The sequence below is a fragment of the Telopea speciosissima genome, chromosome 1 (assembly GCF_018873765.1).
Source record: "Telopea speciosissima isolate NSW1024214 ecotype Mountain lineage chromosome 1, Tspe_v1, whole genome shotgun sequence".
NCBI classification, from domain to species: domain Eukaryota; kingdom Viridiplantae; phylum Streptophyta; class Magnoliopsida; order Proteales; family Proteaceae; genus Telopea; species Telopea speciosissima.
Genome location: NC_057916.1, coordinates 161,243 through 233,331, shown reverse-complemented (window position 1 = coordinate 233,331; position 72,089 = coordinate 161,243). Strand labels below are relative to the sequence as shown.

The following is a 72,089-nucleotide window of genomic DNA, read 5'->3' as shown; positions in this document are numbered from 1 at the left end:
ATTACGAAACATTTACACAAATTATGTTCAGCAGAGGAGTGACATATATTCGAGGTTGATGCTTAACAAAAACAAATAGAATTTTGCAACTCAAGGTGCAGTGGGGGGAATGCCTTTGTGGCTCCGCTCTACCTTATGGGCCATCATAACTGGCCCAAACTTGTGCCTGCACAATTGATGTGTTAGGAACGTACAGTGGCACACAGAAAAGACTCTGCAGATGAGATGAGGGGTTCAATTCTTTGTTTCTTTTGTCTAAGATATTTGGGGCTACATACTTAACATACCTTGAACCAAACGGCTTCAGGGCCACAATTCGCACCAAATTTGTTGAAAGCTTCTGGGATAATGAAGCCAGCAGCACCAAGCATCGCCCACCGGGCATGGATGAGTTCGTATGCCTGATATCTGCAGCAATACAACACTCAATTGTTCATGAGAGAGACAGAGTATTTCTGCAACTCAGAACTTTTGTAGGAATTCATATCAAACTATCCTCAACAGTCAACATATTGGCACAGGAGTAAAAAAGCTGATTGGCTAGTCAAGGACCCGAAACACAAACCCTTGTTGGTTGCTGCTCTCACCAACATGGTCAGGTATCTACCGATCTACGTTTACAGTGGATTATCAACAATGGCAATGCCCATGCGTCCATGCTTTCCTGTTTAATGATGGCATTTGCATCGGGTGCAAACCAAAACAAGCGCTAACCTCTGTAAACACTTTTTGCAAGCAATGTTGGGGTGGCACAACACAGATAGATGATCTTCAAATAAATGCAGAGTTCCTTCGGTCTCTTATAACCCCGAACCCCGTCAATGAACAATATTGAAGACTCAAAGACCGGAGAGAAGACAAAGAGAATGAGAAGTTGACTTACTTGCTGAAGTCTTCAGGTTTCTTGCTGAGACCAAATGGATCATAACCATAACTGCAAATGACAAAACCCAGAAACAAAAAAAAAAAAAACCCCCACAGGAATCAGTATATAAGAACTCCCATACCATCCCTACCTGAACAACAGAGCACATTACAGTTTAAGACCTCCTAGATACATGTATACATAATTTTTTATTTTTTGGCAACTAGTATTATATGGATGGGGCCTTACTCTCCGGGAACTTCTCCGGTGAGGTATTCAGGAACCTCAGATCTGTCCAAGAGTCCATCCGGCAAGAAAATCCTTCTGTCAGGGCCTGAAATAAAATTACCAAACTACCTTTAGGTCGAACCCAATATAGAAGGTAAGAGGTTTAGAATTCTGAAAAGAAATAAACAAAGAAGCGTACGGGACGCCAGTTCTTTTGGGTGATTTGAGAATGAATGGTTGGGGGAAAAGAATGACTTACCATACCACTTGGCGAGCTCTTCGTTCACCGGAGAGACGGCAGCTGGTTTGGGCTTTGGCGGTGGCGCCGCCTTCTTCTTAGAGAAGAGCGCTACAGTCTTGAAGGTGGCCGGGCTGGATGCAGTCGGGGCCGAACGGACTGCGCCTGTAAAGTTGAGAGGGTTCCCCAGCATCTCTGTGACACCCAGAGAGGCTGACGCCGTGGACGCTGCAAGCGACGCCATCGGAACTTCCCTCTCCTTTTTCTTTTCCCAGGCGGGAAGATCAGAAGATGAGTGACAAGTGGACGTGTGTGAAGACCAAGACACTTAAATGCTTGATCTGGTGGATGTGGGTGTGCCACGTCGGATTTTGGCGATTGAGGTGTGATTGGTTGGTTTTGGAAAATGCGTAATCTAATGGTGAAACCTGATAGGGTGGATTTTTATGACGTGGCAGATGATGATGATGACGTGGAACATTTCTCCGCCTCCTGATTTCGTGGGTTGTGGATAATGTGTCCCCACTTAATCGTTCAGGGTTTCCCCACTCACCCCCACCCAAATCCTCATTCCTCTCAGTACAATCCGTTGTAGCTTTCAACCGCGACCACCTGTTACAATCTACGATTGACCAATACTGTTTTGTTTCGTGGAGCCAAAGAGCCGTAAACGGGTTGGATCGGATCAGATAGAATCAGATCAGAGGCTAGAGCCACCTTTTAGAATAGGAGGCAACTGGTCCTGGCTGGACCGGCTTTTGAAACCCATCCCCCGCCTTGGTTCCCAAGGCTCAGTCCAGGCCCAGCCCTGTTGGGTTTAGGATAGGCTGGGTTTGGTCTTATTTTAGCAATTTATATTATTTTAAGAAGGGATTTTTTTATTGACACCCATTAACATGGCAAATAATTTGTACAGTTGCTTTTTTCACCTATTAGTAACACAGATTTTTCCCAATAAGAATAAGTACTATCATTTCACAAAAGAGAGACTTTTCCTTCACCACATCATCCTAGGGTTCACAAATCTTTATAGGGTTTTAGTATCATAGTATGTTCCCTCAAATGCCCTTTCAATACCCTCTCATGCTCCATGGGTGAATGGAGGCTTAATGAAAACTGTGTCCTTTTACAAATGTATTCAAGGATTGTGCAAAGCTGTGACAGCTTTTGATAATGACAAACCTCTTGAGGGGTTTCTGACTTTCTGCACCCAAAAGAAAGAAAAAATATACCTTAAAAAAATTTAAAAAATAAGACAAAGGACAATTTAAAAAAAATGTTATATTCTATAAATACAAGTATAGAGGTGTCATTTACTTTATCCAAAAAAAAACAAAGATGTCAGTTATACAATCCCAAGAAGAAATAACATCTTTTAACTTAAATATATATAGGGAAGCATGCATCATCCTTGTGCAAATTCCATTATAGCCTTCTCACATAATAATCAATGTAGCTCGCACAATTTCCTAGATATCTAACAGTAAAAAGGTCTATTGTGTGAGAAAGTATACAAGGATTTGAAGCTAGAAATTGGTAGGTGACTAATCCATGTAATACTTTACATATCCAACCACCAATTTCCATTGTCAGAATTGACTCATCAGTCTTTCATGCCTTCCACGCGGTACAACTAGGTATGCCCACTCATGCAAGAGTATGGTCATGCCCATCCCAGGTATGCCCACTAGGGATGCACTTTGTAATGTATTGGTTGCTGCCAACCAGTAGGATGGGTGTAAATCCATGAGGTGGAGCAATCATGATGTAGAGAAGGTTTTCGAAGAATACCTTAATCGGTTGGATCGGCATAAGCCCACCCAATTGGATTGAAGATATTAATTTTTCAGTGCAATTTTCGATGGCCATAACTTTTCACTAGGATCAAAGTACGAGAAGCACAATACCTTTTCAGAAAGGGCAACCAGTGTTGTACAACCTGTTTAATCAATACATTCATTGAACTAGCTTTTTGGAGCCAAATTCATGCGTTTAAGGGTCGTACGGAACCTCCAAAGTTTTCTGTGTGATTTCAAGATATTAGTTTCCTTTTTTATTTTACTATAATATTTTGGTTCCTATTTTTAGGTTCATTTTCCCTTTGTAATCCGACATCCTTATATAAGATTTATTTTGGATGAAATAAAATATCTTTGAAGTTTATGAACGAAATTGCTTTGTTTGCTCTTCTTTCCAGTTGGAAGTAGAGTTTTCCTTATCTTGACAATTCAAGGGTCGTGAGATTAGAATGAGATCTAGCCTCCATACTTTCTATTGCGTCATATTAACTCTCCACCTCTTCATCTTTGCCCCCCCCCCCCCCCCATGGTGCCAATCCCCCTCTAAGCCACATAGTAGTGGGCTCACCTGGGCATTAAAATAAAAAACTATTTACCTTTGAAAAGTCAAACAAATGCTTATGAGCTTATCAAGTATCTACAAAGATGGGCTCGGTTTCCATACAGCATGCCTTTCAATCCCCCAAAAAGTTAAAACGCCAAGGTCTCACATTCTATGGAACAGATTAAGGGTGTCAATTTTGGATTAGAACCGGGAAATGGATCGAACCGGTCCACTAGGAATTGAAACCGATCCACCCAATACCTTATTGGAAAGAAGAGAACCATTCTTGCAATGGCCCATAAGGAGCCATTAGGGGGTCTAGTGGACTAACTGAATTCTAAAAGGAGGTGAAAGGGAGTTTGCTGAATCCTATATTGGATATTTTGACATTTAATGTGTGTCTATCAAACCCAATTTAATTTGATTAAATAAATTAATTACATTTTTATTATGTGTTTGGTATAATTGTTATATTTTGTGCAACAACCCAATAATATTGTTATTTGTTCTCAACTATGGACAGACATGGGCATTCTGTTTTAGGGTTGTCGTATTGTATATTTTCCTAATGAGGATTGGTTAGAAATATAACTACACCCACTTTAATATGTTTAATATTGATCCATTTAAAACTCTTGATGATTCATTACCAGTTGTGTTTGGTTACAGGAATTTCTAGTAGTCTCTTTTTCTCATACCTGAGAGACACTTATCATTATATTTATTTTTTGTGTATTTTTTGTGGCCCAATGACAGAACTGACTACAAATCGATCGCTCGATGTACAAGATATGAATGATGATGAGAGTGATACTCAATAAGGTTTCCACTATCCTTTTAAAAGGAACATCCAAGTAAGTGAGTTGTCGGATTGTGACTGGTCGAAGTACTGTCAAGGTAATTGTTTTCTAAATAGTTTTCACATGTGTTTTTATTATTATTAAATTATATTTGAAAAGTGTTTTCAAATTGTTTTGGATTTAATCACTGGTCATGAGACTCCTATATTACTTGTAATTGATTTATCTTCCATAGTTGCAAGTACATTGTGGGTATTGATAGTGTAAGGGAAGAAAGTTTAATGAAAATATCTACTCCTAAGGGTTTTCAGGTTACGCCTTTTGTAGTATCGTCAATTTGTGCAATTAATGACAATTTAAAGGTTACCCTTTAGAATCACACTACTTGGCGCGATCTAAACTGTTGGATTATATATAATCTCCTAATTAAGTTTTTCTATTCCAAAGAAGCTTTGTTGAAACCCTGTACGCACAACATAATATTCTTTTAGAGAAAAGAGAGTCTTCTTCCTTTTCAAGCAAGGGCTTCAGCCATTAGAGGTGGTGTAGTCGACATATATTGTAATCTTGTGTTGCATTCCTTTGAAAGATCATGCCACTTGTGTGTTCTATATGACCTGCAAACCCAGTTTTGTTTCGTTATCACATGTGTTCATTGAGATCCTTACTCCATTAATTTTTGTAATTGGATATTTGTATTGATTTGCTTCCGCCGCCATCATCATCCTAGATGTCCCTCTTGGTTGATTCCATAGAACCAAAGATACATTCATTCCCATTCTCTACTCTCTTCTTTCTTCTTTTTATATTTACACATAACTTGATACTAACTAACCAAATTCAATCCAGACATTTACGATCAAACTTTGATTGATTCCATAACCATTCCCAATAGCCAACAACCTTACTAACTCAAAAACCTTACCTTAGTTCATTGCAATTCTTCATTCAAAAAATTCCATTACACGTTATAATAGTTGTAATTGATGTGTGCTATCATCTTTTATATATATTTGGTAATGATGCTACCATCTTATATAACGTGGCAAAAGAATTGAACTTTTTAGAAATCAATAATATGAGCTAGTACCCAGTAGACACTCAATAGATATACTTACTGAGCAAGTAGATTTCTAGAGTACGTTATGAAATAGCTCTCCCACATCAGTGTAGTTTCGGTACTCATCATGCACAATTCCTCCCTCTGTACCATAACCAAATCCTACACCAACACCATATCCAGCACCAACCCCAAACCAAACTGAAGGCCAGGAATTCCAAGACGAAGCCTACACCTAAAAGGACAACAAAAGCCAATTTCAACATCCGAACAAGTTCAAAGACCCCCACTTTGTGCCAATACTTACAAATAAATGACTCCTAAGCATTCAAATGCGGAGGAGTTAAACAATATATAAGTGAAACACACACACACACACACACTCCAGTGTAGGATGTGGTGTTGGTGTAGGATAGAAGTCTAAGGTTTGAAATGCACAAGTTATTATTGCATCCGCTTAAGCAAAGCAAAGAAAGAGAATTAGAGAAATTACACCACTGAGGAGTCCAAGACCGAGACCGAAATCACAACCAGGGCCGAGGCCGAAATGCAGGATGTGAAGTGCCACGAACCCAACCCCACCAATGACACGATATTGTATATTTTGACAGGTGGTCTTCACGGCTTTAAAACGTGTCGTGCCAAGTAAAGAAGGCCATAACATATATGTATATTCTATAATACATCATCAGATAGACTCCCTCCCACCAAAGTCTCCAGACTTCCACATCCCAACTCCCAAGCCACCAAAGCCCCCACTCGGCCAGTCTCTTATTTTTTTTGTTTGGTAAAAGAACATCTATTTATTGAAGTATGAAGGGCTCATGGCCGAGGAATACAAGGTTGAAGGTTCCATCAGCCATGGAGTGGATATTGGCCACATTGTCATACATACAATAGATGGGGCCTTCCTAGTTAGAGAATCTGCAATAGTGTTTGATTTCCCAGGAATAAAAGAGAACTTACAGTCCTTAATAAAAGTGGATAAGTAGAGGATATCTGCTACAGTCGGCTGAATTGATAGTAGAGCATCTGTAATTGGTTTTTGCAGGTACCCAATAAGATCTTTACAGTCCGACTCCGCCATTATACTCTCTAACCCAAATGAAATGCAATCCAACATACCTAAGCTTTGGAATTTTGATTTAGCTTGAAGGATGTTACCCTCACAATCCTGAATAATTGTCCCTATTCCACTCTTACTACGATCAATGCTCAAGAAGGCATCACAGTTCACTTTGAAGTAAGGATGTATAGGTTTGATCCACCTACTAATATACTCTTCTTTACACACTAGGACCATAGTAGTAGGTGGACTTGGGCGTTTAGGAACTCAAGATGAGTTGAAAGGGCCGCTTGAATAACCATACCGGGAGACTTGTTCCCTTTTCCAAACACAAAATCATTCCGGCCAATGTCTTATTGGTTCTTGACTCCCTAGTTCCTCCCAAGTTCCAACTCCCATGTCCCAATCGCCGGTCATGACATATGACTTATGAGTTATGTCTCAGGTAAAGTTCCAAGTAACCTGATCGATTCCAATTTCGATTATGCTGGAATCGTCAGAATCGGCCCAAAACCTAGGTAATTCAATATGCATTGATTAAAAAATCAGGATTCAATTCACCAATTCTGATTCCGTTTCGAATCGACAGATGCGACCAATCGGCATTGGCGTTTTAAAAGCCTTGGCCTCCCCCAAAAAAACCAAAAACCTTAGCCCCAAGAGGTTGGCTGCTTCACTTGACCACTGTTTAGCCACGTCTGTAGATGGATGACTCATGACTCCACCGAATCTTGATCTTTGTTGAAGCGCGGCGTGTCTGAAGCGATCGGGTGGCGTTCTTTCAAGTTTCATCTTGATTGTAGAATTTAATGGTTGGTTTGATTTTCAAACTCCATATGTCTTGTTTGATATTCCACGTGTCATTCTTTCACGGATTCAGTTAAGAGTGTATGCAACTATTTTATTTTATTCTGACAAAAAAACAACTATTTTATTTTATTTTTGGTAAAATACGCACTAGTTTTTTGGAAAACGGTAATCTATGAATTTATCCAAAACAAAAAAGTAATCTATGAACTAATTTTCCATCGGTATGTGTGCGATGGATGGATTTTGGCCCTTTGGGGCAATTATGCAATGTCGGTAAAAGCTACATACGATAAGATAGGGGCATATGATATGATATAGCTAATGGCTCAATGAATGGCGTACACAAGATAGGAGATATATTTGCAAATACGCTTAGTACAAGGGGTATGAATGAAAAAAAAATAAGGCTTTTTACAATTATCACCTCAAAAACTTTCATATCTATTATTATCCTCTCAAAAACTTTCAAACAACAGCTATCGTCCCCTATTGCATACTAATCACTAAATGACCCCCCACAGTTACAGACCCGTAATGGAGGGGGTTAGTAGTGATATTGTGCCGTTGTCACAAAATTTCTAAGACCAAAATGCCCTTCGTCCAAAGTGAAATATAATCCGGTATATTTCACCACAAATAGAATTACAATGATACCATTTTGCATCATCTTCAACCTAAATCACCCATTTCTATCTTTCCTCCACCACCACCACCACCACCACTACCACCGCTACCACCGCCTTTGTTCTCAACTCGATTAAAACACTGTAAAATCCAATGGCCTGAAAACTCCTCAAACATATAACTAAAATTCCCTCACCACGGCTGCCCTGCTCACCCTGCTTCGAAGCCTCAACGACATCGCCTCTCTTCTTTCTACCTTCACTGTTTGGGTTTATTATTGGATTTGAGTCATTCTTTGTTACAGGCATTAATGCTTCACAGCAAACCTACACCAACCCACCACCTGCAACCCAACAATCTGATAGGATTACTCTTCTCCCAGGCAGCCCTCAAACCCACCCATCTCACACTTCTCAGGCTACATCACCATCCATCCAGGTAGGGCTCTGTTCTACTGGGTTTTTTAAGCTCAATCTCAACCATCCAAGAGGCCTCTCCTTCTCGGGCTTAATAGAGGTAGGGCTTAGCAATCAATCAATCAATCACCTACCTCCATTTCCTCTTATTTTTCTTCTTCTCCTTCTCCTTTAATTCATTAATTCAACCATTCCTGTTTCCTTCTACTATTTAATACCCTTTTCTTTCCTCTGTATTTCCACTTTTATGTATTAGGTCCTGGTTGTTCATCAATAGGATATGGTACTGCTATTGAATTGGGCCCTATTCGTGTTAAAAGAATCGGAGTTGGACTTGAGTTCATTTTGTCCTTGCAGAAGTACAGATTCCCGCATTAGGGTTTTTTCTTCCAAATTTTGTATTTCTTTTATAATGGGGATTTATCAGACTAAAATCTTCAGATTCTTTTTTATTTTTGATGCTGTAGAAGCAAATTTGTTATTCGTTGAATCTCCAGTGGGAGTTGGGTTCTCACTTGCAAAACAACCTAAAAGATTACTGAACTGCAATTTCCTCAAAGTTGCAAAGGCAAGCGGTAAAACCACTATGGATACGGGGTTTTGTTAACCATTCACAATTCTAGCGTTGGGTTTGGCAGCGAAGTCAGCGATGTTATCGACAATGAGGCGGGATTGCAGAGAAGAAGAAGAAGAAGAAGAAGAAGAAAGAAGAATCATTTTAATCAAAAGGGTAAAAGGGTCTATTTACATGGACCCAGGGTTATATTTCACTTTGGACGAAGGACATTTTGGTCTTAGAAATTCTGTGACAATGGCACAGTATCACTACTAACCCCCTCTGTTATGGGTCTATAACGGTGAGGATCACTTAGTGATTAGTATGCAACAGGGAGGGTAACAGTTGTTGGAAAATTTTTGGGGGGATAATAATAGATATGAAAGTTTTTGGGATGGTAATTGTAAAAAATCGAAAAAAAATATATATATATAATGACAAAACAGAAGAACGAAATTTGGAAACTCATCAGATATCTCACAAAAAACGGAGCAAACAAAAAGCCCTAATTCCTCTTCCGGCCTTTGCATCAAACCCTGTAGAGCTCTGCAACTTGACGAGAGTGGCTCTGGCTGGGAGCAGGGGAGGGATCTGAAGGTCACAGGAAGCTTTTTTAGGATTGCAACTTCGCGTAGAAGCACTAGCAGGTATACCTTTCCGTTTCTCTCCCTGCTTGGTGATCCAGCGGTCCGATTTTATTTTTTTAAGCCCTAGGCATCAGAATTATGTTATATGGATATGAGGATATTTCGATGGTCATCCTGTTGAAGATCTGCTTCCCCCCTTTTGTGCTACCTTAAATTGAATAAAGGTTTTAGTTTCACCATCGTTCTACTGCTATTTATTTGTGACGGATCGACTTGATATATTTATTTACATAGATTTTTTTATTTTTTTTTAAGTTTTAATTTTTAATTTTTAATGCATGTTCTTTGTTGCAGGTACTAGTTTCACCATCGTTCTAGTTTTGAACATCCAAGACGGTTTTCTGTCAAAGTGCGATAGCATAATAAGACTAAACAAAAATAAAATTTTGTAGATCTGCAAATTTGACTGAGATTTAGAAGAATCTAGCGATGTAAAGAGTTAGATTTTCCAGGAGAAGCCAATATGTGGAATTGCTTTGGAAATCCATATTCAGTTTATATTTCTATGATTTTTTTTTGGGGTCACTTTTTTATATTCGAAAGAAATCAAATAAACAGGGATTGAAATACCCCAAATCACTGGAAAGGTCTGGAAAAGAGAAAATAACAAATTTAATGATTTGGAATTCTGATACGCTAGTAATATAAAAAGGTGGAATGAGCTGATATTACTTGATTTTTTTATATCTTTTAAATCCACTACTGGCCTTTAGTTTTCTGTCAATTTTCCAATGATGAGTCAAGATGGCTACATTTTGGGTGGTCATCTATTCAAATCCTTAAAGGAATGTCTTGTGTATGGTTTCTGTTTGCATTCTTAAGATGTTTCCTTTTTTACTTGGTAACTCATGCTATGTACGATCAATTTCTCTCCACCTCTATGTAGAGTGAGTTTGTGGGATGCACGATCAATTTCTCTTTGCCTCTATGTAGAGTGAGAGTTTGTGAGTGTAAAGTTAGTTCGATTCTTGATGGTGTGTAAAGAATTAGATCAGGATGGATGAAGTGGAGAAGTGATTCTGGAGTATTGTGTCTTTTGCCGGTGTGTAATTGGTGTAGTTCTTGATGTTGTACAAACAATTAGATCAGGGTGGATGAAGTGGAGAGGTGATTCTGGAACTTTGTTAATGGGATATTCTAATCACCTAACGATTACGGTTAGAACCTCATCTAACTCCAGAATTGTGGGGAGTATATAAACCAAAACCAGCAACTAAGATTTAATCAAATATAGAAAAAAAAAAAGATCTAATGTGGCCAAAATTATGGTCGAGTGAGCTAACAGGGAAGGAGAATAAACCCTTAAAGTTTGAACTAGAACCAACAGTTGGATTGAACATATTAGGAGAGTACTAAAATAGTAACTGTTGGAAAATTCGAATCAAATTTGAAATCATCAGTGTAACAGTAACTGCAAGGTAGAATAGCAAGAGAAACCAAAGTAGAAAGTACATGGATTCAGTAACTGGAGAACCAACATGGAAAGTGAATATAGAAATTGACAACTTCCAAAATAGAATTAGAAACTAGAGAACAACAGTAAATAACTCACAGATTAGCAACTTAACCAAAATAGAAACTAGAGAAAAAATAGTAACTATAAGCAATACTAGAAACACGGCAAAGAATGGTGTGCTTACATAAGGTTCAAAAGTATGGCAGAATACTGTTATCAATGATAGGAATCGATGGTTAAAAGAGAAGAAGAAGAAAAAGATATAAGAAAGATGATAGAAGATAGTAGGAGGAGGAGGAGAAGGATATGAACTAGGCTTCCCACCTAGAACATAACTAGCATCTCACCAGTCCAACTTGGCATTCCACCTAGGGCTTCACTGCATCTCATAGCAAAGGAGTTATGAATATCACAAAAATTAGCGAACATAAATTTAACAAATTATTCAAATCGTTGGTAGTGGGTATGATCTCCTATGCTTTATTTATAACTTCATGGAAATATGCAAAATAGGAAAACCCTTATGTATGGTAGGGAGATTCCCTTATAACCCAAGGCTTCTTCAAAATAGAACTAAGGGCTGGAATGTATGACAACTGCCCAGCCTTTTATAAACACTACAAAAATAAAAAATACAACATACTAATAGAAACTAACACTAATCTCGTATAGGATTTAGATCCCCAATATTTGGACGTATAGAATTGGCCTAATTACATTAGTAAGCCCAAAAATATTAATCCCATAGCCCGCAACCCATTGGACACTCAAAACTTAACATATATGTCCATTCTTGGTCCAATTTGATGGCATGGTTTGCTGCTGGCCTTATTTTATTTTACTAATAGATGATGCGTTCAGTTAAAATATGAAGCTGCTGGTCTTCTTCTTCTTTTGAACTGCATCAGTTGTAGTTGTGTGATCAATGTATTCCATTAAGAATCTGAGGAAAATTTCAAGAAATTAGATATAGATTCTATAATCAATGTTGCTGGATTGGATTTGAACAAGGACATCATAGAAATCCTTGCAATATTGATAATTTTAATGGATTAATGTTCCCGATGTGATTGTTTGGTGCGAAGCTATTTAAACATTTTCTGCTGTATCCATCTTAAGGTTTATATTTTTTACATGAACCATTATCATATATGATTGCTTCAAAATCTAAACAAAAGAGAAAAGCATGTTGAAAGAGACATTGAAATTTGAAAGTTTCATGTCAATTGGTATTGCCAGCACAAATGGCTTCCTTAAATTTTTTTCTTGTTGTTTAAATGTTGGAATTTTTCTTCTTCTCTGCCCTGGTAAACCCAGCAGCGTGGTTTTAAAAGTTTTGTTGATTGATTGGAATGGTAAAAACACATTGAACCATCTTTAAGCATAACCAACTGCTTAAAGTTGAAATGATTCTACGATGCTTTGCCGGTTGCTTGATTTAACTTTCTGGATTTTCATCTTCTATAAGATCTAGAATTTATTCATTGGATGAAAAACTTTCTTAGGTGCATTGATTTTAATTGTTACATTTAAATTCATTATGTAGGTTGATTATTTGCTGTGTTTGCAGGCTGCTATATTCATTTCATTGCTCTCATATCGACTGAAATGGCTGATGGACATGAAACTGACAAGAACATCGAGATATGGAAGGTCAAGAAATTGATAAAGGCACTTGAATCTGCAAGAGGCAATGGAACCAGCATGATTTCTCTGATCATGCCTCCTCGTGATCAGATTTCTCGGGTCACAAAGATGTTAGGTGATGAATTTGGAACTGCTTCAAACATCAAAAGTAGGGTTAACCGTCAGTCGGTGTTGGGTGCTATAACATCTGCCCAGCAGAGGCTGAAGCTTTACAATAAGGTTCCTCCTAATGGACTGGTGCTTTATACTGGAACTATTGTGACAGAAGATGGGAAGGAAAAGAAGGTGACTATTGATTTTGAACCTTTCAAGCCTATCAATGCATCACTGTACCTCTGCGATAACAAGTTCCATACAGAGGCTTTAAATGAACTCCTAGAATCTGATGATAAGTTCGGCTTTATTGTCATGGATGGTAATGGGACCCTTTTTGGGACATTAAGTGGAAACACACGGGAGGTGCTTCACAAATTCACAGTTGATCTTCCAAAGAAACATGGAAGAGGAGGGCAATCTGCTCTTCGATTTGCCCGTCTTCGAATGGAGAAACGTCACAATTATGTGAGAAAGACAGCTGAGCTTGCCACACAATTCTTTATCAATCCTGCCACAAGTCAACCTAATGTTTCTGGTTTAATACTTGCTGGGTCTGCTGACTTTAAGACAGAACTGAGCCAGTCTGATATGTTTGATCCCCGTCTCCAGGCCAAGATCCTGAATGTTGTTGATGTTTCTTATGGAGGGGAGAATGGTTTTAATCAGGCTATTGAACTTTCTGCAGAGATTCTGTCAAATGTTAAATTCATACAAGAGAAGAAATTGATTGGGAAGTATTTTGAGGAGATAAGCCAGGACACTGGGAAGTATGTATTTGGTGTGGATGATACTCTGAAGGCTCTGGAGATGGGTGCTGTTGAGACACTTATCGTTTGGGAAAATCTTGATATTAACAGGTACACACTGAAAAATAGCACTACGGGTGAAATTGTCATAAAGCACTTGAACAAGGATCAGGAAGCTGATCAGAGCAACTTCCGGGATTCAGACACTGCGGCAGAATTGGAGGTCCAGGAGAAGTTGTCTCTGCTTGAGTGGTTTGCTAATGAATACAGAAACTTTGGCTGCACCCTTGAGTTTGTCACTAATAAATCCCAAGAAGGCTCACAGTTCTGCAGAGGTTTTGGTGGTATTGGTGGCATACTCCGTTACCAGCTTGATATCAGGTCCTTTGATGAGGTTTCTGACGATGGAGAAGCATATGAAGATTCTGACTAGCAATCAATCAAACCCAATTCAAAGACTGGTGCAGAAGGGTTGTGTAAAAGAACCTGCACCAGGTCGGCGCGTCAGGCGCTTGCTGCTGCTGCTGCTCTGATCATTGTGAGAGGCTTTGTGGAGTATTTAGTAAGGTTTGCTGCTTCATCCTAATCATCTGTGTGCGGTTCTTACTCATACATGCCTCTATTCTCATAGTGCTTAAGAATTCTATGGCTTTTCAAGTAATGGATTCTCTTCCTATGAACCTTCCTTTTGAACTTGGAGCTTTACTTTTCATTTTACGTCTGGGAATCTTCCGGTGATTTTGTAGGGGATTTGGTGGAGCAGCTGGATGGAATTACTGGACGGACGGAAGCTTCTCTCTTGGCAGTAGGGGAGGATGGTCCAAAGCATGCTTTTGATTTTTCTGGCGACTTGGTTGTTGATGGGGTCATGAACTCATGATTACTCGACAGATGCATGCATTGACATTTCAAAATCTTATTTTTGAATTGTCTAGTTAGATGATGGTATATTTCTACTACTACTTGCAGTATGGCACTGCTGCAGAAGAGTCTCTAGCTCTCTTATTTTATTTTGCTTATATGATGGTATGTCTACTACTAGTTGCAGTATGGCTCTGCTGCAGAAGAGTCTCTAGCTCTCTTATTTTATTTTGCTTCAAGTTAAAAGTCCTGGTGGTGTTCTTGATCTTGGGAAAGCCCTGTTAACTTTCATACATTTGAAGTCAGGTGGTATACTTTAGCTATTATAGTTCCTTGAGTGGGAACATGCTTGATGGGCATTGTGTGGATGAACCGTTGCCTAATACTATATAGCCTACACTTTTGAATGATTTTGATTGTTTAAATGGATGTAATTTTTGAACTATTAATAAACAATGAGTGCGTGTGTGGAAGCATTTTGGATGGTTCGCCATTTAGTATATGACTCTGGGTAGGACAGAAAAGGTATTGTCTTCCCCCCTCAAATCCTATGATGATTTTTTACTTTCCCCGGGGAGGTTGAGGCATTAGAGCTGTTTTGTCGGCCTACCTCGGTGGGCTCATCATGTCAAGTTACACAAGTTGATGACATTGGCAATTTGATTAGCCAATTCTAGATAAGCTCCACCCAAGAGTTTTGTCTTGTCGAGCCACACGGGAATATGATATGATTGATTCAACCAGCACCCTTTGGCTTTGAGTATTTTTGTTTGTTTGTTTGGGCAATCTTGGATTGAGCTCTTCTCGAGGGACCCCAGCGCCAAGTCGTTGCACATATGCCAATGGTTGATTAGGCACACGGTGGGATGTGTGGTAAAATCCAGCCCTTAGATGACCCGTGGGGTTCTTCTTGGGCGTTGGGCTCCCTGGTGAGGAGCCGGATCCGGCAATCTGGCCAACAAGCCTGATGGGATTCTATTTGTATTTTTTGGTAAAGATTTAACTGGTTATTTACAACCTGGTTGCATGGCATGCCGGGGGAGTTATGTGCCTAGATATAGGAGTGCAAAAGTACAGTGCTGTTCCCGCTGGATGTGTGTGTGCGTTCTCATTGTCCAGCGGGCATGTGCAAGCTCCACTGGCCCGGGCAGGATCTCTTTCCCCTTATTTAAGTTTCGTAACCAAGTCAATCATAGCGGCCCACCTATGAAAGGCTTCCTTGGAATGATAATTTTGAGTGTTGGATTAACAGGTTGTGGTTTGGATTTATCAGTGCCATACTCTTTTCTTTTGGTGCATGGTTCATGCTCCTTGCATGGTCCCAATCTTTTTATGTTGACATGCTTCCGTTGGACTCCATTTGGGCTGATTTAACTGGTGAACACCTCACAAAATTAATGCTTCATATGAGTTTTCATAAGGCTGTGTACATTATGACTCTCCCCAGACCACGTAGTTCTGGGAGTCTTATGCATTGGGTACATTTTTTTTTTATAAGGCGTATATTCGGGCAAATGCAAGAATCTTTCGTAGGAGGGCTGTGCAGAAAACTATGGATCATGCATCACCTAGTTGTCTGATTTTCATCGTGAATAACATTTCTGTTTTTGGTTGAAAAGAAAAATACTATTACGACAAGAAAGATAATACATCATTGTTCATATGCTTGTGAATATTGTTAAATCTAACATTAATTGTCAGATGGTGGGCAACTGAGATAAACTGTCTACATTGTTTAAAAACTGATAACTAGATCAAATTGTTCATAAAGATCTTGAATATCCAACAAAAAGTACAATTCTAAATCTCTAATGGTCAATTCATGTTGTCTCCCTTGGTTAAGCAGTTCTATCAGCACTTCACATTCAATCCAGATGATAATACCACAAAGGGGTTGCTCAGTTGGCAAGGACCAATGAGGAGGTCATGAGTTCAACTCTCCTTGAGGTCTATCTATCCAAAAAAAAAAATCCAGATGATAATGGTGGTGAATCCTAATTGTTTGGTTTTTTGCAGTCTTTGGAGCAGTCCTCTTGCTTTGGTCTCCTATGCGCTTCCAGATGGGAAAGAGGGCTGGAATCACCATCACCATTATTATCCTTAGTCGTCATAAACATCTTCTTGATTGAGGAGTGATGAGAATCTTCTTCAGTGACCATTTTGCATGTTAGAATTCTCTCCCTCGAAGAAGGATTGACCAAGGTCAAGCACGTACGGGCCATCAGATCCAAAGAAAATTTCCGAAAGAACTCTATTGTTGGATCCGAGGGAAGGGATTCCCTTCTTCTTGATTTTGGACTCAAAGAGGCCAATTCAATGTCCTTATCATGAATAGTGGAATTGAAGGAGTCAGAAGCTGACATAGAACAAACGGGGGCCTCTCTTCCTAATCCAGGGAATTAGGAATTCACAAGGGGTTGATCATTCAGAATCCCAAATTTGGGCCGGGGGGGGGGGGGGGGGGGGGCTATATAAATATATATATATACGGTTACTAATACCAATGTTGACATCGTATACAAAAACCATGCTTCCAAGATGGATCCAGATTCTCTACTGCCGCCTGTTCGTTCTGCACCGTGCTGTGCAGACACAAGAAGGCATACAATTATTGCCTTACCCTTGCCCGAGCGTGTTGCCCAAATGGGGGTAAGACAGTAATTGTGTGTCTTGTTGTGTCTGTGCAGCACGACGCAGAGACGGGCAGCGACAGTAGAGGATCCAAATTGTTCTGAGACCCCCAAAATTAAAAGAAAAGTACTAAATGACCCACCCGGCCACCCGGGGGCCAGGGAAGGTTACTGCAAATCTGCCAATTAACTGTATTTTTATCTTTCACAACATAAAAATATCAATAAATGGCCTCTTTCCCCTATATGCTCCAAATCAATTGTAAGTGGTCCATGTGATTACCAAACAGAAGCAGCAATAAGATAATAAAGCTGCGTTAGTTGGATGCTTCCTTCCATCCATGGTTGGATTTTAAAAAAAATACAAATTATGTAAATTACAGCCAAGGTATTCAATGCTCAATAAAACTATATTTGGGGCATCTCATTTAAAATATTACTTTCGAGATTTTTTTATTAGCCAGTTATGTTTAAGATTGGATCTACCAAAAAAAAAAAAAGTTTTAAAATAAGAAACATTTCAACTTTTCCATGGCCATCTCCCACCCCCCACCCTCATCTCTGCACTTTGACCCACCTCTATTTGTTTTCCCTTTCTTCCGCCTTCCCGGAGAAACACATCAAACACCTTTGACTCATTAGTGCTTCGATCTCTGATTCTGAGAACCCCTTTAGAATGGGGTTACTATATTGCTGATCCCAATTAGCGCCTCTTAGCAAAGGCAACTCCCACATTTTATATATTGATGCAATGACACGATCGGGTCATTCATCAGTCTCAGCTTCGATGTCATCCTCTGGACCGCACTGAAGAAGGGTTGGTTTAGTATCAGCCCACTGACGAAGGGGGTCGGGTGGCAATGGAGGGAAATGATGCCGGGGTGGGGGGTAGGGGAGGATCTGGTGGTGCAAGTGTTGATGGTTGAGAGAGGGAGCTTTGCTGACGGGTAAATGACGGGTGCAGGATTTGGGGGTAGGCAAAGGGAAAATCATGGTATGGCTCAAGTGGAGCAGGGGTAGAGTCGGGGGAATTGCGAGAAAGGGAGATGCAGTGGATATGGAGGGGGAGATGTTGAGGGAATTGCGGGCAAGGAAGGGAGATCTTGAAGGTAGGAGAGGGAGATACGGGGCGGAAATGGGGATAGAGAGCAAGGATCCAGATCCTCTATTGTTGAGTTGTCCTGTTGTGCAGACACAACAAAGCGGAAAATGATCACCTTATCCCTACTCAAGACAAGGCGTTTGGATAGGGATAAGGTGGTCATTTTACGTCTTGCTGTGTCTACGCAGGACGACCAGCTCAATAGTAGAAGATCCAAATTGTAGAGAGGAGAGGTGGGACGAGGATGATAGTGGAGATGAAAGATCTAGCAATGGCTAAAGTTGGAAATATATTTAGTCTTAAATAGAATTGGATAATAGAAAACCCCAAACAGGATATTTCAAACATGAGATATCCTAATGTAATTTTCTTAAATATTAGATGCCTCAACTATAATCTACCCCCCATCCCAAAAAAAAGAAACGAAAGAGAGAAAGGTTCACATTTCTTTATTTGTTTTCAAACCATGCTAATAGAACACAAAATCGAATGGTACTCATTTTGAGAATGGTTTCAAGCTCTATACCTTTTGTGGAGTTTGACAGTTGGTAGAGACTAGAGACCCAAGAAATGATCATTAGGTGAGTACAGCTGGACCAGAAAGAATAAAAATGAAAAGGAAAACCTACACCCCCTCCCGTGATCAATTATGGTCAAATTCTATCCTCTCTTCCGTATTTTCAAAAATTTTACACGAACCGCCCCTATGATTTAAAATGCGTTGCAAATAGTCCCAGTCCGTTAATATGTCTCCGTTAAGTGGCTATATCAATAAGGACTAATTCATTTAATGCATAAAATACCTTTTGGTTTTTTGTCTTTCTTCTTCTTCTTCTTCTTCTTGCAATCCCACCTGCCCCCGACCCTCTACAATTCTGCTCCTCTATCTTCATGAAATTAGGCTGCACTGCCGGAATCGATGGTTCCCCAATTATCGCTGAATTTTTACCCCTTCTTATTAAAGTAACTTAAGGTACTGGACTGGACAAAAAATCGAAGGAGATAATTTCCCGTAGTGGTGCACTGGACACCACACTTCCAGACAACCCCACATTGCACATTTGTTGACACGTGTACATTGCACTTAAACAAAAGAAACGTGGTGTGGAATTCAACGCGCAAACGGAACTTTTTGGTGCAGAAAGCCCGCTCCGCTCCACTTACGATAAAAGATGATAGATATGAATGAATGACACATATGATATACTAATGGTATCTCAATCTCTCTCTCTCTCTCTGTCTCTCTCTTTCTGAATATTGGAAACCAGCTGATCTCCAATCAATGTACCTATCTATCTATCTACTATTTCACAGACTACCCACTCCCATTTGACTTGCGTCCTCCACATAAATCAACTTTATTTTGTAAAAGCGATCGATCACTACTCCCACTCACGAGAATGAGAATGAGCATGATGAGCATGAGCATGAGATTATAAGATTTGTTTAAACTAATCATACATAATGAATTAATGGGCTTTGCTTTCTGGCTGGATATATGACATTGGCCGACACATGGAATGTCATCCATATTAATTATTTAGCCCCCTTTCAATAAATATATTTCGATTTCTAAACTCTACGGAAGGCTTTAAGCAAAACATAGTCATAGTCAGTCTAATTATAACCTCCTAAGTTGCAATTAATTGATCAATAATCCATATGTCCAAAAGATAGCTGAACCGCGCGCTTAGGATCAATCCCACTAATATTCTATATCACTAGAATGTATCCACGTACAATATTCGAAGTGGATCCATCCTTCTCTCTAAGTTGCTTTTTTTTTTATCCATATATATATATATATATATATATCAAATTTAATGCAATAGTTACTAACCTCATTTAATTAGTAATTCAACTGAGTACGCGGTTCCAAATTTGTAGCAACACTCTGGGTCTCTGCAAATTTACTGAATCTTTTAGACTCTGTTTGTTTCGGCGTAAAATTTTTCCTGAAAAATTTTCTACGGCAAATTTTACTTTTAAATATAAAATTTTATATATTGAAAAGCTTTCTAATGTTTGTTTCTATTAAAAAAAAAAAACACAAACATTGCAACACTTTTCAACATTTAAAAGTTTACATTTAAACTTCTTTTTAAGTGAAGATTTTTAAGTTCTAGGTAAAATTTTATGCCGAAACAAACGGAGCATTAGTAAAATAATATGCTATTGATGGGTTTTTCATAGTTTGAAATTAATATATATATAAAAATAACCTTCACACCTACAAGTTAAGTCTGAAACTTCTGATTCACAGAGACCATTTAACAATCATGCATATATAATTATGATTAAGATTATGAAGATGGATGTGCAATTCGATCTACATGTAGACCTATTTAATTGTTAGTTATATAATGGCGCGGCATGTGTACTACCTAATCGCGAAGATGCACTTTATCAAGATTAATTGATCCCGAGGAGACCATATTAATTGTTTCTTTGTCAATTATCTTATCTCTACAACCTTTTAATTTGAGTGAAATGAAATTTCTTCTAGACACATTGCAAATTGCAATCATTCTGCACCTATATAAATATATGTTAGGTTGCCTTCACTCTTAACTCTTCACAATTAATGAATGTGGTCGATCTCTCCATTCTTATATGCTGCCAGCTGCCTGCCTGGATTGTCTACCCGTACCCGGCCTTCTTTATTCATTCATTCTGTCTCCCTCACCTCAGTTTCTGTTTCTTCTTTCACTTTTCATAATACATATCTAGCGCGCTAGGGAATTGAATAGTTAACCATTGCTGTACTACTACTCTTGGTTCAGTATCAGTACTAGTAGTAGTGTTTTTTTTGGTAAAAAAAATTTCTATAAACTTAATTGGCAAAGATGATGGTTCTCTCTCATCATTTGGTTGCTGTGTTTGTAGTGATTAATGCAATAGTAAGATTCAGTGATTATAGATTTGGTACTGGTGTTGATGGTTTACGTATGGATTACTATATAATGAGTTGCCCATTTGCCGAAACTATGGTGAGGAACACAGTTAACAGAGCTTTGCAATCAGATCCCACTCTAGCAGCAGGGCTTCTCCGAATGCATTTCCATGATTGCTGGATCGAGGTACGTACTGAATCAATCAATATCATAAATACGTATATGTTTACTCTAATCACTTTAATTAAGTTGCTGGATTTATTTGGGATCGATGTAGGGATGTGATGCCTCAATTCTAATCGACTCTACAAAGGATAACAAAGCAGAAAAGGAGTCCCCTGCGAATTTAAGCTTGCGTGGCTACGAGATCATTGATGATGCAAAGCAGCGGATCGAGAATCAATGCCCTGGAGTTGTTTCCTGTGCTGACATTCTTGCAATGGCTGCTAGGGATGCAGTGTTTTGGGTACGTAAAATTACTTATTAATAATTATATTTGAGGAATGAATTTAAAAATTTACTGAAATGGTAACCATATGAATTATGGGATGGATGCAGAGTGGGGGTCCCTTTTATGACATTCCCAAGGGAAGAAAGGATGGAAGAAGGTCCAGAATTGAAGACACAATTAGACTGCCTCCACCCATTTTAAATAGCTCAGAGCTCATCAGGACATTTGGACAGCGTGGTTTTAGTGTTCAAGAAATGGTTTCATTATCTGGTAATTAAATGTTAATTTATTTCATCCATCAATAAGCTAGCGCTTAATTAATTTTCAAGCTACCTGATCACTCGATACTCCGGCTGATCTCGCTGCTGTCGAATTAATGTCGTCTCTGCTCTGTGTATGTGACGTCTATATGTGTGTGTGTGCGTGTGTGTGTAGGAGGACATACATTAGGCGTGGCAAGGTGTTCCTCTTTCAAAAACAGACTAAGCAACTTTGATGCAACACATGAAGTGGATCCAAGTCTAGATTCCAACGTGGCAAAGACATTATCTAAAATATGCAGCTCTAGCGCAGGAGACAACGCAGAAGCACCCTTTGATTCAACAAGAAACATGTTCGATAATTCATATTTCAATGCACTACAGATGAAAGCCGGTGTGCTTACCTCAGACCAAACCTTATTCACAAGCCCCAACACCAGAGGCATTGTAAATGGCTATGCCATGAACCAAGCCATGTTTTTCTTCAATTTCCAGCAAGCAATACTCAAAATGGGCATGCTTGATGTTAAAGAAGGTGCTGCAGGAGAAGTACGCGGAGATTGTCATAGAATCAACTAGTCATATATGCCACCTACGACTACTACTACTACTACTACTACTACTACTGGCCTGTATCTCTCGATCATCTTCTGTCTCTGTATACTACACCAGTACTACTACTTAGTAGTACGTACAAAGCCACAATAATTAATACTTATTAGTCTTAAATTAATTATTAAGATTACTTACCTGAAAAGGTAGGTAAGGTATGATGCAATTTTTCTGATAAAAGCAAATCTATGATGGCGTGCAATATTTCTATTATTAACATGTCATTTTCCATTGAAATTATTTTAGGGAGAAAAATAAAACAAAAACAATGTCGATCAGCAGCTAATTAATTACTTGTAATTGTTTTAAAATCTGTCCTCAATAAGGATGACAGGGACTGTCCAACAACGTACTGTGGGCGTATCTTAGCACGCAAATGATCGATCGATCGGTCGAATCATGATTTTACTTACAAAAACACAACTGAATTTATGAACCTATGTATAGCTAGCATGCAGCTCCAACGTACCCATCCAGCAACTTAAGTCTTAACTCAATAGAGAGGAGCTGATCTCGCCCAAATTGCCTCTCCTAAAATTGATAACTAGTCTTGTGCATATTTGATGGCCGGGGTTATGTATGTATGTATGTATGTATGTATGTATGTATGTATGACAGAGCTGGGTTTAGCCTGCCAAGAGTATTACTTTAATTAGGATCTAGGACATGTTAGAGGTTAAAATAGGCCGGTGTGTCAATTTGTAACCAATTAAGAAAGGTTACAAACAGATATATTTTGAAACCAAACATTTTATACACTTATAAAATGATGCATCAGGAATTTAGAAGGGTTAAGAATGTAACCTATCCCAAGATACGTCTCTTTGTCTATCCTCGATGTCATCCTTCCCCTCCTCCTCTTGCTGCAATTCATTTAATGCTTCCATTTATTTATGAGTACGTACTGCTTGACCCTTGCCCCCCGATCCATTTATTTATGAGTATTCCTTGCTCCAGCAGAAACGTAAAACATGTAATCCTTAGAAGCCATATGTATAATGCAAACCTGATTGATGCAAATGCCACCTTCACAGAGTCTAGGTTTAACTATAAATTCGTAAATAGATTTATTGTAGAGTTGGTGACAAGGTCTCCCCTCTATTAGATTTGCAAGGCCTCACCAAATAATGACATCAAAATAATCTTCTCTGTTCTCATGCTCAGCTCTGGCTCTGATATTTGTTTTGTTCTCAATCACGATGAATCACCCATGGGAGGTCTTCAATGCTTTCTATAGTGTTTCAGCCCTGAGTAGAAAAAAGAGATCAATCGCCCATGGAAGGTCCTTCTGTGTGTTAAGCATGAGTTCATGTACTTATATAATAGTATCATATGGAAGAATGTTCTCTGCAGGGGAGTGTACCCCCTGCGCCTAGACACATGAGGGGGCGAAATGATCGCCCCGCCCCCATGAAGGCGGTAATGACTAACTTGTTGATGTTGCCGCATAGGCTCCCCCAAAGAGAACCCTTGCCATATATATATATATATATATATATATGAATTCAGCAATTGAAATTAAAATTATGGTTTCCTTTTAGTTGATCTGGTTGGGAATCCAAATTACAAACGATGCAAAGAACTTGCAAGGGCTGTTGTGATTCATTCTAGCAGCTACAATTGGTTACAGATAACAAGAGATATGAATTGTAAAAGTGTTTGCAGATGAAGTGTTGATTTTGTTTATTCTTCAGTATTACATTTGTTTTTATTTTATTTTATTATATTAATATAGATCTGATTTCGATGCAAATGGGCTGCTATATTCCTACCTTCCTCAAAGAATAGACAACAACATCAAGAATTACTAGATATCCATTGGAAGAAGAAGCTCAAGAAGCTCTAGACAAGAGAGAAGGCTTCAAATTGACATCCATGGCTTGGCAAGTTCTATGTGAGTCATTGTCCTTGAAGAATCCAAATAATGTGTCCAACTTGAAGCCTACGACTATTACATGGGGACCATCCTAGACATCAATATATGCCTCAACCACTTAGAAGATATCAATATTGCTCCAATGATGGATAAAGAATTCACCAAAATCTAATAAGACAACTTGTGCTTGTGGATGATACAGTCAATTTCTCACTAGAGACCCACTTCCAAGAATAGAGGAAGCCAATTCTTGGAAGTGAAGCCCCTATTGCTTTGCTTGAGAAATGGTTGTTTGCTGAAGTTGCTACTCAAGGGCATGTGAAAACCTGATTGAGGCTTCACTAGGGGACACTTGCAAATTGTTCTTGTTGCTTCTTCCTTTATTGTGGAGCTCTATCTTGGAATCCTCTCTCTGTTTTCTTTTATTATTTTTTTCCTTTGTCTAGGCCTTTGAGCAGACTGATCAAATTGTGTTGTGGCCTATTAGGAAGAGGCCACTCCCGTCAAAGAAAGAGAAGTGTAAATTATAGTAGCATCATTGTGTCACATCTATAACTTAAAGAGTAAATTCTATCTTGGTCTATGCTCTTCATTCTAATTGATGCAAAAGGAAGCTTGGGAATATTTACACTTATTTTATGACAGAATTATATGCCTTTGTAAAAATTGAATGTAGTGACAATAAGGTGCTGCTTTAATAATTTGGACAGCAGATCTCTTGTGAGCATTGACAAAAATTATGTTAGAATTTGCACAGTAGATCTAATATTTTAACAAGTGTATAGTTATGTGGTTCTACATACAGAACAACTAAGAGATTCGATTAAATTTCTTTCAGATTGTTTTTTTGAAAAACATGATTATACATATAAAATTAATTTTTTCCAATACGCCCATATTAATTTGTGTATGGAACAACACCCAAAAGCACGTTCCAATAACTCTAATCTCTCCAAATCGGTAGTAGATCCAAGGGGTAAAATTACTATGTTAATAGATAAGCTTATGAAGGAAAAGAGGCAATCATGTAATTAGTACTTGTACTCTAAATGGATTGACGAAAATACCAAGAAATAATTTTGGTAATGCATGTATAAATTAATTCAAGGAATTAGTTAATGAGAATATTATAGGGGGAGATCTAAATGGACATTTGAAGATAGAGGTTACAAGAATAGCACCTTTATTATGGCTTTTGCTAATTATTATGGTGTGTGTATTAAGTGGAAATGAGGGCTTTCCTTGGTGGCCTTCGCATGTGTGTTGATTTGGGTTATACAGGTTGCCACATCAACTCTGACTCCCTAACTATTCTGCGCTTTGTTTCTCAGAGGGTTTGCCTTTTATGAAATTGTTGGTATTAGTCCCAAGAGGTTCTCTAGTTGGTTGACTCCTTTGAGGCAAATCTTCTTTTTTTTTTTTTTTTTTTTTTTTTTTTCGTTTTGAAAAAACAACCGGGCGACTAATTTCTTAACTAACTCTACTTGTTACTCTTTGGTTTCCACTACTTTCCATGCAAGTCTGGATTACTCCCCTAAATGATGGTTTGGCAATTTTAATAGTCAAATAAATAATATATGGGGTCTAGATAATCATGTGTCAAATTTCAGAGTCTAATTCTATAATCAAATAGCTTCTCATGTATTGACATGCATCCACATGTATTGTGATATACCTTTACAGAACTTTGATCATTATTATGCACTCTCCCATAATACTATATTTTCAATTCTTTGTCATTTGACACTGTTTAGATTGTACTTCCACACATGTGAGTTGCTATCATAGGAGTAATCTGTCTTCAAAATTTGGGTCTCATATTCTCAACCAATCCGCCACATGATAAGTTTATCAAGAGTTGTTCTAATTAAAGTCTTATTATTATCGTTATTAGAAAAATGTTTTTCTAATATTGGAAGACTAAGTTAGCACCTTTTCTAACTTGATAGGTGCTAGCCAAAGAGTCACTATGACCTAACTACCCAATCACAGGTAGCTTTGTTCTAATTACATACCAACACATTCCAAAGCGTAAAATCGCATGTAAAAGAAAAAAGGGGCGTTGTTCTCTGTGCCGCAGCGCAGATTGCACCCAGGCACATGGGGGTGGACACAATGACCACCCTGCCCCCTGCACAAGCTGCCCATGTGCCTGAGCGCAGCCTACGCTACGGCACAAAGAACATTCTCCCAAGAAAGGGGAAAAAAATCATCAACCCTTACCCTACCTAGTCTAGTCTTGGACCATACCCCGTGTGCGCCCCATACACAAGCAAGGCGGAAAATATCACCTTACCCCCACTCGGGCAAGACGGAAGTAGAGGATCAGGATCAAGACTCTTCTTTGCAAGGACAGACCTCCACAACATGAATTAAAGAAAACAATTTTTTCATTTTTTCGGGGGGGAGGCAGAGGCAGAGAAAGGATTACTCAGGGAAGTTAATGATTACAAAACAGCAATGCCAACTTACGACCCACCAAGAAAGAAAAAGGAACATTAGAAATTGAGAGCACAGCCCCACTCCGCTCTCAATTGTTTTCACATATTGGTAGGAATTTAAAGGTTTACATATCCTGTGTAAAGGCACAACAGTACGGCGTCTAATCTTTGAGCTCAGAGAACTCCACAATAAAACCTCATGTATACTGGGATAGGTCTGCAACCAGTCTCTCACCATTCAGTATCGAAGCAAGCTACCATGACTTTTGAGACCATGGATCGGGCAAATGGAATGTAGCTCAAGCTATACCTGAAACAGTCAATTAACAACAAGGATCATAACATGAAGATGATAAGAAAAGGAGGGATTACACCACATAGCTCAATAAATCAACTTACTGCATTGCAGCCATGAGGTAGAATGTCAAGATCCAGCTCACTGAACATAGGTGGAAAAGTAGAAAAGGGGGAGAGGCACACTTTGCCATGAGACAGAATGGAGGTCTCAAGTAGGTCAAATCAATTGCTTTGAACAATGCAACCACCAATAATATAAGGAAAGATTCCAACATATGGTGGCTATATGGTTTAGATGACTCGCTAAATATGAGTGTCTGAAATGTGGTCCATCTAGACAATAACCAATCTACCCAATATTCAGGATGACTAAACCATACCCACCCACACTTGGCAGAAATAGCTGAGTGAATGAAGCACAAACTACAGAAATGCTCATACAAAACGAAGAGGGACCCATAGACGATCAACAAACACAGAAGAATCAGAAATAGATCAAATAAACAAAAGGGAAAAGAACATCACTATACCTAGTAAGGATCCATGACCATTATACCATATTATGGTAAGTCAGCAGGTCCATGTCAAAGACGAGATCCCACACGCATCTCGTTGGTAAAATTTCAGCCCCAAATGAGCAGAAGAAGTGGCTCAAAATTGCAAAGATGTCATTATGTTGTTTTACATTCATTAACCTCTCATAACGATTTCATAATTCTTTTTAAACTTTAGGTTGAACATTGAGCCACTATTATTACTTATTTTGGACTGAAATTTTACCTGTGAGACGAAGGTTCATCACATGGGTCAAAACATGTACCACCACATGGCTGGTTATGAAGCTTTAAACCTTACTAGTTCCCATGATAAATACCCTGACCTACCCAAAAAAAAAAATTTAGAATAATTGAGGAAAGAGAAAAGCAACCTGTATAATAGTAAGATTCCAAGTCAATCACTAGCCAAATACCTTAGTTATAAAGGGTGGTGAGATGCATGCCCCTAAGACACCTAACTGGAGTGAGGCACTACTTATATACATACACACATATTTATGTGTGCATGTACCATTATACATGAACATTGGCACATAAACATTTACATGTAATACATTCTAGTCACAAGTAGGACTTATCTAGAAAATCAAACATTTAGCTTTCTCCCTCGTATATATCAATGATTGTCTACAGTAGATTTCTCAAACATATTTTAGATCCTTATATAAACATGTTGTTGCAATATGTTTAAGCAGAAGCCACCAACTGTCGTAGTCCACAAAATTTGATGGCTGATATTTAGGACCATAGAGTAGTGTGTGTAAAAAAAATTTCTTGATATACATTTGCATGTTATGCAAGCAAACAACTAAATAATAAAAACAGTAAAGCTATCATAATAAACATTCTTGCTTCAATCTGGCAAGTGCTTGGTGCACCTGAATGGCTAAATCCACGAGGCTAAAGGATAAAATGGTGCACCTGGATGCCAGGCAAGGCACATGAAACAGCTCATTAACACTGTTAAAGCTAAACATAGATAAACATGTCGAACAGACATAGGTGCACTGGAGAGAGAGAGAGATGGTGTAAATGTGTAATGGAAAGTCTAACTTACCACACAAGTGCACCAAACTCTAACATGATTGCGAAAAGTGTCAAGAACTTGTTATGGACCTGCTTCATGGCAACAAATGAAATAAGAGGCCAAGAACTAGAGAAATGCCTTGGTCTAATCAGGACAAGAAGATAACAAGGTTCACAGCATATGGTTGGAGAGACTTACATAAAGAGCACAAAATAATGCAATAATGATACTTGCAAGGTATATGGCTGTTGCGTAAATACGAACGGGATCAAGCATCATTGTCACTTGCCGTTTGGGGCCAATAAGGAAGGCTGTGCTGCCACACAAAATATTCTAACTTCAGAATCTGGAAGATAAAAATAGAGATAGCATTGGTACACACAAGAAATAGTCACAGCTGGTGTTTCCATTGCAAGTAATGTAGAAAGGACTTTGTTAAGATATCGAAGGGCCCACCTATGTATCACGATAGAAGGAGTCCCTCTATCGTGGACTGTTTTACTTCTATTTTTGTTCCTACTGTTTTTAGTAGGTTAGAGTGTTGCTATTTTTCTAGGAGATTTCTTTTTCCTATTTCTTTCCTATTCTAATTGTAATCTTCTTCTCTTTTTATTATAAATAAGATCTGGGAGAGAAGAGTGTGTATCGTTTGTGAGTTTTCTCAACAGCCTCTCCTATTCTCTTCTCTCCCCCTTTGTCTTCCTTTGTCCCTGCTGCTGGTTTTTCTTATTCTGATGTTGTAACATGGTATCAGAGTATAAAAAACCAATAGCTCCTCTCTCATTCGATTCTGGTTTCTTGGTGATCTTCACTTAGCATTGTCTCTTTTGGCGGCAGCAGCCTATGCTGCATATTTTCTGCCCTAGTTGTTAATGATATGGAGTAAACTAGGGCAGCATGCTACTACTACTACTACTACCTATTTCCATCGATCCATGAAGAAATATTGAGAAAGAGATCGATTTCCTGCTGTTTGGTGCTTGTGGCTCCTCTGTTTTTTGGATTTTTCTTCAACAACATCATCAGCTTTACTTCTTTGTCCACCAGGATGTGGATGAATTTTTCAGAGATCATTGGCTTCTACTAGTACTCCACTCGATCCGGAGTTGGGAGTATTCTAGTGGCTGGATTTTCTTCTACAATTCTTGCTCTCTACACCTGGCGGATGCTCTGTTTTCTGAGTTTTTTTTTGTAACTTCCTCCTGCCTTTAAAGACTGATCAAGCTGCTGATCAGAGTAAGGTTTGGGAATCTATTCTACTCCATCTACGACAAGTATTCAAGGTATTTTACTGCAATCCTGCCTGCATATTTTTGGTGTTTCTACTGCTACTGCTCTGCACAATTTCTGGTGCTTTCTGCTACTGCTGCAATTCTGCCTGCATATTTTTGGTGTTCTGCACTGCACAATTTCTGGTGCTTCCTGCTACGGCTGCATTTTTTTTTTTGGGTGTCTTCTACTGCTACTGTTCTGCACAATTTCTGATGCTTCCTGCTACTGCTGCAATTCTGGTTTTCAACTGGTGATTACTCCTATTTTCTGTTATGGCTGATCCAAAGCATACTGCGGACAGTGTCTATATTCAAATTACAAGTATTAAGCTGAATGGTGTTTGAAATTATATGTTGTGGTCACAAGCTGAACTTGTTTATATACATGCCAAGGGAAAAATGAAGTATCTTACAGATGATCCCCCCCATTGTTGATCCTAAAGACCCTACTTCTTTTACAATACTTGATGATTGGATGCGTGAGAACTCTATACTCAAGATCTGGTTATGGAATAGTATTGAACCTTCCATTCCTTCCAATGTTATGTTTCACAAGACTGCTAAGGGAGTATGGAATGACTTAAAAGAAAGTTTCTCTCAGGAAAAAAATATTTCACGCACTTATGAGCTATATAAAAAATTGTTCAGCTTCTCTCAAAGGGATAAATCTCTCAATGAATATTTCAGAGGCTACAAGGGGATTATTGAGGAACTTCAAGTCCATCAACCACTTACTACTGACTTGGAGCAGCTGAAACTCCAACAGGCAGAATTTCATGTTGCTAAATTTCTTGCCGGTCTTCATCCTGATTTTAGTCGGTTAAGAGCCACCTTCTTGCTGGTGAGAAAGTTCCATCGTTGAATGAAACTTTTTCTCGCCTTCAGCGCATGTTTTCACCTACTAAGGCTGATTCCTCTCCTTCTCCAAAGGAAAGTTCAGCATTTATTGTTGGTCGGGGTCGGGGTTCTTCCTTTCCCGGTTGTGGTCAAGGGCAAGGAAGAGGTCGTGGCCGTGATACTGGTGGACGTGGTGGACAACAAATTGATAAGTCAAACCGTTTTTGAACCCATTGTGGCAGGCAGAATCATACTGTTGATACTTGTTGGACTAAGCATGGCAAGCCTGAGTGGGCCAATGAGTTGGCCAATACTGTTATGACCGATCACACTTCTGAGAAGATACATTTTGGCGACCCAGTGTCTGCACCTGAAGCTACTTCCACTATGTCTATTCCACGTGATGATTATACTCAGATTCTAAAACGATTGCAACAACTTGAAGCCACTACAGCCACTCCCGCTGCCACTCTTGCTCACACAGGTAATTCAACATTGCTTACTACCTCTACTCCTTGGATCATAGATTCAGGTGCTTCCTCCCATATGATAGGTAAGGCTGATTTATTTACTTCCCTTTCTAAAATTAATCAGTCTTCTCCTGTTATTCTTGTTGATGGTTCTACTACTACAGTGGCAAGTCATGGTACTGTTTCTCCTACTTCATCCATGACCTTGTCATCTGTTTTACATGCTCCTCACTTACCTTTGTCCTTATTGTCTGTTAGCCAAATTACTAAATCACTGAATTGTTCTATCACCTTTTTTCCATCTTATTGTGTTTTTTAGGACCTTCAGACAAGGAGGACGATTGGTGGCGGGGTTGGGCAAGCTGGTTTGTATTACTTGGACGTCACAGGCCCATCTACTGCTGCTGCTACATCTACTGGTGGTTTTTCTTCTCTACAATGGGGTCACCTATCCTTATCCAAGCTGCAACTTATGGTTCCCAGTTGCAAATCCATTACCCGTCTTAAGTATGAAGCATGTGAATGAGGCACACATCATAGATCTTTTCCTTCTCGTGGTGTGCCTAGTAGTTTTGTCTTTATTTCATTTAGTTCACTCAGATATTTGGGGTTTGTGTCGTGTTAGTAATAGGTTTGGTTCCCATTATTTTGTCACCTTTGTAGATGATTACTCTCGTTCTACTTGGGTCTACTTGCTAAAAGACCGGACTGAGTTTCTTAATGTATTCCAAGAATTTTTGGTGTGATGCTGTCCTAGCTGCTTGTTTTCTAATTAACCAAATGCCTTCTTCTGTGATAAATAATCAAACTTCATTTACTTTTCTTCATCCTAGTAGTTCTCTTTTTCCTCTTTGACCCAAAGTGTTTGGTTGTGTTTGTTTTGTTCAAATTTTGCATCCTCCTGTTGATAAACTCTCTCCTAGGCAGTTAAGTGCATCTTTCTTGGTTATTCTCGCACCCAAAAAGGACACAAAAACTATGATCTATTGTCTCATAGGCAGTATGTGAGTGCTGACGTCACCTTCTTTGAAAATACACCATATTATTCTGCTCCTACTTCTCCTTCTCCTGCAGGTTCGGATATTCCTCCTCTTCCTCCAGTTATCCCTCTTGAAGTGCCTAAACACTCCACCACAACTCCCAAACCATTGCAGGTGCACCAGCGACACAAGACACCTGTGCCTCCTACTGATGCTGACCCTGATCCACCCATTGTCCAATCTGATCCAAGTCTAGAGTTCTCCCCTGACCTTCCTATTGCTCTTCGAAAAGGTAAGCATACTTGTACTCATAAGTCCTTAACTGCTTATCCCATTGAAAAGTATGTGTCTATTTCCCATCTTCCTTCTCCTTTTCACAACTTTTCTATTCCCCGTTCTCTTTTTGAGGCCTCTTCTCACTCTGGCTGGAAGTTGGCTATAGATACCGAAATGGATGCCTTGTTGTCTCGTGGAACTTGGACTATAGTGGATTTACCTCCAGGGAAAGATAATGTAAAATGTCATTGGGTGTACACTGTCAAATACAATCCTGATGGTTCGATTGAACGTCTTAAGGCTCGTCTTGTGGCCAAAGGGTACACTCAAACATATGGTGTTAACTATTTTGAGACCTCTCTTGTCGCCCGTCCGAATTCTGTGCGTGTTCTCATCTCCGTGGCCAACCAGATGGATATCAAGAATGCCTTCCTCTATGGTGATCTCCAAGAGGAAGTTCATGGAGCAACCTCCGGGGTATGTTGCTCAAGGGGAGAATTCTACCAGAGTGTGCAAGTTACATAAAGCTATATAAGGGCTGAACCAGTCACCTAGAGCTTGGTTTGACAAGTTTACTACTATTGTTACTCGTTGCGGGTTCCCTCAGTGTTATGCTGACCACTCTGTACTTGTTCGATGCAAGCATTCCAAAGTTGTTGTGCTAGTAGTCTATGTTGATGACATAATTATTTTCGGTAATGATGAGTCAGGAATTGCAGCAGTTAAGTCCTATCTACATCAGCATTTTCAGATGAAGGATTTAGGTCTTCTCCAATATTTCCTTGGAATCGAAGTGTTGCGTAGTAAAAAAGGTATCAGCCTGTCCCAGCAGAAATATGTACTGGATCTTTTGTCTGAGATAGGTATGCTTGCCTCTAAGCTGGTAGATACTCCCATGGATCCTCATCACAAGCTTGAGGTTGATGGTGGGGAAGACCTTGAAGATATACACCAATACAAGAGATTGGTCGGTAAACTTATTTATTTGACTATTACTCGACTGGACATATCTTTTGCAGTGGGTGTCATTAGTCAATTTATGCAGTCTCCCAAGAAGCCTCACTGAGAGGCAGCTTGTCGTATTCTACGATATCTAAAAGGAGTTCCAGGAAAGGGACTGGTTTATACATCACATCAGAGAGTAGATCTGATGGGGTTCTCTGATGCTAACTGGGTTGGTTCTGTTGATGATAGGAGATCCACTACTAGATATTGCACCTTTGTTGGCGGAAATCTAGTCACGTGGCGAAGCAAGAAACAGTCCACTGTGGCTAGCTCTAGTGCTGAGGCTGAATATCGGGCTATGGCCTATACTGCTATAGAACTAATGTGGTTGAAGTCCTTGTTACAAGAATTGGGGTTTTCCATTTCAACTCCCATGAAGATGTTTTGTGATAACCAAGCTACCATCTACATTGCAAGCAACCTTAGTGTTGAGGCTGAATATCGGGCTATGGCCTATACTGCTATAGAACTAATGTGGTTGAAGTCCTTGTTACAAGAATTGGGGTTTTCCATTTCAACTCCCATGAAGATGTTTTGTGATAACCAAGCTACCATCTACATTGCAAGCAACCCTGTGTTTCACGAGAGAACCAAACACATCGAAGTTGACTATCACTTTGAGAGAGATGTTGTTATGAAGAAACTCATCTCCACACCTTTTGTCTCCTCTGCAGATCAGCTTGGTGACTTGTTTACTAAGCCCTTATTTGGTCCGATGTTCCAGAAGAATTCTGTGAAGCTGGGCATGGGTGATCTATATGCTCCAGCTTGAGGGGGAGTGTTAAGATATCGAGGGGCCCACTTATGTACCACGATAGGAGTCCCTCTATTGTGGAATGTTTTAGTTCTATTTTTGTTCCTACTATTTTTAGTAGGTTAGTGTGTTGCTATTTTTCTAGGAGATTTCTTTTTCCTATTTTTTTCCTATTCTAATTAGGAAAGTTCTAATTGTAATCTTCTTCTCTTTTTATTACAAATAAGATCTGGGAGAGAAGAGTGTGTATCTGCTGTGAGTCTTCTAAACAGCCTTTCCTCTTCTCTTCTCTCCCCCAGCCCGCCTTTGTCTTTCTTTCTCTCCCTGCTGCTGGTTTTTCTTATTCTGATGTTGTAACAGATTTAAAACCAAGATCCTTCCTTGTGGGTGGGGGGTGGGGGGTGGGGGGGGGGGGGTAGGGGGAGTGCAGATCATAGTTGTCAAGGTGTTGCCAAGGAAGCCAAGGCTCCCAGGTGTAGATAAGGGTGTAAGGCAATAGCTCGCCTTATTGTGGGTAGGCAAGGCGGTGGGCGACCACCTTGGCCACCTGGGCATCGCCTTGAGTTCGCCTAGTGCTTGGCAGGTACCTAATGAATTTTATCTGTTTTTTCACATGAAAAAGATTCTGTTTCTAACCCTCTTAATGTGTTGTGTACAGGAAGAAGTAGACTGCAATACATGGGATCACATGCATGTTAAAAAAAAAATGAAAAGAGGAGAAGAGGGAACGACAGTTCACAGTTCACACCTAAGCTTCCTCACACTTGAATTAACCCTCGACGACCCTTCCTCCTTTCGTGTGACTCTGACAGTTTGACCTTGACTCTGACTTCAATTCTGGTGACTCCAACTCCACAGGTATGTGATTCCAGCAACAGACCACACTTGAATCAACCCTCGTTGACCCTTCCGCTGTTCGTGTGACTCTGACTTTTTTTTTCTCTTTTTGCTATCATGTGCTGCTATGCTATGCTATGTCCATTGTTTGTTTGTTTTTTATTTTTTTTTCTTGATGTGCTGATTCTTTTCCATACAGCAGGAATTGTCTCACAGTTATTACTTATTAATCATATTGCATTGGTATGACTTCTACGTTGATTCTTGATCTAGCATATAAGCATGCTTATATCAGTACTACTAGAAATATGGGATAGAAAAAAAATACTAGGGCGTCTAGCCGACCTTTTGTCGCCATGACAACTATGGCACAAATTACAGAACCCCATTGAGCAAATTCAAGTCGTAGAAAGATGCCTCAAAAAGAGAGAATACCAAATGAAACTTAATTTTTCCTCTTTAATTCATGAAACCATTTTTTTCCACACAACATATAGAAATTAATAATTTTCCAAAAGGTAGGCCCAAAACAGGAACCCCAGCAGGGAATTAGAAACATTGCACCAATAGCCATTAAAGAAATACAGGATCTAATTTGCACTAACTGTTTGGTTGTCAACAAATTCTCCCATTTTCTTTAAAGTCAATGAGATTTGAAAATTTTATGTTGGATTAAGTGACACATAATGAACTAAAACAAAGATATTTCATCACAAAGTAAAATAATTGTTAAAGAATACTTGTGTACCGTGGGGTCCACTGTCCACTTTATTTTCTTTTCTTATTATCTACCACGATAGGGGGAGTGTCCCCATCGTGGTCCCTGTTAGCATGGTACAAAATTTCGTGAAATATCGCCGAAATTTCGGTAATTTCGACACTACCGAGACGAGATGGGCTTCCGAAATGAAAAAAGTTCAAATTTCGGCGAAACATCGGTATATCTCGGTATATTTCGGTATATTTCGTAGAAATACCCTGTATTGAGCAGTATATTTTGGTAAATTTCGGTACATTTCGGTAAATTTCGTAAAAATACTTTGTGTAAGTATTAAACTATTGACTATTATGAAGTTTATGACTTATGCACTTATGACTTTATGAGTTTAAACTAAAGGCTACATTTGACTTTATTTTTGTTTCATTACTTTGTTTAAATTTCTTATTATGTCTTTTAGTACTTAAACAATATGTATTTAACTATTTTATACAACAAGGTCCGACCGTATACAGTCAATCAAGGGAACAAACCCAAAACACCACTTTGAGTTCATTTTTTTTGCAATATGAAGGTTTAAATGTGTTTATTTAGCTTAAATAAGGGTGTCCATAAAGTATCAGGCCTAGATATGGCCAAATACCCACCGAGATAGACTCCCGAAATATTGCAGAAAAAATGCAATATTTCGGCGAAATTTCGCCAAATTTCGGATATCTTGGTAGGCCCGAGATACCGATATATCGCGAGATATAGTACTATGCCTGTTAGTAGGTAGGCTTATCTGATTTGTTTCCTAGTCAGGATTGTCTATCTTCTATTCTTCTCTATCTAGGATTCCATCTTTATTGTGTTGTATCCTATCTAGGATACTTATTTTTCTATTGTAATCATGCTACTATTATTGGTTATAAATAAAGAGGCTGTGGGAGACAGCAGGTATCGACTAACATTGTTTGTCTCCCACAGCAGTGTTCTCTCTTCTTCTTTCATCAATCTCTCTTTCTTCTCTTCTTTCCTCTTCTTGTTTTTAATGGTTTGTTAAGCTTAAGTACTGTCACATGGTATCAGAGCAGTAAAGAGATTTTGTATGTTGGCTAACGTATGTTGGCTAACGGATAACAAACTTAAAGGTAGCTTTGGAACATGAAAGACCGACGACAGGGTCATGGAATTTGTAGGAGAGAGAGTTCCATGACCAGTCACATGAGTGGAGGATCCATCAGCAAGAATGACAGGGGAAGAGTCAGGTGGGAAAATGCGCCATATCAATAATCCATGGTGTAGTTATGAGATTGGTGGAGTTACTTGTGTGTGCTAAGGTGGCGGTGGAAGTGAAAGCAGATGACTCAAGTTGTTGTAGACGCTTTAGTATCTGATTATAATCATCGCAAGGCAGAGAAACAATGGAGGAAGTTTTAGGTGCAGATGCTAGTGTTGTATCAGTGGGAGTCTCTCTCAGTGGAATTGTCAGTGATGGCTATGTTGACCAACTCGTTTGCCTAGTCAAGGCGATCATGCTTATTACTTATTAGCCCAACAAGTGTCAACAATATGGTTATTCTGACCACAGAATGTACATTGACGAGAAGTTTTGTCAGATTGTTGTCTACCTGAACCACGACCACGGCCTCTCCATTGGCCACGGCCCCTACCAGAGAATGATCCTCGTCTCGGGTAGCAACAAATGCTGGTCCTTCTCGAGAAATAGGAGGGGGATCAATCTTTGGTGATGTAACCAACCGTTGAAGATGACTGAAGGTTTCATTCAAGGAAGATATCTTTTCACCTGTAAGAAGTTGACTTTAATTGACTGGTAGTCAGGGTGGACCGGTGGAGGCCGGCGAGAAACTTTGCAACATGGAACTCAGCTTGCTAAAGCTTCAATTGGTCCAGATTAGTAGTAACAGGCCGATGAATCTGGAGATCTTCAATGATGCCCTTATACATACTAAAGTACTCATTCAACGACTAATCTCCTTGTTTAAAGTTGAACATCTTCTCATACAGTTCATAAATCCGGGAAATATTCTTATCCTGAGAGAAGCTTTCTTGTAAATCTTCCCAGACACCCTTGGCAGTGGTATGGTACATGACATTAGCAACAATAGATGGGTCGATACTATTCCATAAACATATCTTGATAGTCGAGTTCTCACGCATCCAGTCTTCATAGGCAGTGAGCGTGGCTGGATCTTTTGGATCAGTAGTAGGGGGATCATCATTCTTCAGTGATGTATTTCATCTTTCCCTTGGCATGGATGTATGCCTGCACAGCTTGGGACCACAGGAGGTAGTTAGAAACTCCAGAGAACTTAATCATAGTAATCTGAACCTGAACATTATTGAACCTGAACATTATTGTGAGGTAGTTTAGGATCAGCCATCAGAGAAATAATCAGTGCCAAGTTGCAGAACCAGTAGTCACAATCGAGAGGCACCAGCAGTGTATCTTGATGAGAACAGTAGCCGGGAGCAACTATATACCAATAATAAACACCCAGATTTTGGGTGATTTCTGATTGTAGACAAACAGCAGGTCTGATTGACTTGAAAATATAATCGAAGAAGGGCCTGATGTAGGGGAATAAGTTCCCAAAATATCCCCCAAATCATTTGGGTAGAATAAAATAATTGCAGTAGCAATAGGTCCGAAAATAGCCTAAAAACAGCGCATCTGCCAGCTGTGGGAGAAACCAGATTGTAGGACACCAAGCCAATAAAAGTGCCTCAAATTTGGATCGAGTTTACCTCAGTGGAAGATCCAATAACACTCAGAAGACCAGAAACATCAGATGGCTGATAAAGAAATTGTAGATCTCAGAACCTTAAATAAAATTCTCAGAAATCAGAGCACCAGTCATCATGGAGATCAAATCTGATCTGTAACTCAATATATCTTCATGATAAGAGAAGTAGAAAGTCCTAGTTCCAAATTCGTATCATCAATAACTAGAACTTGTAGCAGTAAGTAGGCAGCATAAGGCATGCTGCAACCAGTCTCGATTCCTTTCTTTAATGGACTCTCAAACTTGCATGAATGGAGGATCGATTACGGGTTTGTTAATGCTCTGATACCATGTGACAGTTCTTAAGCTTAACAAACTAGTAAAAACAAGAAGAGGAAAGAAGAGAAGAGAGAGAGACTGATGGAAGAAGAAGAGAACACGGCTGTGGGAGACAAACAGTGTTAGCCGATACCTGCAGTCTCCCACAGCCTCTTTATTTATAACACAATAGTAGCATGATTACAGTAGAAAAAGTATCTTAGATAGGATACAACACACTAAAGATAGAATCCTGGAGAGGGAACAATAGAAGATAGACAATCCTAACTAGGAAACAAATCAGGTAAGCCTAACAGGGACCACGATGGGGACACTCCCCCTATCGTAGTAGATAATAAGAAAAGAAAATAAAGTGGGCAGTGGACCCCACAGAACACAAGTATTGTTTAACAATAATAAACCATTATATAACCTCTATTCTAATTTGAGAGGGAAAACTGTATGCAAGTACATCAAACACAACAATGACAACTGGAAGAAAGACCCAACTCCACTCCAAACACTTTCAAGTGAAACTATAACCTAAAAACCACAAACAAAATATTCAATCCTCAGAAGACTAACTGTTTGAAAAATGAACACCAACTTGGCACCAAAAGATATATTAGATAAAGCAAAAACAATTCACTGCAAAGCCTCACATAGTTTAAGATCACAAAACTAAGTACAAACCTCCCAAGTGAAAGCACATTGCCAAAGGTGAATGTTATCCCAAACTTGACTGGATTGAAGAAGACAAGCATTGACTGCCACCCAAAGAAAGAGTTAAAAATGGCAATTAGTGCTCCCAAGGACTAATATCATCACTGAAAATACAAATAGTTAGCCATATTGTGTAGAAAACCATACAAATAAAAAAACAAATCAAAACCATAAAATATAACTGCTATTCGGAAATAAATTGTACAGATACAATGTATTTCCAAAAGAAATTCATGTGAAACAACCTAGGGGGGCGAATAGGTGTCTACGTCCAATCCTCTCAACACTTGAGAGAATTCCTTTAAATGTTTCTTTTCAGTACAGTAGGTGGGAAACAATACCTTTTACAATAATATTGTTATAGGACGAGAGAAACTTTTACAAAACCAATCTTTTATGGATAAAAGAATCCGTAAAATCTTTTAAGGATAAGAGGATATGTTCACTTTTTTAAGGATAAAAGAATGCATTCAATCTTTTGAGCATAAGAGGATCCGTGCACTCTTTTAAGGATAAGTGATGCAATTAGGCATAGGTTTAATTAGGGATAATAATGTAATTTTCTTTTTTTTTATATCTTGTTAGAGTAGAATCTGTTTCAATTTTAGAGTCCAAAATAGAGTCGAAGTCAATTTCAATTTCATGGTAGGAATAGGATTGTTAAGTCCTTAAATATTCTTGTAACCAGTATACTATTCAGATTGGAGAATTATGAATAAATTTTATTTTAGGTTTAACCGATGGCTGCCATTGGGTGTGCATACTTCTCTTCCCTCTTCTGATTCTTTCTTCTTTTTTCACATATTCTAAGACAACCTCTGTTCTGGCGCTAAAACCTGCAACAGAACAGCATCAAAAGAGAGCCTTGCTGATTTATTAATCCTGGTCGATTGGCTCCAAACTCTGGATCGAAGGAAGCCCATCTACTAGCGATTGTAGTCCCTGAATCTTGGCCCCAGATACTTCTCCCTTTGAAAGCTTCGAAGTCTGGTTCAGATTTGGTTATGTTTACCGCTAGATCTGATTTCAGATCTCACCATTCGATTGCAAGCAGAATTTTGAGGCTATTTTCGTTGGGATCGGCAGAACTTGGCACTACGATTTTGTTCCAGAAATCGCAAGGAGAATCGCCTGCATATGAAGGAGTTTCCTTTGCTGGAACGACTCCAGTTCCCCGCCTCTCTTTCTACCGTGTTATTGCAAGGTTGAAGAAGACATAATAAGTCTTTAAAATTGCAAGTAAGGACAACTCATATTATTTACATAAAACACCCCATACTCCCTGATGCGATTCTGTTTATCCCCATTTATTTCTTTTATTCCAAGAATACCCCTCCCATTAACACGTTATTAGCCCTTTCACTTTTTCTCTTTTCTAGTTGACTCCATTAAGACTCCATTAAATTATAGTTCTGCGACTCCTTTACAACTTCAGATTAATTACAATTTTGCCATCGCTCTTTATAAATCTTGATTTATCTACTAGTTTGCCATTCAACTTTGGATTTGAGTGTTTCTTTTCTTGGGTGGGCCCTTAAGCAACCCAATAAGGGTTATTCCAACCCGGGTCTGCATTAATAAGAGGATCCATTCACTTTTTTTAAGGATAAGAGAATCATGTGCAATCACCACAGTGTAGTCTAGGATGATGCACACTTAGTTTGATCAAGAATTCACCCAAATCTTAGGTCAACACTAAGATTCAAATGCAAAAAATTGAATAAAGTAGGATATTACCTAATCAGTGAGGCTTCCTTGTGCAAGATGATGTGAAGATGAATGTATACACATGACAAGGATTTTCATAAGGCTTCTTCTATGTGTTAAATCAATCACTTCAATGCAAGCCTTCAATGGATTGAGTTGACTTGGAAATCAAAGTAGTATAATTAAGCTCCCAACTCAAAATGAATAGAATAATGAACAAAAAGCTATTTTAAAAGCTCGCCAAAGTATGGTATTCAATGCCTCATAAGGTGGGTAGAGCTTGGCTTTTAATGGCCAAATTATAGCCAAAAGTGGTGAGGAATTTGAATCTCCAACAGTCATATTTTAGGTCTACAGGTCGACCTGTAGATGAACCGATCAGACAGGTTGAACTAGCCGTTGGGCAACCAGCTTGACAAAATCTCTAGCCGGTTGGGGCAAATGGTCAGACCGGTAGGAAGTAGTGCATACTGCCACTAACCGGTCAGACATGTTGGTACTCTTCCAGCCCTGAGTGCCCATTTCGGCTTGGGTCTTTAGGGGCTTTTGCACGAACAGTCTTTAGACCTAATTTTGGTATTTTCAATGGTCCTTACTCCTTAGGTTATGTTTAGGCAATGCTTATATGAATATGCAAGGATGCAATGCAAGTGTGTGCAAGTGTTTTAATAGTGCACACGAATATTTCTTGAATCTTGAGTCTTAAGCATAGATTTTCTTGGGACTTTTCCTTGTCTTGTTTTTGTCTTCATCTTTGACTTGTCTTAAAATTTTATCTTAGAACCTTGTCTTTGTCTTGATTTGTTCTTGACTTGTTTGCCTTGTCTTTACGTGAAAAGCTTGTCTTTGTCTTGTCTTGAGCAAGGTTCAAGAACTCGTCTCGAGTACAAGTTTCAACCTGGCCAAAAAACGAGTTGGGTCGAGATCTCGGCGAGTTGGGATAAATTTTTATTTTTATTTTGAACTCGATGGCTGTTTTCGGTGGGTTTTAGACCTAGTTTAGTCATGAAAGTTGGTATACAGCTTATTTTGGGTCATTAAACATAATGGCACTATCAGATTTTGAAAAATCAAAGTCCATAGGAGTTTCACTTAGTGGGAAATCAGGACAAACACTTGTGCCAGAAACCAGGACAGACACTTATTTATGCCTAATATCATTTAAGTAAATGTTATACAAAAACATTTACTTGATATTATTCATAAATAAGCAAACACCCTACTATTTGAATCCAATAAAAATAGTTTAAAAAATCAAATTCCATAAGGATAAAAAGTCAATCCCTCAGTTCAAGAACAAAAATTGGATTTTGGCGGTAGATGCAATTTTCAACTTTCTAATGCTAGGGGTTTTCTCAAATCTAAAAATTCTATAAATCTTTTTTTTTTTTTGTGGATAAAAAAATATATTACCAAAGCGGGGAGAAGAGGGGGGAATATACAAGGGGAAAACTGAAGGGGGGAAGAAAAGGCCCAAACCAAACTAAGAATGGGAATGAGGCTGTAAAAAAGCACTATCTAATCCCCAGGAAACAACAATATGCATGTTCCTTAGGGAATCACAAAAGGGCTTTTTGGGGAGAACAGTCAACTTAGAGGAAACATCCAAAGAGATGGCTTTCCAAATCATGGACCGAGAGCTCGCGAGATCTCGCCGAGATTCTTGGTTTTTTAAAAAAGCGAGTCGAGATGGGCATCGAGTCAGAAGATTATCTCGGTTGGTTTCTCTTTTCGGGTGAGATGGGAAATGATTGAAAAAAAATTCAAAATCTCGCCGGGTCATGGGGCATGGTTTCGGGTCTCGGGCCATGTTTTTTACCCATTTCACTTATCAAAAGAAGCCATCTCGACAGAACTCGCCGAGTTCTGTCAAGAGGCCTCTTTAGCTCTCTCTTCTCACTTCTCTCAAATCCTCTCTTCTACTCTTCATTTTTTGAATGGATTGAAAGCTTTGGAAGGTGACTTTGCAGCCAAACTGAAGATTGAAGCTCACTTTTGCAAGATTGATCAAGCTTTTGAAAGATTTTTTAAAGGTAACCCATTTTCTCTAAATCTATTTTTTTCAAAAAAAATTGATGAAATCTTGGGTAGATTCATGTGATTTTGAGTTATGTTACACAACTTTGGCCGATCTATCACTTGATGGAGTCCGAATTTTTTTTTTGTTATTAAATTTTTTATTATAATTTTTGAAAAAAAAAATGAATTTTTTCAAAAATAAATTTGAAAAAAATAGGATAAATACTTATTGTTTGGATGTGATTTTCATATATGTTAGACAAGTTTGCATGCTCTATAGCCTCATGCAGTCATTTTTTTTTTCACCCATTAAAAAAAATATATATTTTTTTCAGATTTAATAATAATATTATTAAAATGTTTAAAATATATATAAAATTAAGGAAAAATACCTGTTTTTGTTGAAAAATTATGCACAACATATGTACATAATGTCTAATTTCAAATGGTGTCAAATACATCATTATGTTATAATATTTTATACTTGAAGGTATAATTATTTTTAATAAAAATTGTAAATATTATTTATAATTAATAAATAAATACTAGGGTTAGGGAATAAATAAGATATAGGTATTTGATTGTTTTAGTAGCTTCATATTATGTTTAATAGTTATGAATACAATACTTTAAGTGTTTAATACTTTACTTTAAGTCTGTAATAGTTACTAATACATGTTTTTTTATGTAACAGTGTAAAAAATAAGATATTTCTTACATAATGGGGGATATAGCATGGCTACATGGAGTCCCGATGTCTGAGGACAAAAAGAAGTCAAAGTGTAACTACTGTGGAAAGATTCTAAATTCTGGAGGAGCAACTAGGTTAAAGCAACATTTGTCTGGTACAGGCAAGGATGTTGCCTCATGCCGAAATGTTCTGAGCCAAGTGAAACTGGCAATGGCACAAAACTTGAGAGGAGTGTGAACAAAGAAAGCTGAGAGGGAAAGACAACAAATAGCTTTTGATGAGGCAGTTCTAGAGAGGCTTGGTGTAGAGATCCGTGGAGGAGTAGGAGATGATGTTAAATATAGGCCTACACCTGGTGAGTTCGAATCAGAGGCTGAATGGAGGATTTACCAGCAGACTTTGGCAGAGAGTAGGCAAAGTTTTCATTTTGAGATTATAAGAGCATATGAGCAAGCAAGAAGAGCTGATGGACCTGGCTCAGCTGCACCAGTGCAAGAAGATGAGAGGAGGAGAAGCACTGGCACAAGAGATATCCCACGGCCCCAAGCACGTTCCTCAAATACAATTTTTTAGCAGGATCCATCTACCTTTAGGCAACAAGATGCCTATCAGCCAACCATCCCGCAAGTGTTTGGTGGTAAACAAGAGGAAGCACGGAAAACCTTCAGCAAGTTCATGCTATACAATGGCATTTCAGCTAATGTAGCACAAGGAACATATTATAATGCATTCCTCGACGCTACAGGGAGGGTTGGCCCAGGATGGAAGGGGCCTACACCATATGAGTTATATAATGTATATTTGCCTCAAGAGGTAGAGGAGTTGAAAGAGTACATAGAGGGTCTGAAGCCAAGGTGGGACACATGGGGTTACTCTTATGGTTGATGGTTGGATTGGACCTACTAGACAGTCCATTATAAATTTCATAGTGAGTTGTAATGGGAAGACTGTATTCTTGAAGTCTATTGATGCATCAAAACATGTAAAGGATGCATCATACTTGTATAAGCTACTGAAGCAAGTGGTGGAGGAAGATATAGGAGTAAAGAACGTTTTCTAAATTGTGACGGATAACGGTTCTAATTTTAAAAAGGCTAGAGAGAAATTGATGAACAAGAAGAGTAAGAGGATCCACCTCTTTTGGACTCCATGTGCAGCCCATTCTATTGATTTAATGCTAAAGGACATGGGGAAAAAAGCTTTGGTGGCTGGTGTGGTCAATAGGGCCAGGCAAGTGACCAACTTTGTGTATAACCATGGTTATGCTTTAGCCATGATAAGGGAAAAATGCAAGGGGGATTTAATGAGGCCTGGTGTCACTCAATTTGCCACCAATTACTTTGCATTGAAGAGCTTTCAGACGAAGGTGATAGGTCTGAGGTCAATGTTTGCAAGTGAACAATGGTTTGGTTGGCAAGGTTCTAGGACAGAAGAAGGGAAGGCAGCACAACAGACCATTGCAAGTGATCAATTTTGGAAGGACTTCTATAAAGTTGTTGCTATATTAGAGCCAGTGGTGGCAGTACTAAGGATGATTGACACGGAGAAGAAGCCTACCTTGCCCCACATATAAGCTGCTCTGGAGAAGATGAAGGAAATGGTCCGAGCTGCAATACCCCGAAGTGCTCGGTCATACATTAACATCATTGATGACCGATGGGAGAAGCACTTGAGTCATCCATTGCATAAAGTTGGTGAGTTCAACACTTCAACATACTTTAAACTTTATATGAGTTTTTACATTTACATATTCAAAACTCAAAAGTATTAAGTCACTAACAACTTATATTTGTGGTTTCCCCTTTACTAGCATACTATTTGAATCCAAAGTACCAGTACTCGCATAATCTTGGGCTAGACACGGATTTGTTAATGGCAGTTCAAACTGTTATTGAGAAGTTGGAGGTCAATGCCAAGACACAATCTTACTGCAATGATGAGGTGAGAGTATGGGACTTTGGTACTTTGGTAGTAAGTAAAGGAATGTAATTACTAAATAGCAAATACTAATGCCTCTAACACTGTTTGAAATTTAAAATGAAAATAGATCAAATTCTTCAGAGAGGCCTCAGCAAGTTTCAGTCGAAAAGCTGCAGTGGAGGGTAGACAAAAGTCAGACCCTGGTAGGTGGCAATGTGGCATGACATTATATTTATGAATTATAATTTTATCCCTTTAGAATGCACATATTCTTAATATTCTATGTTTATAATGCAGCTGACTGGTGGGTGCTTTATGGTACAAGTTTATCCAACCTGAGGAAGGTAGCAGTCAAAGTGCTCTCACAAACTTGTTCATCCTCTGGGTGCGAGCGCAACTGGAGTACATTCTCATTGATATACTCAAAGAGGCGGAACAGATTGGGTAGTCAACGACTGGAGCAGCTGGTGTATGTGCATTATAATATGAGACCAAGGATGAGGCACATACGTGAAGAATTTGAGACTAATGACAAAGATCCCATCGAACTAGCCAACATATTCCAGGAGGACTCTGACGATGATGAGGATCCCCTATTCTAGTGGGTGAGGGATCGTGGTGCACCAGAGATGGATGAGCCTGGAGGTAGGCCCGACTCCACCATTGCGTCCGTAACCGGTACAGATGTTGACGACTATATGTCGCAAGAGGGGCGTGCACATTCAGAGTCACCGAGACCTTTTGAGGCTGCAACAGGAACTGCTCCTGATGATGATGATGATGATGGTGGTGATGACCCTGCTAGTGGTGATGCTGGTGGTGGTGGTGGCAGGCAGACTGGTGGTTATTATGATGATCGTCATGAGGGGATGCGCGAGCAATACCAGCATGAAGTGGGAACGCAGGAGGACCCTGTGCGTTTCACAGGTGAGTCTCAGTTTACACATGCCACACAAGATCAAGACTATGGTGGCCACAGCAAAACGTACAAGAGAAGGACGAGTCGCAAACACAACCAACCTCAGCATGATGACACGAGTATGAACACCATGCTAGCAAGTTTTGGAAGCATGAGTATGGATACTGGTAGTGAGCATCAGTCATGGCATTCATCTTAACCTCATCATCACTATGATTATGGTCAGGAGAGCACCGGTTCTGAATATAGTGCCTATGGTCAGTTTGGCCAGTCAACACATGAGTATGACTATCAAAGCAGTGGGTCTGGCATTGGGTCCACATTCCCAGTCCCATACATTCCTCAATATGACAGTAGCACAAGTAGTGGATCTCACACTTCATGGCAACCATCTCACGCCACTGTGCAACAGCTATACCCTAGGATAGGGGCCTTGCTATATGTGGATGACAACTCTTATATGGCTGTTGTGGAGAACTATATGCAACAGTGGAGCAACAATATGTCATGGGAAGACTATGTGGGACAAGTAGGGAATGAATATGTGATTCAATCTCATTTTATGTGATGATAGTTGTAACTTGTAACATTGTTAAACTTAAGCAATTTGATGCATCACTTCTTCACTTTAACATTTGTAATGCTTATTAAGTTGTTTTACTATTAATTGAATGTTTTGCTAGCTTTCTATTACTAAATTATGTCATTAATGTATATAGTATGGTATTTTAGTACGTCGTCGCCTACCAACTAAGGGTCCGATGTAAAAGTCCTATTTGGACTTTGTTTTTGCAAAATCTGATAATGCCATTGTGTTTAAATGGCCTAAAATAGGCTGTATACCAATTTTCAAATCCAAAAGAGGTCTAAAACCCACCGAGATGGGCTTCCGATTCTAAAAAAAAAAAATTACACAAACTCGCCGAGATCTCGGCTCAACTCGGTTTTGGGCTGGGCCGAGATGGCTCCAAGACCTGAGTTTTCGAACCTTGTTCCAAATCTGATCAAAGGACCGGGAATTGGAGGTCCATCTCCTAAAGTTCCTCTCCATCCAGATGTGGTACAGGGCTGCGCCAAACACCAGCTTACCGACAGTGTCGCAGATAGAACATCCAGGGAAGGTCATATCCATCCAGAGCCATTCTCTAGAGAAGGGGAGAGGTCTCTTGCAGCAAGGCCAAATAGAAGAAAGAGCTTTCTGCTAGATAGTAAAGGAGAAGGGGCAAGCGAAGAAGAGGTGGTCAGTGTCTTCAAAACCATTCCGACAAAAGATGCAAGAAGGGCAGACAGGGATTCTACGGTGAAGGAAGAAGGTTTGGGTGGGGGGGCAAAGGCTGAGGGTTCTCCAGGCTAAGAAGTTGTGGCAAGGGGTGTGACCTTTGAACCAGACTAGCTTGTGCCAAAGGACAGGAGGGGCCTGGGTTCTAACAAAGTTCCAGGCAGATCTAAAGCAAAAGAGGTTGTTGGGGGAGGGGAGCCAAATAACCTTGTCTGAGCGAGAGAGGGGGGATGGGGGAAGGGGGGGGGAAGGGAATGCCAGATCAGGGAGAGAGGGGGAGGGGGGGACCAGGAACCATGAGAGATAATGGATGAGAGGGGAGCAGTCTTGGGGATGCCGGTGGAGTAGATTGATCTAGCCCCAAAGAAGTTGTAGAGGATCCCATTAGGGTGCCAGGGGTCCAGCCAGAGAGAGATGGAGGATCCATCAGCAATATAGGAGGAGGTGGCTCTAAGAGCCAAAGGGCGGAGGAGGAGGATCTTGCGCCAGACCTAAGATGAATCAGAAGGGGTAGGGACGGTCCAAATGGAGTCATTCTTGAGGAGATGGGAATAGACCCAATGAACCCAAATGGAATCATGCTTGGAAGAAATCTTCCAAATAAGCTTAAGAATTCCAGCCGTATTGGAGTCACGGATACGGCGGATGCCAAGGCCTCCTTCAGATTTGGGGAGGCAGATGGACTTCCAACTAATTAGATGGAGGAATTTGAACGTTTCCTTCCCTTTCCATAAGAAAGCACAAAAAAGGTTCTCCATGGATTTGATGGTGGATTTAGGGAGGCCAAAGATACCACACCAATAAATGTAGGATGATTGGAGGACCGATCTAATGCATTCCAACCTACCCGCATAGGAGAGGAGTCTGGCCTTCCAGAGTTAAGAGGCGCTTGCAGATATTGTCAAGCATGGGGGTGCAGTGGTGATTGGAAAGCCTAGCAAGGATGAGGGGGAGGCCTAGGTATTTCACTGGGAGGGAGCCCAGGGAAAAACCCATTAGGCGTAGAAGGTGGTCTTTATCGGAATTCGAGATCCCAAAGAGAAAGAGCTTGGATTTGAGGAGGTTGATTTGGAGGCCAGATAGACTCTCGAAGAGACGAAGGGAAGACATGATGGCAGAAATAGTGATGCAGATTCATCACCAAATAGGGCTTGTTTCATTGGGAATAAGTCTAGGGTTGGGTTATATACATGTTGGGCCTTTGATCCCATGGGTTTCTAATGTAATAGGCCACTCTTATGGGCCTAAAATATGGGTATATAAGTTGCATACGGAATTAGCCCAATACTTAGTTTATTTTTATGTTTTTTAATTGAACCGGTTCAAATTGGTTGCATCCAATTGGTTCGATTTAAGTGATCATGTGACTTGGTTAAGTGGTCATGTGACAACTTCAGTGGTCATATGATGTAAGTTGGGCTGAATTAGGACTCTATAAGTTTAGCCATGTTTTGAGTCTATTCCTATAGTATTCTAGTTTCCTAGTCAATTTAAATTACCTAATAGGTTAGGGATAGGGTTAGGTCATTCCTTTTTAGTGTCTAAGTCTATTTTTGAGTCTTCTATATAAGTTTGTAAGGGAGGCCAGCATTACATACGAATTTGATTAATAAAAATTAGCTTTATGCTTGCTGCCATTGCTGCTGCTCTTTGTGAGTGTATATCCTTGTGGATCTCAAGGTGGTGAAGGGTAGGTGAACTCCTGCGACTCCTTGCATTGTGAAGATCGGGAGGTTTCTTCAAGTTATCAAATTGCTGCCATTGTTCTCTGCAATCCAGTAAGTTTGAACCTGCTATTTGTTTTTAAACCTTCTTCTACTAGCCTTTATCTTCCCTTAGACCTAATCCACATTCCCCTCCATCCATCAAGCCCTAATCTCCATTAAACTTGCAACTCCTACCTCAACTAGGACTCCCTCATAACTACAGATCTGGTCATCAATTTCGAACCCTACTTCCAGCCTATATCCCCCACACCTCTCCCTACATTCGACCTTAAACCTAGCCCATAGTCTCCAACTCTCCACTTTATCCCCTCCATTCCTTCACTCCATTAAAACCCAAAACCTGCAACACAATTCTGTCCAGAACTGCAGAATTTTAAAACCTTCCCAAATCCTATTATTTTTATACCATATTGACCCCCTAGACCTGCCCATTAATACCCTATAAACCCCTTTCCCAATATCCAACCCTAACCCTAGGAATTGACCTAAATCCTAGTGCTGTCCATTCGAACCAGCAGGCCGTTTTGTTATTTGATCCTGTTGTTTGGTTCCTAGTAGGTCTCCTACCTATCTAGGACTACATTAAATAGAAGAGGGGGAGGCCTTGGAAAAAATCATTAAATCATCGTTCTTGTACCATGGTCTTGAGAGGCTTGACTTGTCTTGTTTTCACAGTCTTGGTTCTTCTTCAAGTCTTGTTACTCTCAATATGTAATATGAATTACTACAAAGCTTCACATGCATGTTAATGTATTCAAGTGTTTGTTATCATCAAAACTTGGTTGTAAACCACTTAGGAATGATTGGGAGATTCCCCAACAATTCATAGACACCTCACTGGCCAATTGCTATTTGCTGACTGAATAATTGAGCAGCCAGTGATCCTATGTGAAGAAATTAGCTTGAAATTGAGGTCACTGCCTCAGTGACCATGCACACACAAGCAGCAACTGCAGGAACATGTAAAGCACAGAGAAAAATAACTATTTACCATCTTAGGTACAAGGCATTGTGGACTGTTGACCAATCAATCAATTAAGACTGACTAGGAATCACCTAGTAAAACTATTTTTCACTGCTTTCCACTTAAAAGTAGCAACTTTGTATAATGCTCCCCACTGTGTTCATACATTGCTTTCTGTTACACGGTATTTTGTATGTCATGTTTCCTTTCACTAATGATCATCTGGGTGCACAGAATATAAAAGCCCTATTGGGGATTAGAGTAAAAGAATCTGGCAATGAGCCTATTCAACAAGATGCCAGGTTTTAGAATTTGTTGTACTGAAGCTTCTCGTGTAATCTGCACCACTGTTTGAAAATCTTAACAATAAAACTTCCCAACAAAATGATTTTCCATTCATTAGCAATTCTTTTAAGATATAAGTTTAATTAATTATTCATATCTACCATATAAACATTATCAAATAGTTTATAGTTAGGCAGAGCCTAGGCATCAACCAGTCACCCATTCCCTTAGCAAGTCAGAACTAATCATCGACTAACCTCCTTAACCACATTTTTTTTTGGAATCCCAAAATTTTATTGCAAAACAACAGTCAAAGAAAAGGCACAGAGTACAAAGGCAACCTAGATCAATTGCATCCAACCTCAACACCTCATTTAGGTGGATCACTGTCTTCCAATGCAATAGCAAGCAACTCAGTGATGTCAAGGGTATTGCCACTGATGACCTCAATGCATTGTAATGAAATCTAGCTGTCTCTTGTGATTGCATAGCCTTTGCAGTGCATTCTGTACTTCTATTAGCTTTTAGTTATGCAGCACATGGCCATAAGCCCAGCCTGCATCATGGACCATATTTTCTGGATAAAATGGCAACCTTAGTTGTCATGGTGTCTAGGCGACTCAAGGCGTCATAGGCGGTCTGGACAAGAGGCAACACCAGCAAGGCGACCAAGATGCCCGCCTAGGTGACCAAGTCGACCATAGCTATCAAGGTGCCTAAATGCCTAGGCGACGCCATTACAACTATGATGGCAAGCCATGTACAATGGAGTTCTTTTTTAGTGGTTAGTCTATCAAGTCAGAAGGGTTGTGCGTCCTGTTGGCAGCTGGCTTTGTAAAAAAATTAGCCAAACCCTTTTGCATAAATACTAGAATTTTATATTGTAGAACTTATGCTAAGGCTTCCAGGTCAGTACTTCTCTATTTCTACGCACCATCCTTTTGGCTTAATTATTGATGCTTGACGGTTAATCTGAGTTGCTGCATTACTGTTTAACATTCTCCTAAGATTTTGGATCTGATTTCAGTATAAAATTCCAACCTTTTTCTGTTTCTTAAGTTCCTAATTCAACAAGGGATCCTCTGAAACTTAACGTCTAACCGTTGGATTTCAATTCTGCTTCCATACATACAAATCGGTTACTGTTTTGAACAGTCCTACAGATCCAAAATTTCATCTTTGAATTGTTTTCTGGTTTTGATGATTGAAGTTGGATTTCAAGTTCAAGTTCTGTTTCTACTTATAATTTCAGAATTCTGCATATCAATACATCTGTTTTATTGCGCTAAATCTGATTCCTGAATTGAGAATTCCTTCTTCAAGTACGACTGTTCAAAGATGGACGAAGTGGAGAGGTGCGTCTAGAGTAGGAACCTTCAGATCTAAAGAATCAGACCATTGGATTGGGCCTGAATTTTAATATCTTTTTCTCCTACCTAGAGGTCCTAGACAGAGCACTCAACTTGAGTTTCAGCTAGATTAGATCCTCTGATCTTCTGTTGTTACAATTTTCCTGAAATATGGTTTCTAAACTGGTCACTGCGACCTGGTTCCAAAAATACCAACCTTTAGGGGGGCTTCTGGATTAGTCAAGTATATGGGGTCCTTGTTAATGTCAGCTATCCCCCCCCCCCCAAATTACCTTTCTTAAGCCATGTAAGAGGGATATGGCCATGTCAGGGCAAACATATCCGGTGGAACAAGTGTGAAGCACGGAAGAATCATTGGATTTAACACACTACTCTTAAGAGGGTTGCTAAAGATGTGCTCGGAGAAGCAAAGGGTAGGCATCAGGCCCCTAGGGAGACTTGGTGGTGGGATGAGGAGGTCCAAACAGCCATCAAGGTCAAGAAAGAGAGGTTTAAGACATGGCAACAGACTCAAGAAACAGAAGATAAAAAGAAATATACTGAGGCCAGAAACGAGGCTAAGAAGAAGGTAGGGATGGCTAGGGTGAGGAAATATGAGTTCTATATTAGTCTTAACACAAAGGAAAGGGAAAAAGCTATTCATAAAATAGCTAAAATGAGAGAAAGGAAGAGTAGAGATTTTGACCAGGTGAGATGTATAAAAGGGAAGGATGGAAGAGTTTTAGTAAGAGATGAGGACATTGTAAGGAGATGGGATGAGTATATTTGTGAACTTCTAAATGGAGATAGTTTGATTATGACCGAACAGGTTAACAACATTATTCATCAAGACACCAGGACCGGATGAGATCCCAATAGAGGTGTGGAAGGCCATAGGAATATGTGGGGTAGGTTGGTTAACCAAGTTATTTAACAAGATTATGATCACAAAGAGAATGCCTGATGATTGGAGGAGAAACATTGTCGTGCCGGTCTACAAAAATAAGGATGATGTCCAGAGCTGCAATAACTATAGAAGCATAAAACTGATGAGTCATACATTGAAACTTTGGGAGAAGGTTATTGAAGCCCGTCTGAGAAGAGAGACTCATATCTCGAAGAATCAATTTGGTTTTATGCCAGTTAGATCCACGACAAAAGTTATCTACCTATTAAGGAGGCTCATGGAAAGATATAGAGCTAGCAGGAAGAATCTCCATATGGTCTTTATAAGACTTGGAGAAAGCCTATGACAGAGTACCTAGAGATTTAATCCGACATGATCTTGCGAAGAGAGGGGTGTCGAGTAAGTATATAGATGTAATTAAAGATATGTATGAAGGTATGGTGACTAGAGTGTGATGCAGATTCATCACCAAATAGGGCTTATTTCTTTAGAAATAGGCCTAGGGTTGGGTTATATACATGTTGGGCCTTTGGTCCCAAGGATTTTCTATGTATTAGGCCACTTTAATGAGCCTAAACTAGGGGTACATAGGTTGCATACGGGATTAGCCCAATACTTAGTTTATTTTTATGTTTTCTAATTGAACCGGTTCAAATTGGTTACATCCAATTGGTTCGATTTAAGTGATCATGTGACTTGGTTAAGTGGTCATGTGACAACTTAAGTGGTCATGTGATGTAAGTTGGGCTAGATTAGGACTCTACAAGTCCAGCCATGTTTTGAGTATATTTCCTTTAGTATTCTAGTTTCCTAGTCAGTTTAATTTACCTAATAGGTTAGGGATAGGGTTAAGCCATTCCTTTTTAGTGTCTAAGTCTATTTTTGAGTCTTCTATATAAGTTTGTAGGGGAGGACAGCATTACACACGAATTTGATTAATGAAAAGCTTTTGTTTGCTGCCATTGCTGCTGCCCTGCTCTGTTGAGTGTTGCTCCTTGTGGTTCTATCAAGGTGGAAAGGGACTGGTGGAATCCGGTTGACTCCTTACGCCATGACGGCTGGAAGGATCTTCTTCAATTCAAAGATGGCTCTATCCTTCACATCTGTTCAAGCTGCTGCCAGTGGAATCTCCAGTAAGTTTGACACCCAATTTCTTCTTCTAACCCCTCCATTCCCTCACTCCATTAAACCCTAAAACCTGCAACCGATTCTCGCCCCCAACAAGAGAATTTTACAACCCCTTCAAACCCTAATCTCTTTACATCATTAGGATCCCCTAAACCTGCATATTAAAACCCTATAAGCCCCTTTCCTAAAATCTGCCCCTAAACCCTAGATTTTACAAACAGTCCATTTTCATAAGGCCTCCTACTCGAAACCCTAGATTTCCAATTTCATCCAAATCAATCCAAACCTACACCAATAGACTCCTAAAAACCTGCACATCATTACCAAATAAAACCCTAGCTCGAAACCCTAACCCTAACCCTAACCCCAATTCTGCCCTAATTAGCCTAAGTTGTCCCAATCGGCCAGCCTTGTTTGGTGATCCTATTACCCTGGTTCCTAGTGGGACTACTCCTACCTAGGACTACATTAGTGTGAGATCTGTGGGGGACCAGGGCCAGGAATTCCCAATTACGGTTGGGTTGCATCAAGGATCAACCTTAAGCCCTTATTTGTTTGCGCTTGTCATGGATGAATTAACAAAGAGCATCCAAGACGAGGTACCGTGGTGTATGCTCTTCGCTGATGATATCATTTTGGTGGATGAGACAAAAGCAAGGATTAACACTAAGTTAGAGTTGTGAAGATCAACCTTGGAATCAAGAGGCTTTAAGATTAGTAGATCAAAGTTGGAGTATGTGATGTGTAACTTTAGTCACACTATGATGGATGCTGACATGGTGAAAATTGAGGAGCGAGAGATACCGCCAAGTAACTATTTCAGATATCTGGGGTCTATCTTACACAAAGAAGGTGACATAGATGATAATGTTTCACAAAGAATTAAAGTAAGATGGACGAAGTGGAGAGGTGCGTCCAGAGTTCTGTGTGACCGATACATTCCTTTAAAGCTTAAAGGAAAGTTCTACAGGACTGTTGTCCGCCCTGCCATGATGTATGGGGCGGAATGTTGGGCAGTTAAGAAGTGCCATATAGCGAAGCTATGTGTTGCGGAGATGAGAATGTTAAGATGGATGTGCGGCAAAACTAGGAAGGATAAAGTGAGGAACGAATGTACTAGAGCGGATGTGGGAGTCGCCCCGATTAGCAACAAGCTCCGAGAATGTCGCTTGAGGTGGTTTGGCCATGTACAACGGAGGCCTGAGGATGCTCCAATAAGGAGAAGTGATCTGATGCCAATTGAGGCTAGGGGCAGGCCTAAAATGACCATAGGTGAGGTTGTGAAGAATGAAATGCATAGTCTAGGTCTTGTACCGAGTATGACCTCAGATAAAGCCTATTGGAGGGCAAGGATCCACGTTATCGACACCCTGTAGCTGAGTTTTTCCTGAATTATTGGGCTATCCTCTTTCCTCTTTCCTCTTACTTACATCTTTCATTTTCCATTACTTACCTTACTTATCCAATTTCTTTTAAGTTTCTCTTATTTTCCTTTCCCTTTATCAGGACCTTAGTTTTCCCTACTTTGTTTTTGAAAGGATCCATGTAGCCGACCCGTCCCATTTAGTTGGGATAAGGCTGTGCTGTTGTTGTTGTTGTATTTATATATTGGAAATAAATTAAAGTCAGGGGTCTAGAAAGATCCAAAAGACTGCAAATAAAATTTTGTTTTGGGGGCCGGGGGTAGTAAATAACAAAGATGCACACAATTTTCAGAAAAACAAGTTAAATGTGTCAATGAAGAAACTGATCCACATGCTACAAGCCAATTTTGTCGCATAATTATAAGTGGTTGAACTTACCAGGAGCGTACATGCTAAACCAGCAACAAAGCACGTCGCAAAACCATATAATCTCTGATTAATGAGAGAAAAGAGAGGAGATAAATATCAGCTCAAGAATCTCCAAAACAAAAGTTTAAGTGGATTATAGCACAAACTTCCATAGGGAATATGGACATAAAGATATCAAAAAACCTTTGACAAACCTGATGCAATCTTGGGTTTAATAACCCTGATTATGAGTCTCTATGGGTCCACTCAGATGATAAACAACTCAAATTACAATGGAAGTGGCAATTCCATAATTTATGTAACAATTCAGCACCTTATATGTAAGTCAACGAGTGAAAAGACCCAACAGTAAATGGATTTTGGAAAGATGGGGCTTTCTGCAAATTAAATTGAAATAGGGACAACAGAACTAGAGTTCCGAAGGAGGGGCCCTGAGTAATATTTAGAAGATAGGGTCTTACTTGTAATTTCAGAAGTTGCTGCTTCTTCTTCAACCCACGATAGGACTGCAACCAAAAGTAACCATCTGCTGGTTTCTATGGAAGAACTCAACCAATTGAACACCAATGAACCTCAAATTTCAGGCAGAGGTTTCTAACACACAGATCGATTAATCCCAACAAGCTTTCACGAATTTCAGGGACGAAGGTAGGACTGTAACTCCATGAGTGACTTGAAAATCCTGGCTCTATTCGGAGGAGGAATCTGTCGCCGTCGCGGCATATCCGTCAACACGTGAAGCAACATCAGAAATGTACACCCTCTTTGTTTCACCTTGATGGTGCTGTGCACCATCTTAGAGAATACCAGCCTTATGTTGCTATGGTCGTCCTAAGATAACATCCCAATGCACTAGGGGGCTGACTAGGACCGTAAGTTAACTCATACAACTGCATTGGCCTCTTCTGTAAAATTAGGCCCAAACCTTGTACATATATTTTCTTGAAAAGATATTTTTGCAAGACCCGGACTAAGTTTACAGAGATGAGGTTGGCTTCCGCTCCTGTGTCGACAGTTGTATGCACTGCCATAGAATCCTCATCATGTAGTAAAGTACCCTTGTGTCAAAACATAGGAGCATTCTCTATTAGTCCAATGGAAAATGGAGTTCGACTAGTTGAGTTAGCTTCGACCTTGTCATCAAGATCATAATCGGTGTCATCATTTGGATCAGGAGAACAAGGCTTATAGTGACCTATTTCACCACAATTGCAACATACAATATTCTTTAGTTACTCGCTAACCTTGGAGACCTTTGGCTTTTTTTCTTCAAGCTTACATGATGCAGCCATGATAACAAATATTTAACGCCCACTCCACTTTCTCCCTCTCTTCCAACTTCTTTCTCAAGCAATGGTTCTTTTTTCTCAAATGCACACTTTCCAAGGCATTTCCAACGGCTCTATTCAACGATTCAATTCCAATCAAGGTTCTAACTCTCATTTAGGTAAGCCATTTTGATGGCCGAAACTTGGGCCGAAACAATGTAATTATTGGTTGACTGTTTCAGTTGGCCATTTCGGTGGGCAAACGGCCATGTTAGGCTCCGATACTTTAGAGAAACCTTGTTTTAGCCTCTATATAAACATATGTAAACCTTCATATTGAAAGAAAAGTCACACAAAGTGGTGTTTTAGATTTGCACCCTTGGTTGGTAGTAAACGTCGAACCCTATTGTGTACCTTATGCAATATTTCTTATTCTACACATTGTTTTAGTGCTAGAAGACATAATAGTAAAACAAGTAAATTATGCACCATGAATGAAAAAACATAATATTGATTAATTATTTACGAAATAGTACGAACAACAAAGTACAGTTAACCCAAGTCCCAAGTCTCCCAATACAATATTGTCTACTAATACGAACTATGACGTGCTAAATCGAGTCCACCCATGGTCTGATGGAGCTGACGTCCATTTTCCTCCAACTGCATGACAAATGCATGCCATATCATAGTGTGCAAGAAGAAACGCTCATAGTCCTCCACAACTACCCCATAAATGGCCTCATCTACATACTAAAGGTAACCTATCCTACGGTATAGGTCACCGAAATATGAAGAACCACCCATTTTGACTTTATGGTTTTGGAAGCATGTATGATCCAGTACGTCCCTGTGAGTGGACCTCACACTCAAAACTGGGAATGGATGAAGATGTACGCACCCTCACGCCAGTTTAACGACCATATGCACTGAACTCCAACCATCTGCTCTCTCCGGCAAAGGATGGGGCACGCCAATGCCCATTTGATTTGTTGTCCCCTATACTCAATCCGCCAACAGTGCTAGACAGGCTATCGATGTCCATACAATCAGCCTGCTCATCTGGCCAAAACCAACGACAAGGCCCCCAAGTATATCATCCTGCACATGTGGAGGATGGTTGTTTATCGTGGTCCATATCCTGAGTGGTATGATCCAACTGGGTCTCCCCAGTAAATCGAACCGGCTCTGCGACCGCCTCTTGCTCCTTTTGTGCCTGGTCATATTTCTCCCGAAGTCCATATGCCTCACCACCCCCATCACCATCACCACCATCTTTGGAGTGATGTGACAACCCCCAACAGCATATCCAGGAGTTTAATGAGGTGATGTGGTCAAAATCCAAGAGAATAGGTGTTTACTCCTTCTCCTAAGCGAAACCAACAAAACAAATAGGTTCTGGTCGAAATTTGAAACAATGCTTTTAAGTAAAGGTTTTTGTGTCGTTTTGACAAAACTAGATGAGAGTATGAGACAGACCGAAATATGTACACATTTCTGTTTCACCTCCTGTTTTAGTTTCAGTGGTGTCGAAACTACCGAAATTAGCGAAATTTCAACAAAACTTAGTACTATAATACTAATGGCTCTTTTTCCCCGTCCCCTATAGATATAGATATATATATATATATATATTTGTATTTTAGCTTGTAGAAGAGTTAGTGAATGATTATGTACCTTGAATTTTTGGGAGAGACACATGTGCCCTGGTGAGTTTGAGGTTCTCAAGCTATGAGTGAGTCCTACACTTGCGTGGGTGAGTCCCAAAGAGACATCAGAGTTTAGTGAATGATTATGTACCTTGAATTTTTAGGAGAGACACATGTGCCCTGGTGAGTTTGAGGTTCTCAAGCTGTGAGTGAGTCCTGCCCCTTGGGTGAGTCCCAAAGAGACATCAAAGTTTAGTGGCCCTCTTTGAACCTTGAGGTGTTATACTGTACTTGGTTCCTTATTTTAGCAATATAACTCTTTTGTATTTTCTAGTTTATTTTTGAGTAGCATAAACTCGGTATCAAAGCAAGTTCTGATTCTTGTGGTGAGCAAGTTCCAAAATCAACCTGAGAATCAAGAAGTGAACTTGACGAGCGAGACGGTTGCCAAGGATCATTTAACCGCTCTGTAAAAATAGGAGTTGTTAGAATAAAGGTTGTGAAAGGGTTCTCGGGAGTCGGGACTAGCACTAGTGCTAATCCCGAGGCTCCGAGTATAAGATTTTTTTTTCTTTTTTTTTTTCCTGTTTGGCCCTTTACCCTATTGGGCTTTACTTCTCTTAATTATTTCATTATAATAGGATTAAATATAGCCTTCTATGGCTTACAGTTGCAACTCTCTTCTTCTTCTTCTTCTTCTTCTATCTTCTGGAACTAACATAGTATCAGAGCAAGATCTCTAGGGACTGGTGCAACCTATCTAAGGGTCTTCCTGCTTCCTTCTTCTCTTCTCTTTTTTTTCCATTAAACGGAGACAGAATTCCACTCTTCTGATCGGAACAACCAGAATTGTTTTTTGGTTTGTGGCGAGAGGGGGTGAATCGACCCCCTGGTTGTGGTGAAGGATGGACTGCTAAATATGCTGCTAAATCTACTATTTCTAAGCAGTATGTGTTGGATTGTATGAAGATTGGAATCTGTTTGGGATCGAGACTGTTGGTGGGTGCTATGAAGATCGAATTCCGCTTCTTCCTTTCTCTTCTAAAGTCAAAGTAGCGGTGGTGATTGATCAATTAACTCAGTTAGGGCTGGGCATGTTCGGTGCCTTTCCCTTCCCTGCTTCAAAACGAGCTGAAAAACTAGTGTGTGTGCTAACGCACTACAGCTTTTCCGCCTTCATTTGTTGGGAAAGAGCAAGCGCATCCTCGTCAGGTTTTCAAGTTTCAAGAAAAGCAAACACCACCATAGACCAACAATCAATCTCTTTCACAGAAATGGAGTGGCACAAAAAGGAAAATGGGGGAACTAGAACAAGATGGCAGCCACACAACAGTCATTACGAATCTCAAAATGCCTTTCAAAAACGGCAGCCAAAGAAAAGATGGTCAGAGAGTCTTCCACATTGTTCCCGTAGAGACTGCACGTGGGAGAGACTGAGATCTAGCGATTGCGAAGGAAAGCCTAAGTTGGAAGATAGTTGGTGATGACCCTCCAGGCCGTGAAGCAGTGGCGGGGAATGCGATGCACTGATGCTTGAACCAAATAAGATTTCTCCAAGTAACCAACTGACCTTTCTGACGAATGAGTCCCAATCTGCTTTAGAGGAGAAGGAGCTTGAATTGTAAGATGACCAAGTAACACAATCACCCCTTCCAACAGGTCTTCTAGAGATGGAATGGAGATCATTCCAAATAAGATTAAGCACAGGGGCAGTAGAAGGTGGGATAAAGAACATTCAAGACGTGGTCCCATGGTGTATGTTCTTTGCTGATGATATTGTTTTGGTGGATGAGACAAAAGAAGGGATTAACTCTAAGTTGGAGCTGTGGAGGTCAACCTTGGAAGTAAGAGGTTTTAAGATTAGTAGAACAAAGATGGAGTATATGATGTGTAATTTTAGTCACACCTCGATGGACACTGAGATGCTGCGAATTGAGGAAAGAGAGATACCACAAAGTGACTATTTCAAATACCTGGGATCAATCATAAATAAAGAAGGTGACATAGAAGATGATGTTTCACAGAGAATTAAAGTGGGTTGGATGAAGCGGAGAGGTGCGTCCGGAGTGATGTGTGGCCGACGTATTCCTCTAAAACTTAAAGGAAAGTTCTATAGGACTGTTGTTTGCCCGGCTATGATGTACGGGGCAGAATGTTGGGCAGTTAAGAAGTGTCATATTGATAAGTTTTGTGTAGCAGAGATGAGGATGTTACGGTGGATGTATGGAAAAACAAAGAAGGATAAAGTACGGAATGAACATATAAGAGTGGACTTGGGAGTTGCACCAATCAATGACAAGCTCCGAGAGAGTCGCTTAAGGTGGTATGGTCACATTCAAAGGAGACCTAGGGAAGCCCCAGTAAGAAGGAGTGATATGACTCCGATTGAAGGAGCTAAAAGAGCTAGGTGGAGACCTAAAATGACTATAGGAGAAGTGGTAAGGAAAGACATGCATAGTCTAGGTCTTGTCCCAAGTATGACCTCGGACAGAGCCCATTGGAGGGTAAGGATCCATGTCACAGACCCCATTTAGCTGAGATTATCCTGAACATGTTGGGTTGTGCCTCTTACCTCTTACAAGCTTTCATCTTTCTATTTATTTGCAATCTTCCATTTGTCATTTTCTCTGTCTTTTCTCATCTCTTTCCCCATCCCTCTTCTCCAATCTTTTCTTCCCTTTTTTTGAATATATCTATGTTTTCTCTATTCTGTTTGTTTGGATTCATATAGCCAACCCTATTAAGTTGGGATAAGGTTGTGTTTGTTGTTGTTGTTGTTGTTGTTGTTGTTGCAGTAGAAGGTGGGGGAGCCTAGCCAGCCTGATCCAAGATGTCAGCCACCAAAGAGAGTCTATGGAGGCCCGAAGCATAAATGATTCTAGGGGAGACAGAGTGGAGGAGGATCCCCCTTGGGTGCCAGTGATCCAGCCAAAGAAAAGAAGAGAAACCATCACCAACCTGAGAGCGAATGACCTGAAGCACCAAGTGGCGGGTAGCAAGGATCTTGCGCCAAACCCAAGAAGCATCTGACGAGGCTGAGGCCGTCTAAATGGAATCCCGACAAAGGAGGCCCGAGTAAATCCAATCAACCCAAATGCTTTTCTTTTTTGTAACAATCTTCCAGATTAGCTTGATGATGCCAGCAAAGTTCACTTCTTTGATTCTTCTAATACCCAAACCACCTTCCTTCTTATGAAGGCACACAGCAGCCCAACTTAGAGGATGAAGAAATCTTGAAGATTCAGTACCCTTCCAAAGAAATGAAGCCAAGAGGGATTCCAAGGATTTGATAATGGTTTGGGGGAGACCATAGATGCCGGACCAATAGATATAGGATGACTCCAAAACTGATTTGATGAGAACCAGCCTGCCTGCGTAAGAGAGGAGTTTGACTTTCCACAACTGAAGTCTTTTCCGAATAAGATCCAGCATCGGGGTGCAATGATGGGCTAAGAGTCAAACAGGAATCAAAGGGAGCCCCAAGTATTTGACTGGAGCTGCCCCTCTTGGAAACCTGATTTCTCTAAGAAAGCAACTTTGTCCAGCTCAGAGACTCCAGCGAAGAATAAAAGAAACTTAGATGGCTTGATGCGGAGACCTGAAAGCTCAGAAGTGCTGCAGACATAGCAACGTGGACTCGAGCGAGGCAATGGAACCCTTAGAAAATATCATCAGGTCATCTGCAAAAGCCAAGTGAATTAGCTTAAGATCTTTACACTTGGTCAAAGGAGAAATGAGTTGTTGGTCAGTGCTGATTTGGATTTCCCTAGAGAGAATTTCCAAAGCCAAAGTGAATAGATACGGGGAAAGAGGGCACCCTTGGCGAATTCCCACCGAAGCACCAAAGTAGCCCGTCGGACTACCATTAACCGAAACTGAGAACTTTGGAGATGAGATGCAAGAGTGAATCCAGTTGACAAATACCAAAGGAAATCCCATCTGGTCATCACTTGAACAATAAAATCCCATCGAAGGGAATCAAAAGCCTCGTGGATGTCAATCTTCAGAAGGACAGTTGAGGAGTGATTTTTCCTGTCAAAACCTCTTACAATTTAGTTGCAGAGAAGGATATTGTCAAAGATGTTTCTGCTAGGGATGAAGGCCGATTGGTTGTTGCTGACTAGAGATCCACTACCCTTTTGAGCCTTTAAGCAAGGACTTTGCCAATGAACTTATAGAGCAGATTGCAAAGGGCAATGGACCTGAAGTCGAACAAGGCAGAGGCACCTTCTTTCTTGGGGATGAGGCAAAGAAAGGTGTGATCGGCTCCCTTGACCTGACCAGGGTTGAAGAAGAAACTCTCAATAGCCAAAATAAAATCCGTCTTTATGATATCCCAAGAAACAAGGAAGAAACCCATACTAAAGCCATTTGGACCAGGAGCACCTTTCACCTTGAGAGAGTGAATAGCAGCCACAATTTCATCTTCCTTAGGAATGGATCGCAAGGAGTCTAGATACTCACTAGGAAGGAACTTGTTTAGCAAGTTGCCGGGGATAGGACCTTGATCTTCATGGGAACCACTAAAAATATCCTTGAAATGATTCACAGCTAAATCCTTTATATCCTCGACTGTAGTGGCAGGAGAACCATCAGGGGATGTAAGCTGAAGAATGGAGTTAGCATTTACTCTGGCTTTCATGGAGCGATGACAGTAAGCAGTATTTAAATCACCCAATTCCAACCACTTAATTCTGGATTTCTGCTTGAGAAAACTTTCTTCCCTAAAGAGCAAGGAGGAGAGCTCAAGGGAGAGCTCTTTTTCTTCTTCAGCTAGAGGCCCATTGAGATTATCAGATTGCAACTGAAGCTGGATAGAGGATAACTTATCTTTGCAGTCCAAAACTTGCTGGGAAATATTGCCAAAAGTGTTAATATTCCAATCTTTAAGGGCATCCTTAACATTGCGAAGCTTCTTAGAAAAAGCAATGAGGGGGTAGAGAAAGCAAAGACAGGCTTGTCCCAAGCTTCCTGAATACAACCATTGAAAGTATTCAGCAATTGTGAGAATAGACCATAGTAAAGAAGAAGGAGAAGTGGCCAACACAGTCTGACAAAACTTAGGTGCATGAATTGAGAAGAGGGAGATAAAAGAGACATGGAGATTTTACTGGGATCCCATAAAACCCATATTCAGCCATTAGGATGGTGAGCATAGTTGGAAACAAAAGACCAGCCAGAGGTAAGGGAATTAAAAATTCTAGCAGAGTTGGGCTCTTTAGTGTGGGTTTCTAAGAGGCAACAGAAACTAGCTTTAGAAGAGCGAATGCGAGAACGAACGGCAGCTTGCTTTGAATTAAGACCCCTTGTATTCCACACCATTCCTTGGATCATTTGGGAAGGGGGAGAAGAGGAAGCAAAGGCCCATCGAGCCTGGAGAGGACCGACTGGCCTTGAGAGGCACTGCGATGATGTCGGCGGTATGAGCAGTCCAAAGTGGGGAAGACCTTGAAGGTTTGAGCAAGAGAAGCCTTAGAAGAAGGAGAGTTGCAAGAAACCAACGGGAAAGAGTTAAGGGAGACACAAGAGTAGGAGATGGGGGGGGATCGGGTTAGAGAAGTGGAAAGAGGATCAAGAGCTTCACCGGGTCTGACCCGAGAATCCAATAGGGAAGGATTAGAAGTAGAACAGGCTACAAGGGAACTAGACCCAAAAGCGGAAGGGTCAGAAGAGTTCGTAATAGAAGCAGCCTCGAGGTCCACAAAGTAGAGGGGGTAGGCTTAAAGGAGCAAGGAAGTTGGTAGGACCCACACAGGAGAGAGAGATAGAAGAAATATCGATGTCTGGGTTACCTCTCGCAGACGAAGACAAAAGGGTGAAAGCGACAAGGTTGCCTCTCGTAGACGAATTCTCAGGAAAAGGCAAGGCGCAAGGTTGCATAAGGGGACTTTCCAAAGGAACCAGCGACAGCGAAGCAGAGACTGCAGGGTCCTCGCCAAGGGAGCTGAGAATGGAAGGGTCGCTCAAAGGGCTCTCTGACATGTGAGAGTGGCTACGAGGAATAGCATGGAATTGGGGCTTCTCGGGACAAGCGCAGAAATCAAAGTCTTCAGCAGCTTCTGCACACTCCAGAATGTTGAACCTGTTTTGCAGAACCTGCGACAGGACCTTTGTAGCAGGAGAGCGAAGGGTTTTCCGATGGTTTCGATGAAGGCTTTTGGATTTTGGTCTGCCTCTGGACCTTGACCGACCTTCATTCTGCCCAGAGGAAGGATGATGCTCAAGAGACGATGCCAAGGGATCTGCAGCAAGGGCCTCATCAGGGGGAGGAAACATCGCAACATAAGAAGGGCCTTTGGGGATGCAAAGACTGGAGTTATGGCCAAAGGATTTGCAAACAAAGCAATGAGGCGGCTTCCAATCATAGTGGACCTCTTGATCGAAGGCAAAGTCATCTCCCTCTCTCATCGTGATGAAGGAAGGAAGAGGCTCATGCGCTGAAATTTCAATACAGATTCTCGCAAATGCAAGTCGATCCTTTCTCATGGTTCTCACGTTAAAGAAGAGAGGGATTCCAAGCACTGAACCCACAGTACTAAGGTCGTCGATGCACCAGTAGTGAAGAGGAAGGCCAGGGAGGGAGATTCAGAGTGGAATAGTGGTGAGGTCCACTTTCCGAAGTTGCAGATGTCGGTGCCATTGACGCAGGAAGATAGAATTCTTCCCAATAAGCCAAGGACCACCCTCAAGGGCACGAACCTTGTCCCGAGCAGACAAAAATTTGAAAATAAAGAAACCGTTGTCAAGGAGGAAAGTATCCAAAGAACCTTCGACACGCCATTGCTTTGATAGGGAGAGTTTGACAGTATGGAGGGGGGGCTAGAGCCAAGGAAGTGCCCAACAAGACAGTTCTCCCACAACTTGGCTTCATCAGCAAGAAGATCAGAAGGGCAGAGAGCTACTTTGGCAGAGCCCACAGAAGGAGCGACAAAGGGGAGGGGGAGGTCATCAGAGGATGTAACAAAGGCAGGAGCGAAGAGAGAGCTCTGAGAGGAGGGAAGCTGGGTAGCAGGGGGAGTGGTGGTGGGAGGAGGAGAAGGCGGAGGGGAGTTTCTAGGGGATGACGGCATACCCCCAAAGGAGGAGGCAAGATGAGAAAGGAGGATTTAGGCCAGCCAGGATGGCCGGCAATCACCGAGACCAGAATTCACCGGCATACTCTTAAATATGTTAGAGCTGAGAAACATGGATGAGGCAGGACACCTGTTAGGCAATCTTAGTCTTCCAATTAATGTTCTTCAGCATTCGTTGATCTGGTTACCCATATTGAAACTGTCAAAAAGCTGTGGGATTATTTGAATGTGTTGTATTCAAGCCAAAATAATTTGCCACGTATTTATGAACTATCCCAAGAGTTTATAGAGCTGATCGCAAAGGTCGGACAGTTACATAGTATTTTGCAGATTTTAAACAGACGTAAGAAGAGCTGAACTCCCTTCTTCCAGTGACCAATAATGTTCAACATATGCAAATTCAGCGGGAGCAACTTGCTATTATGGGTTTTTTTGGTGGCCTTGGACAGGAATATGACTCTCTTAGGTCCCAGATCTTGGGGAGTGAGAAGATAGCCTCCCTCACTGATACTTTTGCTCGTGTTCTTCGTGTTTCACGTGAGACTATTCGTGACTCTCCACCCAGTGATAGCTCAGCCCTTGTGTCTCAGAATAATTATCGTGGAGGAGGACGTGGTAATGTTCGTGAGGGGTTCACGTAGTGGTCGTGGGTCCGGCCGTGGTTCAAGTCGAGGCCAATCTGGTGGTTATGATAGTTCTAGTAGTTCCGGCTCCGTCCGGATTTGTCATCATTGTGGCTTACCCGGACACATCCAAAGATTTTGTTACAAACTTCATGGCAAACCCCCTCAGTAGCAGCAATTTTCCAATTCAGCCACCACAATTGAGTCTGGAACAGAGACTACTCAGTCTTCACCGTCTAAGGGGAGGATGGTGAGGATGTCAGATGAGGAGTTCAAAAGATTCAGTCAGTTTCAGATTTCTAAGCCTTCTACTTTTGCTTCCACTGCTACTTTTGTCCAAGGTTCGAAAACTCGGGTCTCGAAGCCATCTCGGCCCAGCCCAAAACTGAGTCGAGTCGAGATCTCGCCGAGATCGCCGAGCCCATCTCGGTGGGTTTTTTTTTTCCGACTCGGAAGCCCATCTCAGTGGGTTTTAGACCTCTTTTGGGTCTGAAAGTTGGTATTCAGCCTATTTTAGGCCATTTAAACACAATGGCACTATCAGATTTTGCAAAAACAAAGTCCAAATAGGAGTTTCAGTTAGTGGGAAAGCAGGACAGACACAGGACAAACAGACTTATTTATGCCTAATATCATTTAAGTAAATGATCATTTACTTCAGATATTATTCATAAATAAGCAAATACCCCTATTTGAATCCAATAAAAATAGTTAAAAATCAAATTCCAAAAGAAAAAAATCAACCCCAGGTTCAAGAACAAAAGCTGGATTTTTCGGTAGGTGCAATTTTTAACTTTCTAATCTTGGGGTTTTTCTAAATCTAAAAATTCCATAAATCTTATTATGGTAAAACATTGCTAAAAACCAAAAGTGCGGTAAAATATTCATTTGTTTTGATGTCCAAAAAACTATTTTCATTCAGAGCGATTTTGACAGTATTCGCACACAAAGCTTTCCAACAAGTCCAAGATTGCTAAAATCTAATTTATATTGAAAGAGTTATGTACCGGTCAAACTTAATTCGGTGTGCGCGAATGCTGTCAAAATCGCTCTGAATGAAAATAGTTTTTTGGACATCAAAACAAATGAATATTTTACCGCACTTTTGGTTTTTAGCAATGTTTTACCATAATAAGATTTATGAAATTTTTAGATTTGAGAAAAACCCCAGCGTTAGAAAGTTGAAAATTGAACCTACCGCCGAAAATCCAATTTTTGTTCTTGAACTGGGGGGTTGACTTTTTTTCCTTTTGGAATTTGATTTTTTAACTATTTTTATTGGATTCAAATAGGGGGTATTTGCTTATTTATGAATAATATCTTAAGTAAATGAAATACAAATAGCATTTACTTAAATGATATTAGGCATAAATAAGTCTCTGTCTTGTCTGTCTTGGCTCCTGGCATAGATAGGTGTCTGTATACCAAGAATTTCCAGCAAGATCTCTAGATCTGGCACTCATATAAAGGACCTAGATGGGCATTTTCTTATGTCAAACCGAGATCTTGGCGAGATATTATACTTTTGTGACTCGACCCCCATCTCGTCTCGGATTTTCGAAATACTGAGAAACTCGGCGAGATCTCGCGAGTTCTCGAACTATGCTTTTGTCCAAACAAGTAATGCCACTGCTTGTCTACCCACCATCTCTTGACCCTGGATCATCGATTTAGGTGCAACCAATCATATGACAGGATCTCCAGGTAACATTTCTTCTCTGTGTAATTCCTCATCCAGTGTCACTCTAGCTGGTGACTATCTTGTAGAGGTTCAAGGTACAGGAATGGTTCCATTGACCCCTTCTCTGTCATTGTCCTCTGTTCTTTATCTACCAAAATTTCCTCACAATCTATTATCTGTGAATAAACTTGCTAAGGATTTCAATTGTTTAAAAAAAATTTTGAGTTTATTTCCTTTAATTAGTATGTGAATGTGATTATGAGTCATTTTTGGAGTTAATTTAGGAATTTTAGAAGGTAGTTATATATATAATACAAAGAACTTGGCGCAACAGTTAAGGTACGCTATTGCAACCTATTGGTTATGGGTTCAAAATTTGGAAACAGCCTCTCCTGTGAATCAGGGGGTAAGGCTGCATACATTTGCCCCTCTTAGACCCTGTAATAGCTGGAGCCTCGTGCACTAGGACGTTCTTTATATATATATATACACCCCCATTAATTAAAGATGATCTGAGTAAAGAATATGAGTTTTTTTAAGAGTTTTGGTGCTATTGAACAGTACATGCGAGATTAGTGTCCCACACCTGATTTTTTCTCCTCTTTTGTTCTCTTCTCCCACACGTTTGCTCTCTTCTTCCTCCTAAGAAAGATAAATCTCATCTCTCTTCCCTCCCCTTCCATCGATGCGATTTCTTCCTTTGACAATGGAGTTACTCCCTTTATCTCAGATCTAACCACATATTTGATCATTGGGCCTGCTTGCATCTGAGACCCATAATTTGGATTTTCAGATTGCATTATTTGGTATCAAAGCAAATCTGGCCATGGATTCCTTTGTGTTCAAGACGATGCCCAACAGAAAGCCTGCTATTTTATTCATTAATGAAGGGCCAAATGACAATTTTGTCTGTGGTGGAGATGTTATAAAGACCAACGAGATCATCACTGAATCTCAATATGATGCTTTCGTTCAATTTTCAATTTTTCCTTATTTTGATGGTGTTTATTGCAAGGTGTTTGATTCTTCTAAATGCATCAGCGAAGTTAGTCGACAATGGTTGGAAGATAGACAAGGTGTTCTCGATCCTGAAGCAAATGTCTGTATGTTAAAACCCTCTCATCTACAATGCAATTTTGTTTTGAAAGAATTGCAACGTGATAACTCCTTAAAGCTAGTCGAAGTGGCACCAACAATGCAACCACAAAAAGAGCTGAAAGGGTCCTCGCAAGATGAAGATCACTCTAATGTGGGACAATAAGTAACAATCAAGGGAGATGAGACGGTCATTATGGATGATGCAACAACAGAATCCACAACAGCAACATGTGTTTATAATCCCCACATATTTCAAGACACATATTCACCATCAAAGCTTCATATTTTGGATTTTGTTCAAGTTGCAAACTAGGAGCAGCCAGCCCCCGTTAGAGTGCTTTTATTTCTACTTTTTTACAAAATTCGAGGGCGAGTTTTCCTCAATAGCGGGGGAATTGATGCAGTTGCATTAGACATTAATCCCATATGGAGGCCTATGCGCAAGCTTGGGAGGCTCACAGGGTGCTTATTGTGATCTTTGGTAGTTATATTATAGGTTGTGCCTTCTATTTTTTTTAAAAGTTCATTGTACTAGGCCTGATTTATAAGCCCATAAAATAGGGATAAAGTTAGCATACAGAATTAGTAGTTAAGTGTTTGAGTTAGATTATAATACTTAATAGCTAGATAGAATTTTGTTTTTTGAGTTTATTTACTTTATTGAGTGTTAGTAATTTTTTTAATCAATTTAGGGGAATTTTAAATTTCTTTATATATGTAATACACCCCATCAATTATATATGATTTGAGTAAAGAATAAGAGTTTTTTAAAGAGTTTTGGTGCTATTGAGCAGTGCATACGGGATTGGTATCTCATACCTGATTTTTTCTCCTCTCCTATCTTTTTCCTCCTAAGAAGATCGATCTCATCTCTCTTCCCTCCCCTTCCATCGATCTGATTTCTTCCCTCAACAATGGAGTTACTCCTTTACCTCAGATCTAATCACATATTTGATTATAAGGCCTGCTTGTATCTAAGATCCATTATCTAGATTTTCAGATTAAATTAGGCTAAACCACGTAAGAGTCTTGGTGTTCAGTTTGCAGCTTGTTCTTTCTTATTTTTTTGGTTATTCTCTCTCTATTGGCTATGGCATTGGTTACATGTTCAAGATTTCCTGATTACTTTTTTCCTTGAGCAAATTAACACATGTGAAAGATATCACCCCCACCCCCTCCCTTATTCTTTTGAATGCAAAAGGCATGGGCTTTTGCATGTTAATGCCATGGTGAAGTCTTGTGCAGGTAGTTGATAAATTGGAACAAGAGATCCTTCCTGTGGGGCACTTATTAGTAATCCAAACAGGAAGTTACACACAAAAGAATACAAAGGTTACTGTAAGAGAAAACCCTCTAAGCAGCATCCTGCCTCATCTGATTTATTCGGTGCCCTTTTGTCCATGGTTGTTGGTTGTTGGGTCCATCAAGTGCAATGGATCAGTTACATCTGTTGTGATCTATATAGGACCAACATGTTCTTCAATCGCAGTCTGATACTCTACATCACCATCATTGATTCTTCCCTAAGAAAGCTCATTATATGCATACGCTTACCTATAATTAAATTAACCTTTTTTTCATACTATCTAAATTACATAAACTGTACATAGGCGCATTGCAGAATCAGTGGGAACAACAGAAACTCAATGCATATAGCCATATACTAGACAAAGAAAGCAAATCACTGAAAACTATTGGACCAATAAATCACCAACATCAATTTGACGAAAATTAATTGGAAATGTGGGGGGGGGGGGGGGGGGTTTAAAGCTTCGAACACAGGCATCGGTAGCAACAAGTAAAAGATTACAAAGTAAAGCAAGAGAGCAGTAATTGGAGAAGCCAATAATAAGGGCAGTGGGAACAATAACAAAGCAAATAGAGATAAATCTAACAGTAACAACAACCCTAGCTTGTATAGGACAAAAAAGCGAAGGAAGTCAAGTATGAATAGAGAAGGGGGGAGGGGGGTTACGTGGTGACCTGTTTTGTGGATAATGCACATTGACGATTAAAATCGTCGATGAACGATGAATTACTATCGACGAGTTGTTCCTCGTCCACCTCCATTCCCGCGAAAATCTTAACCCTCTCGAACGCATGGTTCAGCTTGTCCATCGCCACTCGCCGGCAACTAAAACTAAACCACAATCAGATAGAAAAATGTAAATCAATCGGTAGTAGTAGTTGTGGCCTTTTAGTTGCAATTTTAGATGGGTAGGACTATGGTTGCATCATTCCTAAATCCCGTACAGAAAGACTGACGAAAATATTGCATCGGGCCAGCAAATTTTACTCCTTTTTGTTTTCTTTAGTTTTTTTGGGACAAAGTCGGGCCAGCAAATTGGGTTTTTAATTCCAATACTCCATTTTCATATTAAAAAAACAAAGGGTGAAAGAACGGTGCTGTGTGTGGGCGTGGACCTGCACCCTGACACAGTCCGGCGTGAAAAAGACCGCCATACCCCTGGAAGGGTGGAAAGGT

At 40.0% G+C, this 72,089-nt stretch overlaps 4 protein-coding genes across 4 annotated transcripts in view; 2 read left to right on the top strand and 2 right to left on the bottom strand.

Moving 5' to 3' along the window:
* LOC122645689 (chlorophyll a-b binding protein CP26, chloroplastic-like) overlaps positions 1 to 1,623 on the bottom strand; it is a 2,961-nt gene extending 1,338 nt beyond the window's left edge. The window contains exons 1-4 of the mRNA XM_043839020.1: positions 1,353 to 1,623; positions 1,115 to 1,199; positions 884 to 934; positions 288 to 408 (exon numbers count right to left, since the gene is read on the bottom strand). Of these exons, the coding sequence (XP_043694955.1) occupies positions 288 to 408; positions 884 to 934; positions 1,115 to 1,199; positions 1,353 to 1,575 (480 nt within the window). The 5' untranslated portion in view covers positions 1,576 to 1,623. The remainder of the gene's footprint in view (positions 1 to 287; positions 409 to 883; positions 935 to 1,114; positions 1,200 to 1,352) is intronic.
* A 7,905-nt stretch (positions 1,624 to 9,528) lies between these two features.
* Positions 9,529 to 14,546, top strand: LOC122638308 (eukaryotic peptide chain release factor subunit 1-3). Its single transcript, XM_043831212.1, has 3 exons — positions 9,529 to 9,653; positions 12,680 to 14,165; positions 14,345 to 14,546. Exon 2 carries the CDS (start codon positions 12,718 to 12,720, stop codon positions 14,029 to 14,031), a length of 1,314 nt encoding a protein of 437 aa, XP_043687147.1. The 5' UTR covers positions 9,529 to 9,653; positions 12,680 to 12,717; the 3' UTR covers positions 14,032 to 14,165; positions 14,345 to 14,546.
* A 6,478-nt stretch (positions 14,547 to 21,024) lies between these two features.
* LOC122656532 (peroxidase 47) lies at positions 21,025 to 22,375 on the top strand. Its single transcript, XM_043851095.1, has 4 exons — positions 21,025 to 21,271; positions 21,363 to 21,551; positions 21,644 to 21,806; positions 21,972 to 22,375. Exons 1-4 carry the CDS (start codon positions 21,038 to 21,040, stop codon positions 22,373 to 22,375), a joined length of 990 nt encoding a protein of 329 aa, XP_043707030.1. The 5' UTR covers positions 21,025 to 21,037.
* A 4,338-nt stretch (positions 22,376 to 26,713) lies between these two features.
* On the bottom strand, positions 26,714 to 71,842 carry LOC122667623 (vesicle transport protein SFT2B). The gene is made up of 6 exons (XM_043864361.1): positions 71,588 to 71,842; positions 56,222 to 56,275; positions 39,495 to 39,568; positions 28,805 to 28,922; positions 28,637 to 28,695; positions 26,714 to 27,035 (listed from the first exon to the last, which is right to left on the bottom strand). The coding sequence occupies exons 1-6, from the start codon at positions 71,720 to 71,722 to the stop codon at positions 26,957 to 26,959; spliced, it is 519 nt and encodes a 172-aa protein (XP_043720296.1). The 5' UTR covers positions 71,723 to 71,842; the 3' UTR covers positions 26,714 to 26,956.
* Positions 71,843 to 72,089: the final 247 nt, after the last annotated feature.

What these genes read in the sequence shown, in the direction of transcription:
- LOC122638308 (XM_043831212.1), top strand. Translation starts at nt 12,718, where the DNA reads ATGGCTGATGGACATGAAACTGACAAGAACATCGAGATATGGAAGGTC.
- LOC122656532 (XM_043851095.1), top strand. Translation starts at nt 21,038, where the DNA reads ATGATGGTTCTCTCTCATCATTTGGTTGCTGTGTTTGTAGTGATTAAT. An exon ending in CTAGGGATGCAGTGTTTTGG is followed by an intron (nt 21,552 to 21,643) that starts GTACGTAAAATT and finishes GGATGGATGCAG; the next exon opens with AGTGGGGGTCCCTTTTATGA. An exon ending in AGAAATGGTTTCATTATCTG is followed by an intron (nt 21,807 to 21,971) that starts GTAATTAAATGT and finishes GTGTGTGTGTAG; the next exon opens with GAGGACATACATTAGGCGTG.
- LOC122667623 (XM_043864361.1), bottom strand. Translation starts at nt 71,722, where the DNA reads ATGGACAAGCTGAACCATGCGTTCGAGAGGGTTAAGATTTTCGCGGGA. An exon ending in AATGTGCTTTCACTTGGGAG is followed by an intron (nt 28,923 to 39,494) that starts GTTTGTACTTAG and finishes TTTGTGTGGCAG; the next exon opens with CACAGCCTTCCTTATTGGCC. An exon ending in CATTATTTTGTGCTCTTTAT is followed by an intron (nt 28,696 to 28,804) that starts GTAAGTCTCTCC and finishes GCCATGAAGCAG; the next exon opens with GTCCATAACAAGTTCTTGAC.